The sequence below is a fragment of the Coregonus lavaretus genome (assembly GCF_964263955.1).
Source record: "Coregonus lavaretus genome assembly, chromosome: 28".
Classification (NCBI taxonomy): Eukaryota; Metazoa; Chordata; class Actinopteri; order Salmoniformes; family Salmonidae; genus Coregonus; species Coregonus lavaretus.
In genome coordinates, this window is record NC_140015.1 from 23815063 (window position 1) to 23875907 (window position 60845).

The following is a 60845-nucleotide window of genomic DNA, read 5'->3' on the forward strand; positions in this document are numbered from 1 at the left end:
GCTCACCCTCGCCGTCCAGGTTAATGTAAAAGCAGAGGTTGTGTCGGTCATGTTTTACTCTGAAGTCGGTGTTAGGACTCAATACACTGAAGGCAGACATATGAGTATTCAAAACCTTTACAGAATGAGGTGTGCTGTTCAATGCACAGACGCGAAAAATCAGTTTTCGTAAAGCCATATCGATATTCTTGTTCAAGAGTCAGTTCTCGCTCGTGGCCATGCGCTGTCTTTTCCAATGCAATTCCATTGATGCCCACTAGCCGGCGTAAATTGGTCACGTCATGACTATATGAGTTGAGATTGTAATTCAATTACCGTCCACCTCTGTCACAAAATACAATTATGAGTCTCCAATTCCATCTGTAGGCTACAAAGTGGTCTCTTTACCAATGTTATATATATTATGAAAAGTAAAGACAAGAAGACAGAGGTCCAAACAAGGTTTATTTCTAGGCTCAGTAGGCCTGATTCCAATTAACAAACAACAGTTTCCCTAATTTCTGCTATATGACAGTTCTACTGAAGCAAGTAGTGTCCCTTATGAGATACCCAAGTCATTTTAGTTTCCAAGTAAATTGTTTTCCGACATCTTTTTCAGACACCTGTGTCCATTCAGCATTGAAAACATTCTATCATTTCAATAATATTTTTGTAATCTTCTCTTTTCATTCCGGTCTCTGCTCCTCCATATTTGACAGTAATAAGTGCTGGTCCAACACATCATTTTATCCCCAGTTCTATGTGGTGTGTATCCAGAATCCAGAGTCAGTCCAATGCTATGTTGACTACAGTGCCTCTGAGTCTTCTAAAGCTGCAGCATTATTCACTCCTGCAGCCATCACAGCGAAAAATACATTAGGGAAAAGGGATCTGGCGTAGATGGCCATCTTGGGGAGGGAGTGAGCCATGACCACCTCTCTCTTCTTGCTGTTCAGAATCTTCAGGATCTCATTGGCAGCCTCTGCTGGTGTGATGCCCATAACCTTCTGTTTGGAGAAGACTGGGAGAGGGGTGGGGGGGGGGGTAAAGTTGGTTAGAGTGGTCAGACCAGCACAATACACAGTTAGGAACTTTAAGAGCATCAACTGAGACAGCAGCTTACTTGACCAGATGGACTTGTTGGTCTTTTCGGCAGGTGGAGGGGAGCTGATGAAGGTGTGGTTGACAGTGCTGATAGAGATGCCATACTCCTGGACCTCAGCCCTCAGACAGTCAAAGAAGGCTTGGACCGCATGCTTAGAGGCAGCATCTGAAACCCAGCAGAAGACAAATTCAGACCCTGATCTCCTGCTCATACAATTGTGTTTCATTATTGAGGGAATTCATACTGAACATCTGAATACCTGTTAATTCAAACTTTATCAAACTACATTCAGAAGTAGGCCTACTGTCGGTATGAAAATGACTGAACTCACAAGTGGCACGGAAAGGCATAGCCAGCTTGCCCTGGATGCTGTTGACCAGAACCACATGGCCAGTCCTCCTCGACATCATGGATGGCAGCAAACCTGCGGAAGGGACCAATATAACACAACTCTCAAACTCAAATTCATTTTAACTGAGTTCAATTATGCTCTGTTGTGATATAGTACCCTTAGCCACTGTGATAGGTCCAAAGTAGTTATTGTCCATGACTAGCTTGTCCATCTCCAGTGATGTGCTCTGTACTGGGGCCTTGACTTTCAGGCTGCTGTTGAGAATGAGCACATCCACACAGCCATAACACTCCAGCGTCTCTGCGATCACATCTGGCATGCTGTTCATGTCACCGAAATCCACTAGCACAAGTTTAGGAGGGAAGGTCTAGGAAAGGGAAAGAGGATTTCACAATGATGCAGGTGTCACGATTCTCTAAAGCAGAACCCAGAAGCAGACCAGGACAAGTTGAGTAGACAGAAGGGGAGTATTTATTTAACGACTCAAATGTGGAAGCAGGATAATTCAGGAGACGGAGCGGGCAGCGGAGGTGAGTTGGTGGAAGTGAATAGGCAGATCCAATGATGTTACAGAACCCACCGACGACCAGGCAAGGGTGGAGTGAATGTTCTGGGAGAATAACTGTAGACAGAGTAAACTGAGGTAAGTAAACGGCAAGCAAAAAGTACAAAACAACAAAACTAACTCTAGCAAACTTGAGGCTGATACGCTGACACAACATACTGTTCATGGCTAACGATCCGGCAGGGAATGGATGTCAGGTCAGAGCTTATGAAGTGGAGAGGCGATGATCAGGACCAGGTGTGCAGATAGCTGATGAGATGCAGCTGCGGGTAATAGAGAGATCTCCCGCCTAGCTTCGTCGCCCGGCAACCAGACAGGGTGCGTTCAGGAACCTCAGGAAACAGACTCCAGGACAGAAAACCGGAAACACAGGCAGAAACAGACTCAGGAAGCGGGATTCATGACAGTACCCCCCCCCCCCTCCGACGAACGCCACCGGGCGGACTACCCGGAGCGCCAGGATGGAGGCGGTATAAGTCACGAAGGAGGTCAGCATCAAGGATCTGACGCCGAGGAATCCAACTCCTCTCCTCAGGACCATACCCCTCCCAGTCCACGAGATACTGGAAACCCCGGCCCGCCGTCTGGAATCCATGATGCGGCGCAACGTGTAGACAGGACCACCTCCGATCATCCGAGGAGGAGGAGGAGGAGGAGGAGGGGGCAGCAGAGGACTGAGGATAACAGGCTTGAGGCAGGAGACATGAAAGGTGGGATGGACTCTGAGCGTTCTAGGCAATTTGAGTCGAACCGCAACAGGATTAATGACTCTCTCCACTACAAACCGACCAATGAACTTCGGTGACTGTTTCTTCGACTCAGTTCGCAGAGGAAGATCCCGTGTAGCCAACCAGACCTTATCTCCGACGGCATAAGCGGGACCTGGAATATGGCGACGATTCGCCTGGAGCTGATACCGGTCAGAAACTCTAAGGAGGGCCTTTCTGGCCCAATGCCAGGTCCAGTGGCAACGACGAATGTGGGCCTGGACAGAGGGAACCGAGAGATCCTTCTCCTGAGAAGGAAACAAGGGAGGTTGGTAGCCGTACAGGCACTGGAAGGGAGACATCCCAGTGGCAGATGTAGGGAGAGTATTGTGGGCATACTCGACCAATGGCAACTGAGAAACCCAAGAGGTGGGGTTGGAGGAGACAAGGCAGCGCAGCGTGGATTCCATCTTCTGGTTGGCTCTCTCCGCCTGACCATTAGATTGGGGGTGAAATCCAGATGTGAGACTGACTGTAGCTCCAATGGCCAAACAGAAGGATTTCCAGACAGCAGAGGTAAACTGAGGACCACGGTCGGAAACTATGTCACTGGGCAACCCGTGGACCCTGAAAACCTCCCTAACAAGGATCTCGGACGTCTCAGAGGCAGAGGGAAGCTTGGAGATGGGCACAAAGTGGGCGAACTTGCTGAATCTGTCCACTATAGTCAGAATGACCGTGTTCCCATCAGAAGAGGGCAACCCAGTGACAAAGTCCAGGGCCAGATGCGACCATGGTCGCCGGGGAATAGGTAGGGGGTGAAGAAGTCCAGAGCTGGGCCGATTAGTACTCTTATTCTGCACACAAACTGGACAGGCAGCAACAAACCTCCGGGTATCTTCTCCCATGGCAGGCCACCAAAATCGTCTGCGTAGTAACGCCATAGTCCAAGCCACGCCAGTGTGACAAGCCATCTTGCTGGCGTGGGACCATTGGAGGACAGCAGAACGGACAGACTCTGGCACAAACAACCGACCAGGTGGACCGTTACCGGGACCGGGCTGCGTCCGAAGGGCCGCCATAACCTCCTCCTCAATGTAACTGCTCCCACGACGAAGTTCTGGGGAAGAATCGTCTCAGTCTTGGCCCCACTCTCCTCCGTCTTGGAGAACATCCGGGACAAGGCGTCCGCCTTGCCATTCTTAGAACCAGGTCGGAACGTCAGGGAAAAATTCAAGCGTCTAAAAAACAAAGCCCACCTGGCCTGACGGGAGTTGAGACGTCTAGCCGATTGCACGTAAGCAAGATTCTTGTGGTCAGTCCAGATAAGAAAACGGTTGCTCCGCCCCCTCCAACCAGTGGTGCCACTCCTCCAAGGCAAGTTTCACCGCGAGAAGCTCCCGGTTCCCCACATCGTAGTTTCTCTCCGCAGGCGAAAGACGACGAGAGTAGAAGGCGCAGGGATGGAGTTTACCGTCAGTGGAGCTTTGCTGGGACAGGATGGCGCCAACCCCCACATCAGACGCGTCCACTTCTACGACAAACTGACGGGCAGTGTCAGGTTGAGAGAGAATCGGGGCGTTGGTGAATCGGCTCTTCCAGAAATGCTCGGTCTGCCTCAGGATTCCAACAGAAGGTTCTGGTGCTAGAAGTCAGGGCAGTTAATGGAGCGGCCACACGGCTGTAATCACGGATAAATCTACGATAGAAATTCGCAAACCCCAGAGACCTCTGGAGCTGCAATCTCGTACCGGGCTGGGCCCAATCAAGAACCGCCCTAACCTTCTCTTGGTCCATCTTAATCTCTCCCCTGGAGATGATGTACCCGAGGAAGGATGTAGTGTGGGCGTGAAAATCACACTTGTCTGCCTTCACAAACAGGCGTGTCTCCAACAATCGCTGCAGAACCTGCTTGACGTGGCTGGAAAGCTCCTTAGAGAAGATGAGAATGTCATCCAGGTACACGAACACAAAAAGACCGATCATATCTCTCAGAACGTCGTTCACCATACTCTGGAATACTACTGGAGCATTGGTCAGTCCAAACGGCATCACTTGGTACTCGAAGTGTCCCATAGGTGTATTGAACCCAGTCAACCACTCGTCCCCCTCTCTGATCCGGACCAGATGATACGCATTGCGTAAATCAAGCTTAGTGAACACAGTAGCACCCTGTAAGGAGTCGAAAGCAGAGCTCATCAAGGGCAGGGGATACTTGTTCTTGACAGTAATATCATTCAAACCCCGATAATCAATACAAGGTCGAAGAGAGCCATCCTTCTTACTCACGAAAAAGAATCCGGCTCCCAGGGGTGATGACGAGGGACGAATGAGACCAGCAGCTAGAGACTCCTTTATGTAGGTCTCCAAGGCTTCACGTTCAGGCCGAGAGATACTGTATAAACATCCCTTGGGATAGGCAGCTCCAGGGAACGGATTAATCGCACAATCATATGGTCGGTGGGGAGGAAGTGACAGAGCCTTCTGCTTACTGAACACCTCACCCAAATCGTGATATGTTTCAGGAACCAGGGACAAATCTGGGGGGGCAGAATCAATGACCTGACTGGGAACAGAATGGGAACAGGCAGTCTTAAGGCAGTAAGCATGACATTCAATGCTCCAAATAGTTACCTTGCCAGTCACCCAGTCAAACGTGGGATTGTGTTCTCTCACCCAGGGGTATCCAAGAACAAGGGGAACATGGGGAGAAGGCAGAATGAAGAAGGAGATAACCTCTGAATGATTCCCTGACAACAGCATCTTAACAGGTTCAGTCCTCATAGTGATACGTGCCAGAAGACTGCCGTTCAAAGTGGTAGCGTCAATGGCTTCCGGTAATTGCCCAGCTGTTCCACCAAGTCGGCATCCATAAAGCTGCCATCGGCACCTGAATCAATAAAAGCGTTAATCGCTAAACTCAGATTCTTGTTCATGAGGGTTGCAGGAAAACGGGGTCTGACAGGGCTATTGAGAGGTTGAAACTGGCTCGCTAAAAGTCCTCCCAAACTTAGCGAGCCGGGCAGTTTAACGGGCGCTGGGGACAAGCGGAGATGTAATGTCCCGGGTTACCACAGTAGAGGCAGCTGTTGGTCTCACGTCTATGTTGGCACTCCTCCTTGGTTAACCCGTGCCGCCCCACTTGCATGGTTTCAGGATCTGGAGGCAGGACCCCTCCCCTAAGCCCGTGTGGTGAACAATGATCGGCTCGTTCTGGTCCACTTCCTGACCCGAATGGTAACCGTGTAGCTGAGTGATTGGACGGCCCCCATTGCTTCTCCCTCCTTCTCTCTCGGACTCTGTTACCCACCCGAATAGATAATGCAACCAAACTGTCCAGGTCACTAGGCTCAGGATGAGAGATCAGCTCATCCTTGAGTTGCTCCGACAATCCCTGATAAAAATACGCTTGTAGTGACTCCTCATTCCACCCACTCTCCACAGCCAATGTCCTGAATTCGATAACAAAGTCTGCAACACTGCGAGCTCCTTGGCGAAGAGAGAACAAACGCTTAGCTGCGTCCTTACCTCGGACTGGATGGTCAAACAGCTTCCTCATCTCTGCCGTGAACTCCTGGTATGACGCCATGCAGGTGTCCTGTCGTTCCCATACGGCTGAAGCCCACTCCAGAGCTCTTCCACGCAGCAGTTCAATCACAAAAGCTATCCTGGCCTTGTCTGTGGTGTAAGAGTTGGGCTGCAGATCAAAAACGAATCCACACTGCATAAGAAATGAATGGCATCTTCCCAAATCCCCTTCGTACTTATCTGCCGTTGGAACCTTGGGCTCACGGAAGGGAACAGCTCCAGAAGCGGCAGGCGAGAGGGGTGAAACAGGTGGTGGATTCTCCGCCGGAAAACTGAGCTGAGCCTGGATACTCGTCAGACTGGCAGAAAAGTTCCGAACCGAAAACGCTATCTCCTGTAACGCCGTGCTGTGTTGTCCCAACATCTTCTCCTGATGGGTAATGGCATGGCGAACGGAGTCCAGGTCCGCTGGGTTCATTCTTGGCCGGATCGTTCTGTCACAATTCTCTAAAGCAGAACCCAGAAGCAGACCAGGACAAGGTGAGTAGACAGAAGGGGAGTATTTATTTAACGACTCAAATGTGGAAGCAGGATAATTCAGGAGACGGAGCGGGCAGCGGAGGTGAGTTGGTGGAAGTGAATAGGCAGATCCAATGATGTTACAGAACCCACCGACGACCAGGCAAGGGTGGAGTGAATGTTCTGGGAGAATAACTGTAGACAGAGTAAACTGAGGTAAGTACACGGCAAGCAAAAAGTACAAAACAACAAAACAAACTCTAGCAAACTTGAGGCTGATACGCTGACACAACATACTGTTCATGGCTAACAATCCGGCAGGGAATGGATGTCAGGTCAGAGCTTATGAAGTGGAGAGGTGATGATCAGGGCCAGGTGTGCAGATAGCTGATGAGATGCAGGTGCGGGTAATAGAGAGATCTCCCACCTAGCTTCGTCGCCCGGCAACCAGACAGGGTGCGTTCAGGAACTTCAGGAAACAGACTCCAGGACAGAAAACCGGCAACACAGGCAGAAACAGACTCAGGAAGCGGGATTCATGACAGCAGGACCAAATTATCGTAATATATTGTTATTAATCTTTAGGATATTCATGGTCACTATGCAATTTATACATATTCATATAGATGCCAATAAAACTAAACTTGTTATCAGGCCTATAAAGACCATATCATTGCTCTGTTGGGTTTAAGAGCTATGACATACTTACTAATTTAGGGTCTGCAGCGCTAGTCAGGTTATCAGCAAAACCTTCAAGTTTTTCCCAAGTTTTTCCGCAAAGGATGACTCTAGCTCCTCCCTCGTGAAACAACTTTGCACATTCTGCAAAGAAGGTTTGAATTAATAAATGTACAGACAGAATACTGTTTTAGTAACAATGTAATAACAGTTTTCTACTTGCATTTCATATCTGAGCTTTGTTTTTCAAAATCAAAACAAGGGATTTACCATTTCCCAGTCCTGTTAAGGCATCTGTTATCACGACCACCTTGTTGCGTACCGTTCCTGTGGACAAGAACTTGAGCACCAGACTGTGCAGGAAAATAACCACTGCTGTTACCACCACCACAACAGGCACCAGCAGAAAGGCAGCTGGGTCCATACTCTGGAAAAGACCAATGGGAATGTCATTTTCAGTAGCATATAGTGCCATGTTTTAGTGTTTAGTGAGAAAACTTGAAAGTATTGAATTGAAAATACAGGCAGTAAATGTATTCTTCAGAAGTATGCAGTGAATTCTTATAGAAATACACGTTGGTCTAAAGTCCATTATATGATATGATGAAAGCATGTTCAAGATGAATCAATAATCAATGGATTGACTAATGGATGAGCGGGGAGTGATTACATAGAATAAGAATTCAATTCCAATTCTATGGGTGATTATATAATCAAAGTGAGAATATTGAACGTTCTCAAAAATGTATTTCATACCAACAGATATTCCAGGTCCATGATTTTGGTATCCAAAAGACCCTGTTAAAGACAACCGTTAGAGGTCCAATGCAGACGTTTTGATCTCAATTTCAAATCATTTCTGGGCAACAATTACGTAAATTAAAATGGTCAAAAGGAAACCAAAATAGCTTTTTAGAAAAGAGCAATTTCTCAAGTAAGAAATTAGCTAAAACTGTCTGGGAGTGGTCGGAGTGGGAGGGTAAAACTGAAAACTAGCTGTTATTGGCTGAGAGGGTTGGAGCTGTCTTTCTTATTGGCCTATTAACTAATTTACCAACTGGTGGTGTCACCAGGCAGGCCACAACTCCATTCCACCAAAACAGGCTGATATTTCAGGTGGTCTTTTCAAACAGCTCTTACACTTAAAAGGCGTTATCATCATGTTCACAATTTCATAGTATTATTCAAACCTCATAGTGTGGAAATATATATAAAACACAGGAAAATCACGTTTTTGAATGCACTGGGCCTTTAAGTTAACTACTCTAATAACTCTGAAATGGAAACAGAAGAGACAGATATTGACCATGTACTGTAGTGACAGAGCAAGTTAGAAGATAGAACTTATGATCACTCTAGTAAATGCTGTCTGGTTGTTTCATCAGAAGGAGCTAAACATACTCCTTGATACATGACCTCAAATTATTACAAAGGGCAAAGTGAAACTCATCTTCATTTAAGACAGCGTCAATGTGAGGCATACCAAATATGCTGTCTGTCAGACAGTCAAGGTGACTCAACATTTCATAGTTCATTCATATAGTATAAGATACAGTAACTTTCTCTCCTCAGATTACTATCTTCTTGCAATCACCGCATTTTACAATCCCAGTTTGTCCCACTACATTTTAAGTGGGATTGGTCCACAGTTTTTGCTCTACTGGGTGTTGTAATAGCACTTAAGCCACAGTTTACCATGTACAGTGTGTGTCTGTCCGAAGGGAGGCTCTAAATATACCCTGACCTAAAAATACTATAGCAACATTATCTTCAAAAGCTCTACAGTAACATCAGCACAACTCCAAGATAAACTTAATAGATCCAAGAATAACATGAATGTAACAAATGCAACAAAGACACAATGTGAAAACAACTAAAGATGTTATCCTGCCATTCCTACACATCTACAATGAAATCAGAACATGGAACCATACAGTTACAGTAACAAGTTTCACTGTGTCTCAACACAAAACGTGCAAATACTGTCCTGGCTGGGTGCCTTTGGCTGGCTGTCTCCATTTCACACCTACAGTATGGTTTGATATCATTCACAACCTCCACTTACGGTTTGTGTTGGCTAGACCTCTGGTGGAAACATGTCTGCTAGTATTCCTGGTTAGGTCTTCTCATGTGGGGCAATGTTCCCAGCTCCAGCCCATTCAGAGTGTAGCTCTGACCAGCAGTCCCCCCCAGCAATACTTTGGGATTTGAGCTCTGTTAATAGCGCACAGCTGAGTCAGTCATTTTCCATGCATGTTGTATACATGTTATGTTTAGCATGGCAAGGCAGCTCACGCCTCCTGGAGGCAGAGGAGGTGGGGGAGATGGTGTCCCATTGCTAAGGCCCTGCTCTATTTAGCTCCGTTTTCATTTAGTGCACCACAAAGCAAGGATACGGCATAGAAACAGAACTGAATCACACACACTCACACAGACGTACCAGTGAGCATGCATAGCCTACACACACACACAGACAGACAGACAGACAGACAGACAGACAGACAGACAGACAGACAGACAGACAGACAGACAGACAGACAGACAGACAGACACAGACACACACACACACACACACACACAGGGCCGGCTTACCGAACAGGCACGTGCCCTGGAGCCCCTCGAGTTAATATTATTATTTTATTTTGGGCAGTTGAGAGCCGCCTGGAGGTCGCGGCCCACCTAGATAGCATATTATGAACATGTTGGTTGAGGGCCCCCCAGATAGCATATGAACATGTCATAAGCCATGGCAAAATATATAGAATAGTAAAAAAAAAAGTATCATGGCACATCTGGCCCCACACACATACATACACAGCTCAGCATGCACTGTTTTGTCAGCTTCCCAGGTTCTTTGACCTGTCTTATTCCATGCCAAATGTTGACCCAATGTCTCCATCGCCAACCTGTATCAAATAAACTTCATTATAAGCATTGTAGAGAAAACATGTGGCTATCCTCTCAGCTTTTTACTAATTAATCCACACCTGGTATTCAGTTTCTCAAACTGATTACAGTGTTGACTAAAACTCCACAACTCCCCACAATGTGATTGCTCTTGAACGCTCCCCATGCTCAGCGTTTCTATGACATTCCCTGATCTGCACCCTCGTGGAATGTTCGGCTACTCTCTCATCTGGGTTGCTACTGTGTAGCTATGTTCTATCACTCTGTGGAATGGATAGCGCGAGCGGTTTGCGTGGACGACTGGAAAAATCCATGAAGCCGTCTCCTACAATTATAGCTTGCTGGATTCTGGCGTCAAGGCAGTCAGCCAGATACAAGATATAATCGGTTTAAAATATTGCATTAATCATGGCTGATTTTGAGGAATTCGAAAAACAGCTGAGTGAAAACCGACAGGGTGAGTTCCCATTTTATTTCAGCCTACAATGTTGGATGAGTTGCAATGATTCTAGCTAACTAGAAGCTTTTAGGTCGCTAACTAACATTAGCTAGCTCAGTTAGTTAACTAGCATGCATTGCTGTGGTTATGTGGCCAGTTGTCAAGTTAGCTAGCTAGCTTTGCTAGCAGAGCTAGTCCTGCTGTATGCAGATGTAGCCTATTTGACTAGCTAGCTAACTTAACCATTAGCCACTTCATTTATTGATTAGCAAACATGGCATGGCTATAGTTCGAGTGAATTAGCTAGCTACCTAGATACATTGATAGTTAGTTAACTAGAGCTGCACCAGATATCTAGACGCACTCATTGACCTATTGCACTAGCCAGCTAGAGCTAGCTAGCTAGTTACCAAGATAATCAAGCTAACTATCCCAGACTGACTGATCAATTTCATTTGCCTAGTCAGCTTGCCGGTAACTATATATTGGTCCATAATAAGCATCCCACCAGAATTTTGAACTCCGTTTTGGTCAAATCTATTCACATCGCCGGAAGAAGCTTCTGTATATTTTACCCCGATCAAATGAAGTTTATGCAATTCTGTTCAAGAGATCATACACGTTTATTACAACCCCTCTCTGCATGTTAGATATGTCAGGTGTATGATCCGTTGGGCTTAATGATGCTGAAATATGATTGTATATAGCTACCAAAAGCTGGGCTTATGTTCCATAATTTCTCTTCCCACCTAACGTTACATAGAGAGAGAGAAGGAGAGACGCAAGAAGAGGAGTGGCAGTGGGTCTCAGAGCCGCAGTGAGAAACATCGCAGCTGGAGCAAAGACCGGGGCAACCGGAGCCGAGAGAAGCGAAGCCGCAGTCGAGACAGGAAGAGCCGGGAGCGGAGGAGCACCTCACGGGATCACAAGAAGCACAGGTGAGTCTTCAGCCCCTGGTACCTGGAGCCACTCACTGACAGAAAGCAGCATGTCAGGTATACTCAGGTATTGCCTTTTCAGTGTCACCTTTGCCAACAATGAGCCAACATGTATTCTGTTTACTCAGCTATTCTCCACGAAGAACAAGGAAGAAAAGGACCTGCAGATACTGGGATGTGCCCCCCCCTGGCTTTGAACACATCACACCATTGCAGTACAAAGCTATGCAAGGTATCTGTCAGCTTCTCTTTGCCTGTTAATGTCCCCCTGTGATGTTCCCCGGTTTCATTTAATTCCTGTCAAGTTCATACAAGTTCTTAAAACTGCATTGTTGGTTAAGGGCTTGTAAGTAAGCATTTCACGGTAAGATCTACACCTGTTGTATTCGGCACATGTGACAAATAAGATTAGATTTGATTTGAATTGAATTGTCAAGAACAGTGCCAGTTGCTAAGGTTGTGTGAAGTTTCTCTTACTCTCTACTTTTCCCTTCAGCGGCTGGGCAGATACCCACAATAGCCCTGCTGGCATCATCTGCCACGACTGGGTTGGCAGTAACACCCACCCAAGTGCCCATAGTTGGCAATCAGATGACTAGGCAGGCTCGACGTCTCTATGTTGGCAATATTCCCTTTGGTGTGACCGAGGTAAACTTCAGAGAGGACTTACATTGTCTTGCACATTGAAGTGACAACATCGTATTTCAAGGTATTTTTGTAGTTACTGTATGGGTTTCAGCTGTTATTTTTTCCTTTATTTATTTCTGTTTTTAGGAGTCTATGGCAGAGTTCTTCAATGCCCAAATGAGGCTTGCAGGCCTATCGCAAGCCGTTAGCATCCCTGTGCTTGCTGTGCAGATAAATCAGGATAAGAACTTTGCATTCCTAGAGGTAGGTTGCCTTATGTCCTCTCTCTTCTGTATATGTTGGTGTGTAACATTAGTTGCCTTGCATAACTTACTTAGAAAGTTTAACTCCCTGTTTGGCATCTTCCTCTCCAGTTCCGGTCTGTTGATGAGACCACACAGGCCATGGCTTTCGATGGAATAATTTTCCAAGGTCAGTCGTTGAAGATAAGACGACCACATGACTACCGGCCTCTACCTGGCATTTCAGAACAACCTGCTTTTCATGTCCCAGGTTTGTACAGTAGCAACATGCTTCCTTAGTTATGTAGTTGAAATTCATGGCACCAGTAGATATCAGCTACAGTACAAGTATATTGCAGTTGAACATGTTTATTGTCGTTTTTGTCTCTGTAGGTGTCGTGTCCACAGTGGTACCAGACTCCCCACATAAACTGTTTATTGGAGGCCTACCCAACTATCTCAATGATGATCAGGTACTTTACTCAAACAGTAATTTCACATTGACAACACAAGCATACCTTACCCTTCTCATTTGTATTACTTTCTTGAACTGGTCACTGAATTGACAGACTTACAGTATTCTGTGTTGGTTGGGTGGGGGAGAAGTGACCTTTGTCCTTCACACTTACAACCATGTTGAGATCACAGGAGGTTGGTGGCACCTTAATTGGGGAGAATGGGCTTGTGGTAATGACTGGAGCTGAATCAGTGGAATGGTATCAAATACATCAAACACATGGTTTCCAGGTGGTTGATGCCATTCCATTTGCGCCGTTCCAGACATTATTATGAGCCGTCCTCCACTGGTTGAGATACAGTCAGCTAAATAAAGCTTATAGGCACAAGTGAATAAAAAAATACTAGGGAGTAACAATGGGAATAACATTTGGCCTAAAGTAGACAGTATGAACTTAACTGTAGCTGACACTCTTTCCCTGGCCCTCAGGCCATGGCAGGCTTTAGTAGTGTAGAGATGCTTATAAGAACTAACACATTCAGCACTGACAGCATTTGCTTCAGTCACACCCTGCAGGTGTGTGAGTGCTTTTGTGCAAAGGACAATGTATTCCCTACCCAAAGGAAAAGTTTCTGTTTGAAAAACATTGAATAATTTACCTTCAATTGAATTACATATTCTTGCAGGTTCTGTTTTCATTGTGTCTACAATTTGGCCAGTGTTGTATCGAAATCAAAATATGAATGTAGTATTTATGTCTGATATTTGAGAAGATGCCAGTAACTCCTCATTTTATGCAGTTTGCTGTTACACTTCTGTTAGCAATCATGAGATTACATTTCATTAGCATTATTCATTAGCATTAGTTAATGTGAACACATTATTTTTCACTCATGAATCGCTGTAATGTGTTTGAATAAAAACTCAGCTAGGGATTTCATGACTGAACTAAATTGTGAATGAATATTTACACATATTATTTATGCATAATCATCAACCCAGTTTCAATCTCATTCACTTGATTTCAGAAATAACAATAGTGTCTCTATCAGTTAAGTAGTTTATAGTCACTAATGGTCCCATGAAAACATACTTTTGAATGGGATAAATGCTTGACCACCTGCTTGCAGGGGCTATAATTATATGAATGGGTGCATGAATAGGCTTGATTATCAGTACTCCAGTGAGTGATAAATCCTCTTTATAAAAGTGTAACTGTTCATCTGTATGCTAATTTATCATTGTAAGCATGCTTATTTGACAAAGGTAAGCAAAGTCCAGTTCATAAGATTCAGCGAGATAACATATCCTAGATTTTGGTTTACACACAATATGCGGCCTGAGTAAAATTCCTGGTTAAGTCTAATGGTTGCCAACAACCGTGTTCCATGATTCCTCACACCAAACATATATTAAGCCCTGACTGTGCTACATCTTCGCTCCAAGTTCCAGAGAGATTGGGAAATGGCATAGGTCTGCAATGTTGTTGTGCACTAAATGAATTGGATTCTAACTTTCCATTCCTCATGATTTCTTTCTAAACAGTACCCTGATTGTACCCTGGTGTTTATTTTCTTATTCTTTTTTACTCTTGCAGTCACTGCTACTGCTTTGATACTCACAGCTCTTTCATTTTTGTTCCCCCACTTTGTCCCCAGCTAGGGGCCTGTAAGATCGTTAAGTCTGCGCTCATAATTTGTTCAGTAGTACTGATCTACTGCTGCCATGCCAACATGTAACACAAGGCAAGTAAGACATTCCGTTCCTCCCACGGATACACTCCTAGCCAGCAGGTTCCCTTCCTGGCTACTCTTTCTCTCTCTCCCATCACTCTTTTGGAACGCGTTAAGGACCAAATTAGTTAGGGTTGGGATAAAATAATCAGATACCCGATATGTTAGGTTTTGGGGTGGTTCTCAGCCTTAAAAATTAAGTTAAGACTGTATTAAACAGGTGCATTTTGTGCTGTAGTGAGTTAGATGAAGTGATATCCAATCAGTTTACTTTGATGATGGGTTCATCATTTTGATGGATCGGTTGAAGTAGTAAGCAAATATAAGTATTCGATTTTATAGCCTGTGCACAATTTTCAGCACAACTCGTGTTATATTATTGTTAAGTAAACTGAATGTTCTGGTAAAATATGAATAAAATGCACTGAAATACATTACACAAAGTTTGTTAATCCAGTACTGTCTGTCTGTGCCTGTTAATGTTTTTGCCATGCAGCAAATCAGTCATTCAGGGCTCTTTCAAAAACCTTATATATAGTTTCCCTGGATTATTGTGGATTTAGTATTTGTCATAATTAAATAGTTACTCTGTAAAACATCAGCCATTGTATGCATATACAAATTAACAAATTATTAACAAACAATTGATTTGCTTCGCAATTAAGAAATCTTAATCTCATCACACTGAAACTGATTCACATTCTACACATTTTTTTATTTTTAAATACAGATATAAGAAACAAATATTTTGTTTTCTTTGACCATGTCATTTATTGCACTTCTCCAGGCCATTCACCTTGGTATGATTTCTCTCCTCATGACTATTAAATGGAGGCTTAGAATTCATTCAGTAGAATATGTGGTGGATTCATATTACCCTGCTTATGCCTCTGCTTGTCTTCATCTCTTGTGCAGGTGAAGGAGCTCTTGACATCATTCGGACCACTCAAAGCTTTCAACCTTGTCAAGGATAGTGCCACGTCACTGTCCAAAGGTTATGCCTTTTGTGAATATGTAGACGTCAGTGCGACTGATCAGGTACAGATGAGCAAATGCTTTCTCATGGTTATCGTTAACTTGTTTTTAAAGGTTCTATTCCATATTTGAGAAGTTTCTGTGTATGTTTGTCAGGCAGTGGCTGGGCTCAACGGCATGCAACTAGGTGACAAAAAGCTAATCGTTCAGAGAGCAAGTGTGGGGGCCAAAAACGCCAATCCGGTGAGTGCAGTTCCCTTGTGCATTTTGAATTGGAAGAAACGAATCTGAGTATCAGCAGTCTAAATATGCCATCTGTCTGGCCTGTTTTCCTTCCTCCCCCCTAGACTGCCATCATCGAGACCCCGGTGACGCTGCAGGTGCCTGGGCTGCAGAGACTTCAGAAGTCTGGGCTGCCCACGGAGGTGCTGTGCCTGCTCAACATGGTGATGCCTGAGGAGCTGGTGGACGACGAGGACTACGAGGAGATCCTGGAGGACATCAGAGAGGAGTGCTGCAAGTACGGCAGCGTGCGCGCCATCGAGATCCCCCGGCCCGTCGACGGAGTGGAGGTCCCTGGCTGTGGCAAGGTAAGAGTCTGACCTGAGGTTATTCAATACAGCATGAGACTCTGTTCTTCACTGTTGTTAAACATAAGTCATTGGTCTGAACTAAATAAAAAACTGTAATACACCACATGAAGTATGAATTGTTGTTAAAGTAACATACAGTGCATTCGGAAAGTATTTAGTCCCCTTGACTTTCCACATTTTCTACGTTACAGCCTTATTCTAAAATTGATTAAATAGTTTTTTTCCCCTCATCAATCTACACACAACACCCCATAATGACAAAGCAAAAACAGGTTTTTATAAATATTTGCAAATGTATTAAAAATAAAAAAAACTATTCCATTTACGTAAGTATTCAGACCGTTTACTCAGTACTTTATTTAAGTACCTTTGGTAGGGATTACAGCCTTGAGTCTTCTTGGGAATGACGCTACAAGCTTGGCACACCTGTATTTGGGGAGTTTCTCCCATTCTTCTCTGCAGATCCTCTCAAGCTCTGTCAGGTTGGATGGGGAGCGCCGCTGCACGGCTATTTTCAGGTCTCCAGAGATGTTTGATCGGGTTAAAGTCCGGGCTCTGGCTGTGCCACTCAAGGACATTCAGAGACTTGTCCCGAAGCCACTCCTGTGTTGTCTTGGCTGTGTGCTTAGGGTCGTTGTCCTGTTAGAAGGTGAACCTTCGCCCCAGTCTGAGGTCCTGAGCACTCTGGAGCAGGTTTTCATCAAGGATTTGCTCTGTTCATCTTTCCCTCGATCCTGACTAGTCTCCCAGTCCCTGCTGCTGAAAAATATCCCCACAGCATGATGCTGCCACCACCATGCTTCACCGTAGGGATGGTGCCAGGTTTCCTCCAGATGTGACGCTTGGAATTCAGGCCAAATAGTTCAATCTTGGTTTCATCAGACCAGAGAATCTTGTTTCTTGAGTCCTTTAGGTGCCTTTTGGCAAACTCCAAGCGAGCTGTCATGTGCCTTTTACTGAGGAGTGGCTTCCATCTGGCCACTCTTCCATAAAGGTCTGATTGGTGGAGTGCTGCAGAGATGGTTTTCCTTCTGGAACGTTCTCCCATCTCCACAGAGGAACTCTGGAGCTCTGTCAGAGTGACCATTGAGTTCTTGGTCACATCCCTGACCAAGGCCCTTCTCCCCCGATTGCTCAGTTTGGCCGGGCGGCCAGCTCTAGGAAGAGTCTTGGTGGTTCCAAACTTCTTCCATTTAAGAATGATGGAGGCCACTGTGTTCTTGGGGACCTTCAATGCTGCAGAAATGTTTTGGTACCTTTCCCCAGATCTGTGCCTCGACACAATTCTGTCTCGGAGCTCTACGGACAATTCCTTCTACCTCATGGCTTGGTTTTTGCTCTGACATGCACTGTCAACTGTGGGTCCTTATATAGACAGGTGTGTGCCTTTCCAAATCATGTCCAATCAATTTAATTTACGACAGGTGGACTCCAATCAAGTTGTAGAAACATCTCAAGGATGATCAATGGAAACAGGATGCACCTGAGCTCAATTTCGAGTCTCATAGCAAAGGGTCTGAATACTTATGTAAATAAGGTATTTCTGTTGTCTGTAAATTCACACATTTCTAAAACCTGTCTTTGCTTTGTCATTATGGGGTATTGTGTGTAGATTGATTAGTATTTTATCAATTTTAGAATAAGGCTGTAAGGTAACAAAATGTGGAAAAAGGGAAGGGGTCTGAATACTTTCCGAATGCACTGTATGTACATTTGCTATTTGGATCCTGTTGAGGTTGATGGTTCTTTTTGTTTCAGATCTTTGTGGAGTACGTTTCTGCTGCAGACTGTCAGAAAGCCATGCAGGCCCTCACTGGCCGCAAGTTTGCCAACAGAGTGGTGGTCACCAAGTACTATGATCCAGACATGTATCACAGACAGGAGTTCTTAGGGTAGAGGGGAAACAGGAGGTAATACCTGGAATTAGCTGGGACCTCCCCTTTCCTACTTTCTCAAACCTGGTTTCAGCTCTTCAGTGATGGCAAGTATCGTGTGTTCTCTCCAGTATTCACAGCTAGTACGTTGTAACCCTATCCTCATTTACTACAGTAGTACAGATTTTGGGGGGAAAATACTAGATTTTTACATGTGTCTTTTAGATACTCTAACTGATATATTACACCAACAAAAAGTATCTGTGTGCAGTGAATGAATCTTGTCTGAAATGTAAAAAATGAGGTACACTCATGCTGTTTGTGTAGGATTCCCTTTGCAGAAGTAGTATGAATGTCATGTGTACTTAGATCTAAAACCAAACTAATATAACATAGCCAGTGTTGCTGTCTTTCTTAACTCTAGAGTCAATGAGATGATACAAAAGTACAATTCTATTCTGAGCACAAGATGTTTTCTTATTTTGTCTTTTAAATTCAAGAATTGTTAACTCGAGATGTAGCTATATTTGATAACTATCATACCCCCCCCCTTTAAAGGGATACTTCTGGATTTTGGCAATGAAACCCTTTATATACTTCGCCAGGTTCAGATGAACTCACAGATACCATTTTTATGTCTCTGCATCCAGTATGAAGGAAGTTAGAGGTAGTTAGCAATTGTGCTAACACTAGTTAGCAACTTCCTTCAAACTGCACGTAGAGACATACAAATTGTATCCACAGGTTCATCTGACTCTGGACTCTGTAGATAAAGAGTAGATAAAGGGCTTCATTGCCAAAATCCAGAAGTAGCCCTTTAAAACTCAAACACCTAAAACTTGTGTTAGAAAAACACTCTCAACACTAATAATTACAAACAGTGAACAAAACAATTAATTCTACAAAGTAATGATTTGGGCATTTTCACAGCGGTTTAAACCCATAACCTTGAAATGTGCAGATTGTTTTGTGTTGGTGCTCTGGATTAAGAATTTGTGTTAGATTGTAGGAGAAAATTACAAGGTCACAAAAATACCATACCGGCAATAGAAATGGACATTATGCATAGTTTTTGGAATAAGAAATATTTGGTCATCCTACAGGAAAGGACGAGGAGATTTTAGAAAATGTGCTTTTAATTTATGTAAATAATGTATGTAGCTACTGTATATTCTATGTTTTTGTTATCTGATGCTTTTGCATTTGTATGGAAGAAAATTGGTTAATTTATTATTACCCAAAGGGTTTTTAAGCTTCATGAAAATTGCAGACTTGAGTTGATTCAACATTGTTGTTGTATGACAGTACATTAATTGTGATAAAAGTCAGAGTACCTTTGAATTTTTTTAGAATGTACTGTATATCCCATACGATTACAACAAAAACACTATGCTTCATTATGGGTAAATTAGAAATCAGCTTTCAACTAAATAAATGCAGTGCATTGATTAAAATGAATTATAAATACTGTTTTTGTAAATGTAGTTTTGAATGTGCTAAAACTGAAATCATTTTTATGTACAAACCTAACCTGCCTTGAATAAATGCCTGCATCCTCTGTCAGTCTATAATATCATTATTGTCGCTGTGATGTAGGGCTGATGTCCATTTCTGGACAGGGGCATCTTGTGAGATCAGATCAGGTGAGGAAATGTGAATATACTGTGAATTTACACCAGACTGATTATCAGTTCAGCTTTTGGTCAGTAGAAGGCAGCAAAGTTGAGCTTTGTCAGACTGTTCTCATAGACTAGACATAACATAGTAAACGAAAATCCGGGACACTCAAATTAGTATAATATGTTAAGTTTGGTATGGTTACATAAGACTAAAGGTTACTTAAGGCAGAAAGGAAAGGAGGGTATATATATAACACAAACGTGTAGCAACCTCAACGGTTGCGTGTTTGAATCTCATCACGGACAACTTCAGCATTTTAGCTTATTAGCAACTTTGCAACTACTTACTACTTTTTAGCTACTTTGCAAGTTCTTAGCATGTTAGCTAACCCTTTCCCTAACCCTTTAACCTAACTCTTAACCCTAATCTTAACCAGAGATGGGCAAAATGTACAAAATACAATTACAAAATATAATTACACAAAATACCATAAAGATCAATATATCCTATTAAACTACACAATACTTGTATTTTGAAATGTATTTAATTGAGATATATTTATGTATTTTAAAATACAAAATACAGAAATATATTTGCAAGTAGCCGGCACCGAACAGCAACAACACTCTCAGTAACGGTTAAAGAAACTTCTTACGTGCTATAACTGTAATATGTTGTTGTTTATCTACCTTAGTTGAATGCAATGACTGTAAGTCACTGGATAAGAGTGTGTGATAAATGACCAAAATGTATATGTGAAAATGAACATACCAAAATGAACTACAAAGCACACTGGGTATTATTACCTTGTAATAATAAGGTACCTTGTACCTTGTTTTGGGTTGGAGCTCATTTCAATAATACTTAGCATGCTTTACAATTGTCCATTTTTTCATATACATTTATACTTAGTTCATTTAGCAGACTCTCTTATCACACCATAGTGCCATCAGACTTCTGATACTAATGCAGAGTTAAAGGGGGCCACAAAATTGTGAACCACTATAAAAATGCTATAGAAACGTATTTTGTATTTTGAAAATACAAATTACAGCTCTCGAAAGTATCTTGTTACAAAATACATTGGAGTGTAGTTCAGCCCAGTGTTATACAAAATACTCAGAAGTAATTCAAATAGACTACCGTTCAAAAGTTTGGGGTCACTTAGAAATGTCCTTGTTTTCGAAATATATATATATTTTTTGGCCATTAAAATAACATCAAATTGATCACTGTAGACATTGTTAATGTTGTAAATGGCTATTGTAGCTGGAAACGGCTGATTATTAATTATCTACATTAATAAGAAAAAGCCATATCTCAGACTGGCCAATCAAAATAAAAGATTAAGATGGTCAGTCTGAGATATGGCTTTTTCTTTGCAACTCTGCCTAGAAGGTCAGCATCCCGGCGTCGCCTCTTCACTGTTGACGTTGAGACTGGTGTTTTGCGGGTACTATTTAATGAAGCTGCCAGTTGAGGACCTGTGAGGCACTTGTTTCTCAAACTAGACACTAATGTATTTGTTCTCTTGCTCAGTTGTGCACCGGGGCCTCCCACTCCTCTTTCTATTCTGGTTAGAGACAGATTGCGCTGTTCTGTGAAGGGAGTTGTACACAGTGTTGTACGAGATCTTCAGTTTCTTGGCAATTTCTCGCATGGAATAGCCTTCATTTCTCAGAACAAGAATAGACTGACGAGTTTCAGAAGAAAGTTATTTGTTTCTGGCCATTTTGAGCCTGTAAACGAACCCATAATTGCTGATGCTCCAGATACTCAACTAGTCTCAAGAAGCCCAGTTTTATTGCCTCTTTAATCAGCACAACAGTTTTCAGCTGTGCTAACATAATTGCAAAAGGGTTTTCTAATGATCAATTAGCCTTTTAAAATGATCAACTTGGATTAGCAAACACAACGTGCCATTGGACACAGGACTGATGGTTGCTGATAATTGGCCTCTGTACGCCTATGTAGATATTCCATTAAATATCAGCCGTTTCCAGCTACAATAGCCATTTACAACATTAACAATGTCTACACTGTATTTCTGATCAATTTAATGTTATTTTAATGGACAAAAAAATTGCATTTCTTTTGAAAACAAGGACATTTCTAAGTGACCCCAAACTTTTGAACGGTAGTGTACATATTTCAAATACATGTAACAGAGCTAATGCCCATCTCTGACCTTAACCCTAACCTTAACCATAACCTCTAACACTAACCCCTAGCCTAGCTAACATTAGCCACCTAGCTAACGTTAGCATTAGCCACCTAGCTAACGTTAGCCACAACAAATTGGAATTCGTAACATATTGTACGAATTGCAAATCGTAAGATATCATACGAATTGTAACAGATCATACAAATTGTAATTCATAACATATCATGCTAAATGGATGATGAACATCCATAAATGAATACTTACAATACCAAATGTAACATATCATACTAATATGCATTTCACATATTTTCGTTTGCTATATTACGTCTACCCCTGAGTCCAGGTTGGATTTATATAGCCAACTCCTCAGCTGCCTGGATTTCCCAGATTTCGACCGGTCGGGAAGAGCTCAAAGCGCATAGGATTTGACAGATGTTCGAAACGGATAAACTGCCCCGCAAAGAAGAGAGTATTGGCGAGCATTTCGGATTTACATAGTAGTAGCCTATATACGACAAAATGTCTGGACAAAATAGTGCGAATCCGTGTAATAAATTCCAAGCCAACATTTTTTATAAAAGTAAATGTCAGAACTGCTTCAAGTCTCAGGAGCTGCATCTTCCGACTGATCATTGTAAGGACCAGGTAAGTGAACAAACACATTTTATGTTTTTATAGTTTTAATACTTTGGCTATTAGTCTTCTGAATGTTGATGACAGATAGGCATGCACTCAATGTTATATCAGACAGAGACATTCCTTCATATTGTGTCAGGTATCACGTTCATTAGTGAAATTGAATGAACAGACACAATATCTTACATGTTGTAGAAAATGAACCAATTTGACTGAATGGCCCCAATGCATGAGTCAAATATTTGTCACCACATGCCTCACACACTTTTGTAAAGAGACCTCAACTGTCAGCACTCAGCATGCCATATGTTACAACAGGTTATTATTCTTTCAGAAAACATATACACCATTGCTATCTGGTCCTTTTGTGCTCATCTCTGTGTGCCTTGTACATTTAGAGCCATTGTTCAATGGGCCTCAGCTAAGTAAGCTCCTGTTTTAAAGCATCTGATTCAGGTGTGAAGGTTAAGTATAAAGTATTCAAGTCTGTTGGAATTTGTTTTTGAGGAAAGAATTGTCTCATGTTGAGAAGCTATCTCATGTTGAGAAGCACTCATAACACAAGGAACAACACTCTCTGACTAAGAGTTGAGTAAGTTGAGTAACTGGCAGAGAGTCAGAACATTCCAGTCTTTGGGGACATCTCAAATAGAGCAGTTTATCTTCTCTTTTCCATGTCAACAAGATTACCCCTGCCTCTTATTTCTGACCTATTGCATGGACATACTTAATATGTTGACACATTTTGTAAATGCAGCATAGCACTATAAGAACACTGAAGCACGAACTGGCACTGGCTAAACCAACATGAACATTCCCTAAAAATATAGGATTGTTATTCCTTTGTCATTCAAAACGTGAATGAAAGAGTATTGATGCTCCCTGCCAGAAAAAGCCAAGCTCCATAGGATGGCATAGAAAAACTATTTCATGGGATAGAACCTTCACAGGTTAAGATCAAGTAGGCTTATTTGAGATCAGATCCTGAGCATTTTGCATCTCTGAGGACCCAACTCATTTCTCCTTGTGTTCCCATTCTTGACAGGCCAAACCCATCTATGGAGGCTGGCTCTGCTTGGCTCCTGAGGGGACAGACTTTGACAATCCAATTCAGAGGTCAAGGGTAAGAGAATGAAAATAACTTTCTATTCTTGGACTATGTTGTACACAAACATATCAATCGCACTAGACTATATTCTGATAAACCTACAAGTTATTCAATATTTTAACATTATCCATAACAACTCTATCTCTAAATGGCAGAAATGGCAGCGTCGATTCTTCATCCTGTATGAACATGGCAGCTTGAGCTTTGCACTGGACAAGTTGGTAAGATATTCTGTATTTGAACACACCAAAAAGCTAAGCAAACTAGACCAGCCAACATAAATAGAGGTGAACTACAGTAAATTGTCCTGATGTATGTTTTAATGTTTTATGAGTGGATTCAATGCATCTTTTGGCCAGATGTTGTGTGTAGCACCAGAGCAGATGACTTGGGCTTAATCTCTCCTCTAATGCCACATCCCCCTCTCCCACTGATCTTCTGAAACCTCCTCCTCTGCTCTCTTTCATGTCACTCTATATAGCCTATATTAAAACTCAGTTGTAACGGGTAACGTCTTGTTCATGATGACCTTTAACCCTCCAAATGATAATTATATATTTTTTGTTATATTTAAAGATGGTGTACTAAAGATACCATGATTAGCATCATAATCTGTGCCAGAATTTCCAGTCAGACAAAATGATTGACATTGTGTATCATTCCTTTAGACAAGCACTCTGCCACAAGGCACAGTGAACATGAATCTGTGTACAGAGGTGATTGACGCAGAGCCTAAGACAGGCCAGAAGAACGCTTTGTGCGTCATCACACCTGAACAGGAGTTGTTTATCCGGGGGGAGAACAAGGAGATCATCAATGGGTCAGTAATACTTATTTGATATTACAGTGTGATATGATATCACTCCTGACTTAACTTCTCTGATATTACAGTATGATACGGTATCACTCCTGACTTAACTTCTCTGATATTACAGTGTGATACGGTATCACTCCTGACTTAACTTCTCTGATATTACAGTGTGATACGGTATCACTCCTGACTTAACTTCTCTGATATTACAGTGTGATACGGTATCACTCCTGACTTAAGTTCTCTGATATTACAGTGTGATACGGTATCACTCCTGACTTAACTTCTCTGATATTACAGTGTGATACGGTATCACTCCTGACTTAACTTCTCTGATATTACGGTGTGATACGGTATCACTCCTGACTTAACTTCTCTGATATTACAGTGTGATACGGTATCACTCCTGACTTAACTTCTCTGTAAATTCTAGTATTTGATGGACAATACTTTGAATCCCTGTCCTGTCCGTGTTGTTTTGCTTTTACCAGCTGGAGTGAACAACTAGTTGTTTACCCACGGACCTATAAGCAGAATCAGAAGAAGAAACGTAAAGTAGAACCCACTACTTCCCAGGTGACAACTTCTTCTTTTCATAACATTGTGACCAAGATACCTGGTCACCGGTGGCCTAAATACATGTTTGAAAATACTGCAGAAAAATATGTCAACTATATGTCAACGATGTGTTATGCCTTTACACATTATGATAATGAGGATGTTATTGTGTTCCATCAGGAGCCCAGCCCAGCAAAGATGGCTGCCACTGAGCCCAGTTTCTCAGTCATGGAAAGTGGTGACCCTCGCTCCAGCCTGTGGCAGGGAGAGCGGCCTGGTGGGGGTCCGGATGCGGCCCCTGTCTGGACTGTGACAGATACTGATCCCCCGGGCCTGGACGAGACCCCTGCAGGTGTGGAGGAAAGACACCAGCCAACACACATACACACACACACTCAGACAGGCTTTCATGTCTGTCAGACATTCACAGCCATTTCCTGCCCTCTAACACTTTCTTAACTTACTGCAGGTGGTCATGCATACAGGATGAGAATGTTGGCCTTTATTAGTGGACAGATTAATTATCAGTGTAGTAGTTATTTAAAGACTAGAAAAGGATACAAGGCTCATGGTAAACAATATTCTCTAAAATATTTCACAGACACAACTAAGATGAATTATGCGAGCAGAGCAGACATTTCTCTTAATAGCGGTCATGTGATGAACGGTAAGTGCACACTAACTATGTGGAGGCAGACTTATTGGTGTGTCTGGACCTAGGTTATAACAGAGAGCAGGACCAACTCCTGTAGTGTAGACTGCCTGTAGGGGACTTCATTAGGCTGATGTAGGTTACAGATATTAGAGCTGCTTTTCCATGGCTTGGGAGCAGATGAAACGGAAAACAAACTATAGGCATCTCTTTAATGAGCTGTGGTCCGCTAGGTGCAACTTTAGAGTGACACTATGTAGTGGTGTCCCTCAAATGTCTACTATGGTCAAAGGTGACACTTCCTTAGATGGGAGACATTATATTGACTATCTGACCAGATTCCTCATATAACAAGTCTTAAAAGTTAGATTTTTCAGAACAGGATTCTCATAAAAATCTTGCCACTGTCCTGCTATTTGTGTTTCGGTCCACAAGCAATGACCTGCAGTATCACGCAAAACATAGACCTAACCTGTGCAGTCACTGAGAAAAGTGTCTGAAAACAACCCTCTTTATTTAATAACTCTCCTCAGGTCATGATTCCCTCTACCTCCCTTCAGCCTCCAGTGACTCCCTGACCTTTGACAGTAGTCTGCGACTCTCCAACGGCTCCTGTATCAGTAGCTCTGTGAGTTCCCTGGACTCTGTGGCTAGCGAGGGGACTGACACCAGCAGCGACAGCCAGCCCACAGAGCCTACGCCATACAGAGGCCTCCCACCTGCCAACAAGAACAACAGGGCAGAGAGAAGGTGAGAATCATGGAGCAGAAATTTAATCAGTTGTGTCTGATATTGGGAGATCTATAATGAACGCAACGTTCTTGGACATTAGTTAAAATGTTATTTATTTGGTTTTGTATTTGTTGTGTGTCGTCATGCGAATGCTAACAGGCATAAAACTGGTTTGGCAGGGGCTAGGACCAAATGTGCTAGCAATTAGCACTAAAGGACAGCAGATGCCTCACTGTTTCTCGCTGTATAAAATGGTACACACATTACACACAGCCCAACAGCACATCAAAGACCCATATCCTTCCATTAGGGAGGTAACGCTTTTTAAATATAGCTTATAGAAGCACTCCCAGTTTGTGCCCTAACTAACAGCATATATAGTATTTGGGCTATGTGACGGGAATACCTCCTTGGTCTGTGTGTTTCATTCATTGCCTTCTAGGGACAGACAGAATCCTTGCCCCGAATAAGGCCTTGAAATTCTTAAAGGATTGTGTAATTAGATATTTTTCAGGAATTCTATTTCTGAGTTCCTCACAAACTGCCAGTCAACAGAAAGTAGGAGAAATGTCAAAGCAAGACATTATACTGACTGAGGGCACAGTATTATGTTTGTGCCAACTCATACAGATACACACATGCCTCAACAGGAATTTACCATCCCTGTTATAACAGGAGAGATGCTACACCCTCAGTTTATTAAAGATTCGCTTTTGTGGTTATATATACAAACTTTCAATATCAGATTCCTTCTAGGGAATTCCATCTATGTAGTATCTGCTCTCTTTCTAAACAAAACATGACACTGGAGGTGAAGTGCACACTTCCGACTCAACAATAGCACTAGATGGATGTAGGTGACATGGATGTCGTCAGGCTAGGCCCAGTTTGGGAGTACAGAGCAAGCGGTGGTGACATAATTCAGCTGTCATCCTGACATTGTTCCTGCTGGAAGTGATGTCACAGCCCACCTGTGATGGGCCATGGAGGATGCCATGGCTGTTTGGTGAATGACAGACCTGATTTTCCTGCTTTTCAGCTGTTACAATGAGCCAGGGAAGGCTGGGAAGAGTGCTGTGGGAGAGGACCTGGGTCAGGCTGGATCCAGGAAGGGCAGGAGTGAAGCTCGCAGCAACCAGAGAGAGGTATTAGTCACACCATCCCAGTCTTTTTACACTGCAATCCGTCCTCCCAGTCACTCCCTGTAAGGCTTGTCACATTCCTCCACTATAACACCATCACTCAAACCACACCTCATAATCCAAAGAGTAACCATAGCATTAAAAAGAACAACACCTGTTACCCACCAGGAGGGCCCAAGGCAAGCATTGCCCTTTTGGCAGACCCCTTTAGGACAGTGTCCAATGAATACAGATATAGATTACACATCATTGATGGAGTCCATCATTGTTAAGGTAACGTACACATGTACACCGCACATCTGGTCCCGCTAGTTCTCCATTGGGCTTGTTTGGACATGACTCATAAGACCAGGTGTTGGAGAGGCAAAGACGTCACCTCACACGTTTCGGCCCTGGCCTGATTGCATAGTGTGTAAGGCTCATGGACAGGGATGAAGCGGTACTCTTACATTCCACACTGTCAGGTGTGTGTGTGTGCCACGTGTGTCAATGTATGTGTGTTTAGTTCCGTACCGAAATGCAGGTGATGAGAGTGGCATGACTAAGTCAGTCCTCCCATCAGCCGTGTTGAGGCATGTGTGCGTGTGAGTAAGACAGAGAGAAGAAGGTGAATAATTCACTACTGTGTTTTGTTCTCTAACTAAACTGGTTTTAATGCTCTGACGGGGCTCCATATGCACTTCATGTTGTGTGTTGTAATCTCAGAATGGCATTCCTCTTAGACACATTTTCCATTTACCCTAAACATGGATACTATGTAATTAGGGATCTGCCTGTGAGACCCAGACAAACCTCTGCTAACTCATAACAGTTATGGTATCTTACAGTACAATGTCCCAGACAAACCTCTGCTAACTCATAACAGTTATGGTATCTTACAGTACAATGTCCCAGACAAACCTCTGCTAACTCATAACAGTTATGGTATCTTACAGTACAATGCCACCCAAGGCTTTCATATCCTATCTATATACTGCTGCTTTAATTGACATCAGAATCAAAGGAAGGCAAAGGACAGATATTTTAACTGTGAGTTGTTGTATCTGTAGGGAGCTGTTGTATCTGTAGGGAGCTGTTGTATCTGTAGGGAGCTGTTGTATCTGTAGGGAGCTGTTGTATCTGTAGAGAGCTGCTGTTGTATCTGTAGGGAGCTGCTGTTGTATCTGTAGGGAGCTGCTGTTGTATCTGTAGGGAGCTGTTGTATCTGTAGGGACCTGTTGTATCTGTAGGGAGCTGTTGTATCTGTAGGGACCTGTTGTATCTGTAGGGAGCTGCTGTTGTATCTGTAGGGAGCTGTTGTATCTGTAGGGAGCTGTTGTATCTGTAGGGAGCTGTTGTATCTTTAGGGAGCTGCTGTTGTATCTGTAGGGAGCTGTTGTATCTGTAGGGAGCTGCTATATCTGTAGGGAGCTGCTGTATCTGTAGGGAGCTGCTGTTGTATCTGTAGGGATCTGTTGTATCTGTAGGGAGCTGTTGTATCTGTAGGGAGCTGCTGTATCTGTAGGGAGCTGCTGTATCTGTAGGGAGCTGCTGTTGTATCTGTAGGGAGCTGTTGTATCTGTAGGGAGCTGTTGTATCTGTAGGGAGCTGTTGTATCTGTAGGGATCTGCTGTTGTATCTGTAGGGAGCTGTTGTATCTGTAGGGAGCTGTTGTATCTGTAGGGAGCTGTTGTATCTGTAGGGAGCTGTTGTATCTGTAGGGAGCTGCTGTTGTATCTGTAGGGAGCTGTTGTATCTGTAGGGAGCTGTTGTATCTGTAGGGAGCTGCTGTATCTGTAGGGAGCTGCTGTATCTGTAGGGAGCTGCTGTTGTATCTGTAGGGAGCTGTTGTATCTGTAGGGAGCTGTTGTATCTGTAGGGAGCTGTTGTATCTGTAGGGAGCTGTTGTATCTGTAGGGAGCTGTTGTATCTGTAGGGAGCTGTTGTATCTGTAGGGAGCTGTTGTATCTGTAGGGAGTTGTTGTATCTGTAGAGAGCTGTTGTATCTGTAGAGAGCTGTTGTATCTGTAGGGAGCTGTTGTAGCTGTAGGGAGCTGTTGTATCTGTAGGGAGCTGCTGTTGTATCTGTAGGGAGCTGTTGTATCTGTAGGGAGCTGCTATATCTGTAGGGAGCTGCTGTATCTGTAGGGAGCTGCTGTTGTATCTGTAGGGATCTGTTGTATCTGTAGGGAGCTGTTGTATCTGTAGGGAGCTGCTGTATCTGTAGGGAGCTGCTGTATCTGTAGGGAGCTGCTGTATCTGTAGGGAGCTGCTGTTGTATCTGTAGGGAGCTGTTGTATCTGTAGGGAGCTGTTGTATCTGTAGGGAGCTGCTGTTGTATCTGTAGGGAGCTGTTGTATCTGTAGGGAGCTGTTGTATCTGTAGGGAGCTGTTGTATCTGTAGGGAGCTGCTGTTGTATCTGTAGGGAGCTGTTGTATCTGTAGGGAGCTGTTGTATCTGTAGGGAGCTGCTGTTGTATCTGTAGGGAGCTGCTGTATCTGTAGGGAGCTGCTGTATCTGTAGGGAGCTGCTGTTGTATCTGTAGGGAGCTGTTGTATCTGTAGGGAGCTGTTGTATCTGTAGGGAGCTGTTGTATCTGTAGGGAGCTGTTGTATCTGTAGGGAGCTGTTGTATCTGTAGGGAGCTGCTGTTGGTCATGTGTTTGAAGCTGGGCACTACCACTGTACAGTATCTCCTGAGCCAAGTGCACATCTGTTTGTGAAATGACAGTCACCATGTTCTCAGACTGGCTCCTGGTGATTAAGGTGGTGACCAAAGCATAAGTACCAGTCTGTCTACTCCTGACAACAACAAATACATGACCAGCATTTAGGATTAACAGTACAGTATAGAACACATGTACAGTCCATACTGGTACACAGTATGCACGTTGTACTAGATGTAGAAAACATACTGTTGATGTCACAGGAGGCTGCTGAGGGGAGGACGGCTCATAATAATGTCTGGAATGGAGTAAATGGAATGGTATCGAACACGTGTTTGATACCATTCCATTAATTCCGTTCCAGCCATTACTATGAGCCTGTCCTCTCCAATTAAGGTGCAACCGGCCGCTTGTAGTTGATGTTTCACAGACTACTGCTGGTGTACTGTATATCTTTCTGTTTATATTATGAGATACTGTATGAACTGTTGAACCCAGTAATATGATTTAGTTAGACACACCATACACAGCATGGCCATCCCATGGGGTCAAAGGTTGAATGTTTAATCTCTGATTAAATATACAGTCTCCCTCTGTAGGATTTTCCTCTTAAATTCCTGCCCGGCGGAACATCTTATCCCATGTGATAATTTATGTTCCTTCAGTTCCAGTGTTTTTTTGGGGGGTATTGGAATTAGAGGTCAAATGCCTGTTCAGAGTTCACTCTGTCCCCCAGGCTCAGATTCCCCAGATAGTCCTACTTCCCTTTTCCCATCCTATCCTAGGGAAAAGGGACTTCATCGGAAGACAGCAACAGTCCAGAATGGTCAGTGTTTGTCGCCAGGAGGCTAGTTCACACTGCTGCAGGGAGCAGAGTTCTCTCCCTGATGTTACTGTTATGTGTCCTTGGATAGTTTTCTATGAAAATAGCTGGGCACAGACAAAGAATGTTCTGTATTTACTGAAGTCATTTTTTATTTATTACGTAAGAGTGAAAAGAATGAGGCTTTTGAAGGCTCAAGTAAATGAGAAGAAAATCTTGTTTCATATGGTGCCGCTGACTCTAGTTTCATTTAGCGGTGGCTAATCTAGACTTAAAAGGGACTCTCTGATGTGTTGTTAGAGCTATTTAGTTAGCCAGGATGAAACCCAATATGAGGTAGCTTTGGTAGGTAACAGACAGGGATGTGGGAATCTTGTCAAGACAGATTTGGGACTTTTAACATCCCTGGGCTTGTGAGACTGGATGCCAGGGGCCATCAGGGATAATACAGCCTCCAAAGTATTTTCATACACTCCCCAGCCAAGCCCAGTCACCAGAGTGGAACTCATTCTTAATGTGAGTAAGGTTTAATAGCCCCTGTATAAAGAGCAGTTCCTCTCTCCTGCTGTGACACAGCCTTACATCTCACAACACTGCCTGCCAGAGACCTGCCATGACTCGTAGGTTCTCTGCTTGATACAATGCACACGTCCAAGCTGTCTCAGTCATGATAGAGTAAAGGGGAAAAAAAAGAATCTCATTTTTTATTTGCAGCAAGCTTACAGTAATACAGGATATGATCACATTTGCTAACCCATTTTACACCTTCTACATTGTTACTTCAGTAATTGATAGTGTCCTGTTGTTACACCCAGAAACTGCAGTCGTGTGGAGATCTAAGCCCAGGTCAACTCACCATCCCTCCTCCTCAGAGAAGAGCTAAGTCACTGGACCGCAGGACCTCGGAGTCTGTCATGACTGTGAGTGGTTGTTACTTTTGGAATTCCTGTGCACTGAAGGCATGGGGTCAAGTTGTAAAACATGTCAGAAAACTGTCACAGTTCAAACAAGGATGCTCTCATAATTCAAACAAGTATAAATGAAAGCCCCAAGTGGATTGACAGCAGTTTACTTTTATGTTGAAGTGTCTGAAAACAACTGTATGACCGTGCCTCATTGGCCTCCTGACTAACTTACTATCTTATCTTCCTTACAGCCTGATTTGCTGAACTTCAAGAAAGGGTGGATGGTGAAACTGGATAAAGGGGATCAGGTATAGGAATGGACAGATCAAGAATGTGTTTTACTTCACTGAACACCTTCCCACATTTCTACCCCAAAGGCACATGGATGCTGAATGTGTGCATGTACATTTAGTGATTTTGAAGGTGCTGTGGGTCCTTGCTATGAAGGTGAAGCCTGACTGTTCAAATGTATTATGTAGGTTTCTGTATCTACTATCCCTTATAATGTATTTCTGCTCCCCTCTAGTGGAGGAAATACTGGTTTGTGCTGTCAGCTGACAGTCTGAGGTACTACAAGGATTCCCTTGCAGAGGAGGCAAGTTCATGTTCATTTTCATTTTTACTCAATGCAGTGCACACAGAGATGTGATTTTGTGATGACAGAGAAACATGTTGTTGGTATTTTCTCATCCCAAGTCTTGAATTGATGTTTGTCATCTTCTCTTGTTAGAACTCAGATCTGGACGGGGAGATTGACTTGACCAAGTGTCATAATGTCTCAGAGTACCAGGTCCAGAGGAACTACGGCTTTCAGATCCATGTAAGACTAAATCTATATCTACAAAAATCTTAATCAACAGATGAATGTTGATCCATTCTATACATAAGTATCCTATACTCAATCAAAGTAATATTCATAATGTCTTCCCTCAGACCCAGAAGTGTGTCTTTACTCTGTCAGCCATGACTGCAGGGATACGGAGAAACTGGATCCAGGCCCTCATGAAGAATGTCCATCCATCTAACGCTCCTGATGTAGCCAGGTAAATGCCATCTGTCATACCACCCTCACTACTACATAGTAATACATTAGTAGCCTACCACCATTCTATAGTAGTGATGGGATGGTCTGTACCTTTGTTTAGGCAGAATGCCTCGTTTCCTCGGTCAGTAAGTATTTGTATTATTCTGTTGTGATTGTAAAGCAGCTTGCCAGTCCATAGTATCCCCTGCAGCCCATCAGAGTCCCTGGCCCTCCCTAAGCCAGACGTGACCCAGGACTCCTCCCCCTCCTCTGAGGTCCCTACAGAGAGAGTCCAGGGGCCCAAACAGAGCCGCATCCGTGAGAGGAGACGCGAAGGGCGCTCCAAGACCTTTGACTGGGCTGAGTTCAGGCCTATGGTCCTGCTAGCCTCTGAGCAGGAGGTGCAGCAGGAGGAGACAAAGGAGCCTCTTCAGATGGAGGTAGGGGACCTGGAGAGGAAGAGGAGGCGAGAGGAGAGGAGGAGGAGGTATGACAGCATGCTAGGCTTCCCTATGAGAGACATCAGTCCCAGGTCACCCAAGACTCACCAGAGGGTGCAGAGGGAGATTGAACAATGCTGGCAGCAGGTGGAGAGGACTGCCTATAGACAGGAGAAGACTGTTCCATTGTACACTGAGTCCAAGGGCAAGGATAAAGAGGATATGGGGATTCTACTGGAGACCTACAACAGGAGGGTGAGTCTGTGTATCTCAACATTATTCCTAACAGGAACAATGTTAAAGTTATGAGATGCTTTCTCTGCTGCTGGTTGGCTTAACGGTGGACGTACTGTATCTCTGTGTCTTGTGATTAAAGGTTGAGGAGTTGAAGGGCCAGTTGGCAGAGTCGGACCATTGCAGGCTTGAGCTGGAGGCTCATTTGAGCACTGCATTAGGACGTCAGCATCATGCCTCCCTGCCGGTAAGGCAAAATATATATTAGCCTATACACTGAGGGAAAAAAGTATTTGATCCCCTGCTGATTTTGTACGTTTGCCCACTGACAAAGACATGATCAGTCTATAATTTTAATGGTAGGTTTATTTGAACAGTGAGAGACAGAATAACAACAAAAAAATCCAGAAAAACGCATGTCAAAAATGTTATAAATTGATTTGCATTTTAATGAGGGAAATAAGTATTTGACCCCTCTGCAAAACATGACTTAGTACTTGGTGGCAAAACCCTTTTTGGCAATCACAGAGGTCAGACGTTTCTTGTAGTTGGCCACCAGGTTTGCACACATCTCAGAAGGGATTTTGTCCCACTCCTCTTTGCAGATCTTCTCCAAGTCATTAAGGTTTTGAGGCTGACGTTTGGCAACTCGAACCTTCAGCTCCCTCCACAGATTTTCTATGGGATTAAGGTCTGAAGACTGGCTAGGCCACTCCAGGACCTTAATGTGCTTCTTCTTGAGCCACTCCTTTGTTGCCTTGGCCGTATGTTTTGGGTCATTGTCATGCTGGAATACCCATCCACGACCCATTTTCAATGCCCTGGCTGAGGGAAGGAGGTTCTCACCCAAGATTTGACGGTACATGGCCCCGTCCATCGTCCCTTTGATGCGGTGAAGTTGTCCTGTCCCCTTAGCAGAAAAACACCCCCAAAGCATAACGTTTCCACCTCCATGTTTGACGGTGGGGATGGTGTTCTTGGGGTCATAAGCAGCATTCCTCCTCCTCCAAACACGGCGTGTTGAGTTGATGCCAAAGAGCTCAATTTTGGTCTCATCTGACCACAACACTTTTACCCAGTTCCCCTCTGAATCATTCAGATGTTCATTGGCAAACTTCAGATGGGCCTGTATATGTGCTTTCTTGAGCAGGGGGACCTTGAGGGCGCTGCAGGATTTCAGTCCTTCACGGCGTAGTGTGTTACCAATTGTTTTCTTGGTGACTATGGTCCCAGCTGCCTTGAGATCATTGACAAGATCCTCCCGTGTAGTTCTGGGCTGATTCCTCACCATTCTCATGATCATTGCAACTCCACGAGGTGAGATCTTGCATGGAGCCCCAAGCCGAGGGAGATTGACAGTTCTTTTGTATTTCTTCCATTTGCGAATAATCGCACCAACTGTTGTCACCTTCTCACCAAGCTGCTTGGCGATTGTCTTGTAGCCCATTCCAGCCTTGTGTAGGTCTACAATCTTGTCCCTGACATCCTTGGAGAGCTCTTTGGTCTTGGCCATGGTGGAGAGTTTGGAATCTGATTGATTGATTGCTTCTGTGGACAGGTGTCTTTTATACAGGTAACAAACTGAGATTAAGAGCACTCCCTTTAAGAGTGTGCTCCTAATCTCAGCTCGTTACCTGTATAAAAGACACCTGGGAGCCAGAAATCTTTCTGATTGAGAGGGGGTCAAATACTTATTTCCCTCATTAAAATGCAAATCAATTTATAACATTTTTGACATGCGTTTTTCTGGATTCTTTTGTTGTTATTCTGTCTCTCACTGTTCAAATAAACCTACCATTAAAATTATAGACTGATCATTTCTTTGTCAGTGGGCAAACGTACAAAATCAGCAGGGGATCAAATACTTTTTTCCCTCACTGTACATAGTATAGATATGCTCTATATTTCCATCTAAAATACTTCCACTTTTCAACAATGATAACTACCTAATTATACATTATTGTCTTGTCTCTTCCTGTAAGCTTGAGGCCCTGTTGTGCCCAGAAGCTGATCTTCCCTCTTTGAAAAGCCTGACTGACATGTACAGGGAGACCAGAGAGCTCCTCCAGCAACAGGAGCTGAAGAGACAGAACATACAGGAGCAGCTTGGCCTGTCCCTGTCATCAGGCCCTCTGGAGAAACACAGCTCCCCTGGAACTCACCCATCACCACCACCCAGCATCTGGCTGCATGGTACCGAGGGATACCTCCAGGAGCTGGAGAATCTGTTCCCTGACTGCTCTATATCAGTAAACACACCTGTCATGTCACCAACCTCAGACACAGAACTCTCATCTGACTCTGTGCCTCAGAATGGAAGTGAGAACAGAGAGCCTAACTCGGGCAGTGAAACCAGCTCTCAGAGACAGTTTGAAAACGGAAGCCATCAACAGACATCGATTCCAGAATCGCACACAAAGAGTTGTGCATGGAGCCCAGATTCACTGAGCATGGAGGAAACTCAGGAAAGCCTCAACAGCATGACAATAGACAACCTGCTATGCTCTGAGACACCCAGGCCCACGGAGGAGTACGTAGACCCAGACCAGGCCATCGTGATGAGGAGACTATCCCAGGAGGTAGAGCTGCTCAGCAGCCAGAACGAGGCCCTCAACCAGCGCAACCAGGAGATGCTCAACCAGCTGACAGAGGCAGACAGAGAGATAGAGAGACTGAAAGCAGAGCTTATCACTCAGTACAGTGGGCCCCAGTTCCTCCCTAGGGCGGAGCAGCACAGCCAGGCCAAAGTGGAGGGCCTGGAAAAGGAGCTGCGCAGGAGAGATCAGCAGCTCCAGGAGGCCCAGTCCCTACTAGCATCAATGGACCAGCATCTGAAGGAGACAGAGGTACAGCTGCAGCTCAGGAAGGTCACTTTCAAAGGCCTGGGCTTCCCAGCAAAAGAGGAGGAGGAAGAGGAGGATGAAGAGGAGGAAGCTGGGGAGGAGAATATCAACACACACCACCTTGGAGAGAAGGAGCGGGAACACCTTCAACAGTGTCTGCAGGCCATGGAGGCCAAGCAATTAGAGCTAGAGAGACAGCTCCAGCACACAGAACAGACCTGCAGGGAGCTGCAGACCCACAACACTGAACTCAGAGAGGCTGAGAGGTTGTACACCCAGAGAGCCATGGAGGCAGAGGCTGACACCGTAAGGTTTAATGAGGAAGTAGAGAAGGTAAGGACGGTGGAGAAAGAAAGTGGATTGAGGTGTAGCAGTGAAGGCAAATGGCAGGAGGAGGTAATATTGGTTTCAGGTGAAGAAAGGGTTCAGCAAGTGGTGGAAGGGATAATGTTGATGTCCAGAACCTTAGGGAGAGTAGCGCAGGTGATTGACAGGTCAGATATGAATGTGGTAAAGGTGCCATTAGATAGAAAGTGTGTGGAGGTGAACCAGACAGTAGTCAGGCAGTTTCACTTAGAGGAGGAGTTTTGGGGAAGGCTGTTGAACAGTTTGAAGGTCAACCCATCTCAGTCCAATGAGGATAAACTCACAGATATGATTCTAAGTCAGATTTTAGAACAGATGGTAGTGGAAAAGCAAATGCTCCTCCTAGCTCATAGTCTTTTCTCTCATAATAAGAAAGATTTAAACACAGACACTGGAGGCCTGGACAGGATGAATATATGCAGGTCTTTGAGAGACCTGGACATAATTGGAAACATAGCAGGTGAAACAGGTTCAGAAATGAAAGAGGATGATGAGAGGATATCGAATGTGTACAACCAGCATAATGACACTGATGACTTCATAAGCCGACATTTCACAGAGATCACACAGGAGAGAATTTTCCTGCTCAACCAAATCGCCTCCTCAGTCGGAGCCTCAGCCAATGATGAGCTCCAGTCCCTGGCACAAAGACTTTGTCATTTCCACAATGTAAATGAGCCCCGGTTAGCTTCCATACACTGCACCGCCATGGAAGCCTTCTCATCCTATCGTCTCAGTAGGCTTAACACTCTACACAAGAGCCAACTTCAAGAGACTCAACAGGGACTGCTCATTGCTTCTCCTTTGATGTGCAGCAGATGTGCTGGGCTGCTGAGTGAAAACCAGCAGCTTGGGGCCAGACAGTCAGACCTGGAGAGACAGTGGAGTTCCTCAGTGGGATTAGGGATGACCACCCTGAGGCAGGGAGAACACATAGACTCACAGCAAACAGACACAAAGCTACTAGACACTGCAAGTGAGCAGAAGACAGAGACGCCTGCAATAAATGCTGCAGGTAAAATGGAGGTGGAAAGCCCAAACCAGGGAGTGACTGCAGTAGAGGAAGTGTGCAGGGTTAGAAGGTGTGCGGAAGTGGTGGAGGGTGACTACCTGACTAACAGCATGGAGAGTCCAATGATAAAGGTGGAGAGTAAGCTAGATGAGGTAGAGAAAGGAATCCAGGAAGTTGATACTGATAAGGATGTAGAGGAGAGGAGCACTGCTGAACCCCATGAAGAAGCAAACACTCTGGGGGAAGAGGAGCTGGAGATTGTGTTATCATCACTGAGAGGTCGTGTGAAGGATCTGGAGGAGCAGCTGTCTGTCATGGCCGACATTAAAGCAGAGCATGATGGGAGAATGGCATCTCTCCAGCTGAAACATAAGGAGGACATAGAAAAGCTAAAGGTAGGACAACGCCCATAATAACAATTGTCAATAATCATCAATGGGATTTTTGGTAGTTCCTGAATTCACTAGAATTAAGATGTAATGAACCAACCCCAGGGAGTAGAGTGACCATTATGACAATGGATCTGTGGATGAATCACATAACAGTCCACTGCGTCTGTGTTTGTCCCTCCAGGCCACATATGAGCATGGCTTTGTCACCATGGAGGAGTCCCAGCAGAGGATCCTGGGGGAGCTGCAACACAGACACCAGCAGGACCTGCAGCGCCTGCAGATAGACACAGACAGACTGCTGGAGGAGGAGACGGCTGCCACTATCACAGGTGAGGGGGGCAGTGTGTGTGTGTGTGTGTTGTGTGTTTAAAGGTTAAACGTTTTTAGGTTATTTACAGTATGTGTTAAGGCAGAGTTTCTCAGAATATTGATAAGCTCACATTCCCATGCCACACTAATGGACTGAACATATCCCCTTTTATTGTGGCATTAGCAATTGAAGCAATGAAGAACGCTCACCGTGCCGAACTCAAGAGAGAATTACAGAGGGCATGCCATGAAAACAACAATGCAGGAGACGTGAATCTTGGAGAAATATGCAGGCAACACAGGTAAATGTACTACCTGTTGAGCTATGTGGTTGCAAATCATCAAGGAAAGCACATGGCCAGATAGTACACTGGATTGGCTGATAAACACTGAGTTTTGGACTGATAATCTTATGGCTGCTGGGCAGTGTGGCACATGCATACTACATGTCCTTGGCTCTGTATCTGTCTGTCTGTATCTGAACACACAGTGCACCTTGTGTCTAGTCTTGGCCGTGGTTTTCAGTTCACAGAATCGTGTTTTTTTGTGTGTGCACCTGTGTGTGTGTAGTGAGGAGCTGGCCTCCTGTCACAGGGAGCTGGATGTGTTGTCCCAGCAGTACTCTCTAAAGTGTCTGGAGAGCTCCCATTTAGGTCAGGCCCTGGAGGCAGAGAGACAGGCTCTGTGTCAGTGTCAGCAGGAGAACCAGGACCTCAGGACTCGCAACCAGGTCAGTCACATTGTGACCATGTACCCATCACAACTGTTTCTGCTCCAAGCCAACTAAATCGGCTGCCGGGTCCTCTGTCTTAACACACATACTGGAATGCATAACGCATACTGTTATAAACTTCATATCAGTCTGTTACAATACTCTGCAACAAAACCTTGAGGGTCCAATTTTGTCTTTGTCATCAAATACAAAGTAGCAGTGTTAGTCATGATGACTGTGGTTGTCTTTCTAGGAGCTGAGTGTCCATCTAGCTGCAGAGATCACCAGACTGTGCTCTCTGGCTAAGCAGGACGCCTTCCCTCTTAGTCAGGAGAGAGATGTGTATGAGCTGGAGGTAAGTCTTCAATAGTACTACACTGTACAATACCTATTTCTGATGTTGCTTAAGTATAAAAAAAATTGTTGGCTATAATCTTTATCTAGTCCAGTCAAGTAAAGTTTGATGTAAATTGTATGTACCGTTGACTGGTAACGCCACTAGATGTCACCCTTAGCAACATGACCAACTTACAACCTCTAAAGCATATGACATACTCATGTGCTGTACATTCTGTGCTGATCTATGGCACCTTGGTCCTCTGGTATTGTACCTGTGTCTGGGGCATCAACTGTGATTCTGTGACTGTTAGATCACCCTGCGTGTGAAGGAGTCAGAGGTGCAGTGCCTCAAGCAGAAGATCACCTCGCTCAAGGACGAACTCCAGACAGCCCACAGGGTGAGAGCACAACACAATACACACTGACAGAATAACAATAGCCTCTGTCTGTATAAATGTATGAAGAGTAGACATAAGATGGACAACATACTATTGTCATGCTATTACCATGTATTACTGTACATTTATTAGCATGGGTCATACTCTATTTACCCTGGTAATAGTGCCTGGTTATAACCTAATCCCTGTTCCCCGCAGGATAAGAGGTATGCGACAGAGACGTACAAGGACATCTACACAGAGCTGAGCATCATGAGGGCCAAGGCAGAGAGAGACCTGGGACAGCTCAGGGAGAACCTGAGGCTGGCCCACAAAGCACTGGGAGAGCTCTCACCTGCAGTGTACACAGATAATAATGGTATACATGACATTATACTGGTGGCCCGGCCTTCAGGGATTCAGAGATGAACCTCTGATGTGAAAATGACAAGGTGTTGAGTGCTGCCACTCTGAGGCCAATACCTGCATGACAGTCAAGTCTTGCTGGAAGTTTCCCCACCCACCTCTGGTTTTGGCAGCATCACCAGTCTGTATTGTATAGATGTTATTCATTGCGTAATACTGACAATTTGTGATGAACCTCATTCTGTTATGTATCTTAATAATATTGGATGTATCTGAATTCTCTGACTGTCATCTGTGCGGTTTGCTGTAGCATGTCAGTTAGTCCTTTAGATTTGTAATAACCCTTGACATTCTGTCGATTTCTTACATAAGTTAAAGAAAGAGGCTCTTATTAGAAGTCATCTTGTACAGTGGTGCAGCATAACCCTATAGAGATCTCCTTTGGGAAAAAATGTATAAGAAATATCTGAAACATCTGTTTTGCCCTTTCATGGGCTTTTACAGTGTCTCTTAGTGGTGTTGTTGTCAGTTATTCTTCCTCATACATGCGGTTTGACCTCTCAATACTAACTAGTTGGTTTTAATCCTTATACTGGAGGCAACTAATGGTTTCCATCCTTCTTTCATCCATCATATACTCCCTAGTTCTGTTAGACTGAAAAATAGAATGGACTGTCCTGGTAATGTAGCCAACATTATAGGCATGGCTGCACCTTGTGAATAATCTTCTGTATTTTTGAATGATAGAATTATGCAAGTTCAGTGAATAGTGTAATTTTCTTATATTTTCTGCATGTTTGCTAAATGTAGGAATGTCAGCGAACAAAATACTATGCCATGCCAGTATGTTAGAAAAGCTGTTGGTGATTCTTTATGTGGCCTGACAGTAATCACTTTTGAAACACAAAGCTTTACCATTATGACTTAATAGTAATGATTTCTGATATCTGTTTCTTTCTCTGTAGAGTATCAAGGAAGGTAACTGGTGCTGAACAAAGAAGAGACACAACGCACAACATGGATTGTTCATCAGTCTATCCATGTTTACACCATTTAGCACTTAGAGATCCAAAGTTATATTGTCAAACATTTTATGTCCTATCTACCGTTTCTATACTACAGAATTTTTAAAGCGAATTATTTGAGGATTCTGTATTTTTACATCATTGTATCTAAACGCACTCTACTATTTAGCCTGTCTACGTTTGTAATGCCGATTAACATTTATTTCATGACGTTTGTAAAATGTATAGAATTATTACACTGCTATGTCCAATCCAGTTACTGAATGAGGATATTTCTAAAGACAACTCAGATTAAGTTTGCCTTTCTTCCCTGTGAAATACAAGAACAATTATTTATGTACTGTCTGAGTCTATAATGTAAAAGTATTATTTGTTTGTGTATGGGTGGTTTTCTTTGGGGCGTTTATCTTGGTCCTGCTAGTACCCATTTTGCTGTTCTTTATTCCATGTCAAGTGATCTAATTATACATTAAATGTATTTATTTTTAATAAATGTGTGACCTTTTATCAGTCTGCTACTGAATAATCATCACATAATCAAATCATCACAGGACGGGGAAATATACAAAATATTCTATGAATGTATAATATTTTATTTTGAAGAAAAAAAACAAAAAAAACATCGTTATCATGAATGAAAATGGATACATTTATCAATATTTATCAAATATTTGTTAAATTCCACATCAAATGAAACTGACACAACTCTCATCTCCCATAATGCATTGCTCGTTTACCACCAGCTGCCAGCTGAGTTCTTCACCAATGCAAGTAAACTACGAGATGCCCTTTTTGGAAAGGGAGCACCCCTTCAGCTTACTTTATTAATTTCAATAAGGTAGGTAAAATAGTTAGTTGATTTACAACTATTTCCCAATATAAGGGGTCCTCGGCAACATGTTTGTTATAACGCATGTTATTATGGATGAATAGCGAGCTAACTCCAGCTAGCTAGCTAAAGTCGGGTTGTCAACACAGTCGCTGGCTAACGTTAGCTGTGGTTAAATTGCGGCTTTGTTTACACACTGTTTACAAAGGCCTGGATGCAAGTAGCTAGCTAGCCACTAGCCAGCTAGTGCTACCATCATCAGTGTACTCACCTGCAGCAAGGAACGACGAAGGGTAGGTACGGGTACTACGTTGAACGGGCAGCTCCCATTTCTAGTAACGACGTTAGACAGAGATATAATAAATTTCGGAATTATTATCTCGAAATGTTATCACGCAATGCGACCTTACATTTTGTAGACTGAATTTGCTGTCACGAGTTGCAAATTAAAAATCATCAATAATAATATTAATGCTTGGTTTAACGATACATTGTTGTTATAGTGATGCAGTAATACTACAGATGTAGGATCTTAATTTGATCACTATTTTGTAGCTGAGAATTTTGCTGCACAGCAGGAAATACAAACATAATAGTGTATTCGAGGTTTAAATAGGCTTCTAAAGTTTGTAATTTAGCTTTAAAATGTCAGACAGGATTTGCCCAAACGAAAAATGTATCACTCCCTACAAAACATGTCCATTAATTATAATCCACATAGCTAATAATTCACATTTCCTGTTGCTTCACAATTATGTTTCTTCTGTAGCAAACTGCCTCAAATTAAAATCCTACATCTGTTGCTATTATGTAGAAAAGCTGCTTTTGAAATTCTGCCCTATGTGGCTTGTGAAAGTATTCACCCCCTTGGCATTTTTCCTATTTTGTTGCCTTACAACCTGGAATTAAAATCGATTTTGGGGGGGTTTGTATCATTTGATTTACACAACATGCCTACCACTTTGAAGATGCAAAATAAAAGAAATTGTGAAACAAAGAAGAAATAAGACAAAACAAACAGAAAACTTGAGCGTGCATAACTATTCACCCCTCCAAAGTCAATACTTTGTAGAGCCCCCTTTTGCAGTTATTACAGCTGCAAGTCTCTTGGGGTATGTCTCTATAAGCTTGGCACATCTAGCCACTGGCATTTTTGCCCATTATTCAAGGCAAAACTGCACCAGCTCCTTCAAGTTGGATGGGTTCCGCTGGTGTACAGCAATCTTTAATCATACCACATATTCTCAATTTGATTGAGGTCTGGGCTTTGACTAGGCCATTCCAAGACATGTAAATGTTTCCCCTTAAACCACTCAAGTGTTGCTTTAGCAGTATGCTTAGGGTCATTGTCCTGCTGGAAGGTGAACCTCCGTCCCAGTCTCAAATCTCTGGAAGACTGAAACAGGTTTCCCTCAAGAATTTCCCTGTATTTAGCGCCATCCATCATTCCTTAAATTCTGACCAGTTTCCCAGTCCCTGCTGATGAAAAACATCCCCACAGCATGATGCTGCCACCACCATGCTTCACTGTGGGGATGGTGTTCTCGGGTGATGAGAGGTGTTGGGTTTGCGCCAGACATAGCGTTTTCCTTGATGGCCAAAAAGCTCAATGTTAGTCTCATCTGACCAGAGTACCTTCTTCCATATGTTTGGGGAGTCTCCCACATGCCTTTTGGCGAACACCAAACGTGTTCGCTTATTTTTTTCTCTAAGCAATGGCATTTTTCTCTTCCGTAAAGCCCAGCTCTGTGGAGTGTACAGCTTAAAGTAGTCCTATGGACAGATACTCCAATCTCCGCTGTGGAGCTTTGCAGCTCCTTCAGGGTTATCTTTGGTCTCTTTGTTGCCTCTCTGATTAATGTCCTCCTTGCCTGGTCCATGAGTTTGGGTGGGCGGCCCTCTCTTGGCAGGTTTGTTGTGGTGCCATATTCTTTCCATTTTTAAATAATGGATTTAATGGTGCTCCGTGGGATGTTAAAAGTTTCTGATATTTTTTTATAACCCAACCCTGATCTGTACTTCTCCACAACTTTGTCCCTGACCTGTTTGGAGAGCTCCTTGGTCTTCATGGTGCCGCTTACTTGGTGGTGCCCCTTGCTTAGTGGTGTTGCAGACTCTGGGGCCTTTCAGAACAGGTGTATATATACTGAGATCATGTGACAGATAATGTGACACTTATTTAACTAATTATGTGACTTCTGAAGGTAATTGGTTGCACCAGATCTTATTTAGGGGCTTCATAGCAAAGGGGGTGAATACATATTTACGCACCACTTTTCTGTTATTTATTTTATAGCATTTTTTGAAACAAGTAATTTTTTTCATTTCACTTCACCAATTTGGACTATTTTGTGTATGTCCATTACATGAAATCCAAATAAAAATCAATTTAAATTACAGGTTGTAATGCAACAAAATAGGAAAAACGCCAGTAGGCTTGAAGTTTGCCTACTGAATAACCTCAGAGTATGGGCTTACCCGTCTTTATGACTGTATTTGTCTTACAGTTATGGAGCTGTCATCTCAAGACCCTCTTCCTATGGCTTTGGATCTCTCAAAGAGATGTGGGAAGAGTCATCTGAATCCCAGGACCACAGAGGTTCTGGACCTGATGAAGAAGCCCAGATGGCACAGCATCACTGACGACCATGTGTCCATGCCCTGCATGCAGCTCCTCTCTGAGAAAACACTAACAGACACAGGTGTCAGACTCTCCTACGGGACTAGGACTTGTGTTCGCTCCCCCCTTTTACATAATGGTATGGACAGAAGCTTACGGGACTCAGGGTTGTACGAGCCACACCCTACAGAGAGCCTAAATGCAGAGAGCCCCATTTCTGAAAGTATTGAGGGAGAAGAGAGTCAGAGTGACTCTGATGTCATTTTGCTTGTTTCCAGTTCTAAGGAAGCACCCTCACCTCAGGACTATTTAGACAGGGGATCTGTTAGTCCCTTAGTGGATTCTCCGTCCCCTGGCGCTGTCTCTTTGGGTGAAGCTAAAGGTTGTTTTCTACTGCCCCAGACACTGAGTTCACCCAGTCCTGACAATACATACTCAGAGGATTCATCTGAAAGCACAGAGGAGATGTCGGTGAACGCAAAACCTGTTCTTAACTTGTCGGAATTAGCTGCTTTGTATGGGAAATCTGTCAGTTCTCCTGTGGATATCTCAAGTGATGATAGTGATGTCATTGAAGTTCCCATCACCAATGAAAAGAAAAAGATTCCCAGTTTACCTGTTGATGTTCAGAATGAGAAAAGGCTGACAGGTGAAGCTAGTAATGTTGTAAAAAAAAGCCTTTCTCCACATTCTAGAACAATACAGCCTGGGGTCAGCTCTCAGAAACCCACCAACAATGTCACTCGCCATCATTCAAAAATCCATACCAAAAACTTGAGTAGAATATTATCCAAGGAACATTCTGTCGACACAATGGACTCAAAGGAGAAGTCATCTAGTTCAGAGGATGAGTCTTGGTTACAGCCAACTGTCTACCTGTACAGGTGTGTAGTAGATTCTGATGACTCTGATGTGGACCGTCGGACAGTTCGACAGGACCCCTCTGAGAGCCTACGTTCCTCTAGAAGGCCACAGAGAGGATCATCACCTGCTACAGAGTCAAGGCCCAAGGCCATACATGTGGAAGACATCCAACAGGAGTGGACAAAGCCCTCTTCACCCAGGAGCAAAAGGTCAGGAACCAAGCAGAAAACCCACCAGAGAAGCCCAGCAAAGCAGGCCTCAAGTAGTAGAAAATCAGCAGCAAGTAAAACAAAACGAAGGAGGGAGAAACACAAACAAGCTGGCTCATCCTCCATGTTCTCCCATGAAGAGGCAGAAATCAAGCTGAAATATGCAAACTACAAGCAGGACAAAAGGGCCAATAAATCAGAGAACTTTTGCCCTTTTGTCCACATGGAGCAGAGAGAGTACTCTGCTTGTACAGTGATCAACGATCAGCAGGAGGAAAAGGATGTGAGGCAGAACAAAGGACAGCAACAACAACCAACTGGGTCTGGGTCTTTGTCTGGTGTTGTTCCTAAGACGTCTTGTTATCGTCTGGGTCGCCTCAGCTCAAAGAGTAAGTGTCAGCCCCTAATGGTGTGCTGCCTGTGTGGTGGGTCTGCTAATGCTGTGGGCCTAGGGGACCTTCACGGGCCTTACTATCCAACTGGACCTGCTTTGGAGGAACAAGGCAAACAGCAGGCCCAAAAGGAAGAACACAAGGACAGTGAACTGTCTGTAGATTGTAAGATAGGCCTATGTGGTCAGGTAGAGAAGAATGGGTTACATGAACTGAGCAATGTGCCTAGAATAGACGCTGTAGATGACTGCTGCATCATTGTCAGTGATTGTGAAAGCTCCACATTGTCTTCAGCCAAAAAGCTCAGAACAAACGGCTGCGTGGTGGACGGCCACAGTCCGCCAGTGGTGCCCCACAACACCAATGAATGCTGGATCCACGAGGACTGTGGCATATGGTCCACAGGTGTTTTCTTAGTTAAAGGAAAGCTCTACGGCTTGGAGGAGGCTGTTAGGTTCGCCCAAGAAACAGTGAGTCAAATTCAACGCTACGTCTTTGTTCGAGATAATGTGCATTTGTGCTTGCGTATTTCGAGTGCAACATAGAGAAGAACATAACAGAAAATATGATCATGTTACTGTGTCTGCTAAATCAAAATGCATTGGTGTCTTCTGACATTCCTGAAATGCATATGTAGCTTCAGTCTGCCTCACTTTATCAAAATATGTAAACAAGGTCAAACTGAAGTAGCTCACATAGACAGAGGACCATTATGCTTGTGAATAGGTAACACACAATGCCTTACTCCTTCACTGTGTCCTTGGCCTCTCAAATTACAGTTTGTTTCTTCTCCAGGTGTGTTCCACATGCCACGCAGCAGGTGCAACCATGGGCTGCTTCCAGAAAGGGTGCCCCAATAAGTACCACTACAGCTGTGCAGCTCAGTCAGGTCGGAAGCTGTCCTGCTCTGCCTATGTACAATTATGTCAATGAAGAATCATTGTGTTGACTAAGTGCTTTATTTTCAATCTATCTTTGCAGGCTGTGTGCTTAATGAAGAAAACTTCTCCATGAGATGTCCAAAGCACAAGGTAGCTGTAACAATTGTCCTTCCAGCAGTACCTGGTAAAATAATAAGTGCAAGATGTTTAAGGAAATATAAATACATTTGTGAATAGCTATCTTACTAACTCCTCAGTAAAAGGCACATGACAGTAATGATTAATAAATGGTGAGCAAACGGTTTGTAAATGCCTTATAAATGGTTTATTATGGATCCTTAAAATAAAGTGTTGCCTAAAGATCATTACTTTTGATCTGAGATCTAGGCTATTAGCGCAGTGTTTCTAAAATATTGCACTTTTTTACTTTCCAGAATAAATCATTCAGAGGTGTGAACATGCCAGACAACAGATGACAGGAGAGAAGGAATTGGCCACCATGGAAGGTATGTGGTTTTCTATGCCCTTGACATGTTACATTCATCATTTGAGACCAGACGGTTTCAAATGTACTAACTTTAAATGTGTGTCCTTTGGAAGGACTCTGGGGTTATTTGTAAATAGAATGGTATTTAGTCATTGATGCTCATCAGTCAGACTGTGAGAGATCTGTGGTAGTGCATTGTGTTAGAGCTTGTTTTAGCGTTTGGAACAAATAACTTCCCTAATAGTGTGTTGATTTGATTGTTTTCTCCTCTCTTGTTAAATACACTAATTAAGTTGAGCATCTTTACCCACAGTATGTTAAAAACAGGACTTAGGGTAAGATTTCACTATTGTTCAAAGTGACATCAAACTCAAGCAAGTTCGTGTCAATGATCCTCTAGAGCAGTAGTTCCCAAACTGGGTCGGGACCCACTTGTGGGTTGCGGCAGGGGTCCAGGTGGGTCGTGGGATGACATTTTTAATCCTTTGCATTTATTTGTTATTTGTTTGGGATAGAAAAATGCTTTGTGTACATTTAAATGACTAAAACCAAATAGAAAATATGTAGAAAATATAATGGACATATATATTTTTAAATAATAGCCTATAATCTTTGAGCTAGACAATCAGGCCCCCATTGATTTTGTTATAATGTTTGAGCATAGGAATACAGCACGAATCTGTTAAAATGTGTAGAATTGCAGGAAATGTGCTTAAAATCTGCAACATTTTCTCTCAGCTCCATTACAACATGTATACAATTGCAGAATAAATGTTGCTTTAAAAAGCAACATTTTATTTAAGCTCCATGGCAAAATGTGTAGAATTACAGGAAATTAGCTTTAAAACTTAAACATTTTCCCTCCGCTGCCAAGATTATATTTTTTAACTTATTATTTTATACTATGTTTTTTACTTGTGTATGTTTTTCAAAGGATTCCAAATGAAAGTTGGATTATTAGTTGATTAAAGAACACACACACACAATCGACAGTGTCAGTTTGACATGGAATGTGAACAGAAATGGCAGAAAAGCCATGATGATTACATTGAAGTTTGAAGAGGTTTGAATTCAATTTAAGAATCGTAACAGGAAGGTTTAGAGGTACAGACAGTCGCTCTGCTGTTGATGAGTGTGAAATTCAGCTGATATCTTGGCACTCATAGGTAGACCTTCTCTTCTCCCTCAGTGAGATGAGCTGTGTGGAACATGATAACCTACCTAGTGATTGGGACGCTTGGCAGAACAAGGTGTGAAAAAGCAATGAGACTGCTTTGCCCACTGTGCTAAAAGAATATCCTCAATATGCTACAAGGGCCTCTGGGTTAACATTCATAACCTACCATGTTGAAACTGATTTGATCGGCTCTGCAGTTGTAACATTTTTATTTATTTATTTCAGGCTTCACAAGAGATAAATGAGTGAATATGGTGCAGAAAATATGTACTTTCACACCCATGTCTTTTTCAGGGAGTTGTAAGAGTTTCACCTCAATGTGTGACCCTAGCTTCTATGTAAGCTGTACTTTAAACTTGAGTAATTGATACTTTTTACCCCAATTCTATAACAGTGTGTCACTGTCCCTTGTGTCTCCCTGACAGCTAAACCACATTGGCAGCAGCCATCGGATAGATACTCTCCTTCACCCCAGAGCAGAGGCTGTGGAAGAACTGCAACATTCTATTCATGTTTTCTTTTATCTCTTGAATGTTTACATTGATTCCATGTTACTTTAGTATGAATAATCATTCTGATTTGATTGTACCAATGAAGCCAAATGCTCTTATTGTGTGTCTGCCTCCAGATGGTCGTAGTCTTTTTGGCCTGTCTCCACTGTAGAAGCTTGACAGTTGCGTCGCCAGGTTTGTTGTGCTGTTTTGCTTTGTTGAAAGACCAAATGTATCACTGTTGGTCCTCTGTTTTATATCTATGTTTGGTCTTTTTACCTTTTAATACTGAAATGATGATTGACATGTTTTTGTTGTTATGTTCACCATGTGTGACAGACTTGCTATTGTTTCCTTATTTGATAGGAACCTTTATTTGATAGGAACCTTGAGAGGACAATATTTGAGTTCAGTATTCATCCTAATTAACAGTGATTGAAAGGCCAACCAGTCACACCCCTGATAATATGACTTGTTTTGCAAGATTGCTACTTTGAAATTCAGATTTCTGTATGTTACTATATGGATTCACATTTCTGTATGTTACTATATGTATTTTTGCATCTCAGATTATCCTGGTGGTATGCTTTGGTAATCATTCGTAACTAAATGGCAACAGAGGAAGTGATGGATCTACAGAACGGCTTCTATGGCTGCGTTTACACAGGCAACCCAATTTTGATATGTTTTCCACTAATTGGTCTTTTGACCAATCACATCAGATCTTTTCACATCATATCTTTTTCAGATCTGATTGGTCCAAATACCATTTAGTGAAAAAAATATCAGAATCAGGCTGCCTATCTAAATGCAATCATAAAGACATATTTATTTTCTATTTATGATTTAATCATGTTGTGCATATTTATTTAGTAATGTTCAACTGACATGGTGGTAGTGCTGCTCAATGAGGAAAAGGTACTATGTCTGTTTTGCACAAAGTTTGCAAAGGTTGGTACATTCAACCCACTGGGCACACACTGGTTGAATCAACATTGTTTACACGTCGTTTCAATGAAATTATGTGGAACCACGAACCAACGTGGAATAGATGTTGAATTGACGTCTGTGCCCAGTGGGAAGTGATTTTGAATTTGACTTGATATCATTGGCTCCAGAGATTTATGATTTTATACTGGGTTCTGTTAATGCAGTCCATTAAGGAAATGTATGGGTGTTCCAGTCTTACATATGTGTGAGGAAGAGATGTCTAACACATGGAATTAATTGTCTGTAACAGCTTGCACCTGTTGCCTTTTTGTCACATGTTTGAATAAAAGCTGACATTCCTGTGTACGTCACCTGTTTTAGCATGTGATCACTTTTATCATAATTAATCTCTCTTATTAGATGTGGCTGTGATTCAGTGGGACAGGTTAGGTAAAGATATTCTATATAAAAATGCTCAAACATATGTTGAATTTGAGTAGCATACAACAAAGGGAAGTCGATGTATCCGTGATGTTTATGTTCTCTTCATGTAAGTACAGTACTTGTAGATAACTGCCCTATTCTAGACTGCTACGGTCAGGTTGAACCATTCATCCTCTCCTTGTATGAATAATACTTCTGCAAACTGTTCAGACTCCTGTGAACTATTCTTCTATTCCTCTACCTCTATTATCAGGAAGAATCTGCTCTCAGCATTTTACTGCACGTGTCTGCCTCGCTTTTAACTGGGTGTCATCCTGACCTGGTGGGTGCTGCTCACAGAGCATTTCTCACCTTGTATCTCACCTTGTTGAACTCAGAATAGAACAGTGTTCCCACCTGCTAAAATAGACTGGCATCCCATTCCTGTGTGAGAGAGAGAGAGCTGTGGCTTTGTCTCCATGCAGAAGGTTTAACTGAGCAAATCTCTGTATTTTAAGCAGCCAATTTCACAGAGAATATTCAAACAGCTGTTGTGTTTGCTCCCCATTGAAGATGAGACTATATTTAGCTGTCTTTTATTACAAGGGTTAACACATGGATAAACATTTGGAATGGCAGCTCCATATGCTAACAGTTCGACCCCTTAGCATACAGATGTAGGATCTTAATTTTTGCACTTTTGTTGCTGAGAATGCTCCTGCACCGCAGGAAGTGCCGATGAACTTTGTGATTTACATAAATTCACTGAAAACCCACACTAACACTCTGTTATATATTAACAGTTGCACTTTTCATGTAGCCTACTTTTGGCCAGCTAATAGCCTAACCATCGATCAAGCAACATTAAAACATTAAAATCCAGTTGCTGCAGGATTATTTTGCTGTGACAATATAGATCAAATTAAGATCCTACACTTGTAGGCCTCTGATGATGCTGGATGCCTGTCTGAAGATGACAGATGCTGAAGAGTTTGGTGGAAAATACCAAACTTGTATTATGCCTCATTGGACACTTATGAAACACTTTCATCATCCAACATACTGTGGGCTTTATTTCAGCCATTATGACAGTGGAAATATTGCTTCTTGCATAATTACCATGACATTTCAAATTTTTCCTACTGTAAGTATTTCCCCAACCCCTGCCCTCTGTCACCAATGTGTGGAACCCAACAAGTTGACACATCAGATGATGCTGTGACCGGGTATAAGAGATATTCATATAACGTAGGCGTAAGTTGTAAACACAGCAAAACACATCAAATAATGCTGTAACTAGGGCAGTTCCATGATTAAAGCCTTGTCAAATGTTGACTGGGTATAAGAAAAATGCATATGTCGTAGGTGTACGTTTTAAACACAGCAAAATGCCAGCCTCATAATCGCTAACCTTGTTAGACTTTGGGCCATTGCAGTGAATGGAGTGACCTATGAGAGCTCTCATTTTAACTCTGTATCAAGTGTTTTGTTAGGACAGGCGTTTTAGCTGTATCTAAGATGAATAATCGCTCTTGTTTATTTTAGAGATTAAGTTAATAGAGACAGGGAGAGCGCTGTCACGCTAGGTTGTCCCATTATAGTGTTTATGCCTAAGGCCCACACTTCTCTCACTCTTTCTCTCTCTTTCTCCATCTCTTGCCCTCTCTTTCTCTCTCCTCTCTCTCTCTCCTGCTCCCTCCCTCCATCTCATTCTCACTCTCCCTCTCTCTCTCCCTCTCTCTCTCGCTCTCTCTCTCTCGCTCTCTCTTTGCATGCAGCATCCTTAGCTCTGGGCGCTGTGTTATCTCAGCTCCCAGGACTCTGACAGGCTCATTCGATTTAAATCCCTCCCACTATCTCTGCAGCACAGCAGCACAATACCTTTGCAGGTCACTCAGAATCTCCTCATCCAGGATCACAAAATAAAGGATGCACAACAGGGTCATGTACAGACCACTTGGGGTCTGTACATGACCCTGTTGTCATGTACCACTTGGGGTGCCCTCACAAATACTCTGTTACATAATCAGATGTCGCACATCTGAGGCACACATGCACCGCCAAACAGGCAGCATCAATCCAGGCAGTATAGATCAAACACCATCGTTGCAAATCATGTAAGTGCGCCCACAGTATATCACAGTGACATAGGTTACAGCTCTGTACTGTGTCAGCGGCGCGAGTCATTTTGGCAGCACGCAATCGAGAATCAATATTTCACCACACTATTACAGATTGGCTTGTGTTGTTGAAGCCCAAAAATAACCTGGAGAATTACAGAGTGCATCAGGTTGACAGTGTTGGACACAGATTGATAAATGTTGTAACATGAGGGATGGCTTCTTCTCTCCCCTGGGTTCAATGACCTTGTACTGTATGTCCTTGAAGATGTAATGTAATAGAAACATGCATGCTTATTGCTGCCATATTGTTGAGTATTTCAGTATTTGGCTCAGTAGTTTCCTCAGTTAGAGAGGTTGTGGAATCTCCTTCACATTAATATTTTATTGTCTTGTAACCAATCTACTCTTTGAAATATAGTTATTCATGTTGTAATGGAGATTATCTTTTATAATTTGAGTCAGATTATCTTTTATAATTTGAGTCAGATTATCTTTTATAATTTGAGTCAGATTATCTTTTATAATTTGAGTCAGATTATCGTTTATAATCTGAGTCAGATTATTTTTTATAATTTGAGTCCATTTCACACCAGTTATCTGTTTTTTCCAAAACATATTTTTCTGTGTGAGACATTGCTGTTCTGATATTGCTGTTCTGATATGTCTTAATTTCTTGTTCTCCCTCTTTTTTGTATTTTTGTAAACTTTTGGATTATGTGTGTATTGTTTTTGTATTGCTAGATATTACTGCGCTGCTGGAGAGCTAGAAGGATAAGTATTTCGCTGCATCTGCAATAACATCTGCATTTGTGATTTGATTTGAGATTTGATTTGAGATGTCTATTTGTGGAGGACTTGCTCCCACCAATATGCTCTTGTGGATGTGAAAAGCCTCCTGCATGTTTACCCCTCAAGGTTTTCCAACCTCCAGGACTTGAAATGTACAGTTCCTCTAGACCTGTAAGCCATTCCGCTCTCTACTTGGCAACGAGTTCACACGCTCTTACACACTTGCTCAAGGCTCTTATAAAGGCTCTTCCACACAGGCTAAACAGGCACACTCACACTCCCAACTCTCAGCCTGCTAATTAGACATGCCTAAGGGCTAAATCCTGGGATGATCCCACTGTGGCCAGTTTAATATCCATCAGAGTTGGATACAGTATCACACTTTTTATTCACACATAATCCTGCAGCAACAGGAAATTTGAATTATTATGTGTATTATAACTAACGGACATTTTTGTCGTGGTTGATACATTTTTCGAAAAGGGAAAATGGAAATTACAAACTTCAGAAGCCTTTTTAAACCTTGAATACACTACAAATTCTCCTGCAGCAGGGTGATCGAATTAAGGTCCTACGTCTGTACAGCTCATCCCTGTGGTCTTAAACTCTGTGTGCATGATTAGCTAAGGAGATGGAACATAATTATTATTTTTTTCATTAGAAGTAACATTCAGATAGTATTTGAGGATGTATCAAACCGTTATCCTCCCAGCCACTCTCCCCCCTGCTAGCCACGGCTAGAGACAGTAAACATGACAGTGGAGTGGAGAGGCAGTGAGGTGTGCAGTGCAGTGCTCTACAGTAATTGCTATGCTGAACATGCAGTCCTGATGATTTCCACTCCAGCAGCAGCAGCACTGCCTTGGCCAGGGTGAGCTGTTGGTTTCCCTGCTGTGCTGTATCCAAGCAAATCCACAGGCCTGCCATGGTACTGGTTGTCTCAAGCACTGATGCTCACCCTATTCACTCACCCCTTCTCATTATCTCTACACGCGTCAGTGCTATGATACACAGTGTAGTCCCCAGAGAGAATAGAAAATATTTTTCAAATGAGCTAGCTACATTTTGTGGCCAATAGTCTCCGAATTACACTGTACATTATTAGACTACATAATACTTTTGCTAGTAGTTATTGGTTAGTAGTGAGGGTTTAACGTGGTTTAACTAGAAATCCTGGGTCACATTTGCCAAAAACCTATCTGGAATGCTCAATCCATTGTATAATACAGACCAGCCCTGTTTTGGATAGAATCCCTTTACTGTTCATTACAACTGAGCAGAAAGAATGCATCAGTGGTTACAGAATTTAGTGGGGCATCATCGAGTGGGCTCTCTAAAATACCCTTTAAATAAACACGAGAACCATGATTCATCCAGACTAAATATAATTTCAACAAAATACAGAGTGGTAATTTCCACCGGGATCTAGTCTAGTAGCACATCTCCTTCCTGTTGCCACCAGCCAGCCATGCTGCAACCTCTCAGGCACCGCACACTTCAAACCCACACAACAGATTCAAGTTTCATTTCAGATTGCTTTATTTCATTTTGAATGAAAGGAGAGGAAAGTTTAGGGAAGACAGCGTTCTGTTGGATGGACTGAATAAGAGATGAGTTCTAGCAGTGCATGTTCTACAGACTAAAACTACACAACACTGCAGGGTGGTAAAATTACACGCCACAGAAAGACAAGGAAATCTCATTACTAATAACAAAACAGATCAATTACAGATTTATGAAATCTCTACTGGACTGCTGCTTTCAAAATGCATTGAGGTCAATTTGAAGACAAAAAAGTGCAGTATTCCTTTTTCTCCTGATCAGTCTAGTGTGTTTCTACTGAGGTGGTGGGCGGGGGTGGGGGGGGGGGGGGGGGGTTGGGCCTAATGTGTTTGCCTCTGTTCAAATCCAATAATTATTTTCTCTAGTGGCAGAAAAATAAATACTGCAACTTTTCACTCTAGAGATGTATTTCAACAGCGTTCCTCCAGAGCAATATTGATTCATGCAAACATTTCTGAAAAACACAACACACAGAGAGAGTCTATTCCAAAATGAACTGTTTCTTCCAAATGCCTCATGTATTTCAAATTGTCCATGGTGGACATTATATCCAGTATTCCATCCTGTTTTCCAGCTTTTTAAATGTTTCCCATTTTAAGGTAAGTCACACAAACTAAAAAATACAAATCATTCAAGTCACATCCCTAACGCACTTGAGGACATGTAGGTAGTATCCCCATAGTCCCACTACATCGTCTGTGATCTTGTGATGGAAGCTTATACAAATATAGCACGTCAAATACAAAGGAACAATTATGTTATGCTATTTCAGCCCTAAATTATGTTTTGAGAACAATTATGCAAATTTGTGCTACAGCAAAATTTCACTATACAACAATTTTTTGGCACATATTTTTCACTGGCACAATTACTGTAGGAGCTGATTTCACAAATGTTTTCTTTATTAACCATGCAATTTAAAAAATGCTCATCCATTCATCCTTTGATGCTTTCATCTGACATCTAAATGTACAAATTTGCCAAACTAATGTATAAAATCAAAGACCAGTCAAGGAAATTAAACTTTAGGATTCTGCCCTTTTGCCTACAGTTAAACAAAGCTAAAATATAACAAATGTGTTATACCATAGATCAGGGATCTATGGTATAACATGCCCACAGAACATGTAGGTTCAGTAGCTGGAGGTTTTAAATGATCCCCATAGGAGGATGTATATGGTGTGTATTGGCCATATACTATCATAGTCTTATAACAGGTGTATTACCCATATGGTATAATATGTGAACAACACAATGAGACATTATAAATGGTATACCTGAGAAAACAAAATTAAACTACTCTCTGCTTTACATGAAACATGGACATTTCCTCCTCATGTCACCATGACACAACAGTCAATAAACTAAAGTAAAACCATAGTAGCATTAAGCTACTAATGGTTGTGTATACTGCAGTCTATCATGTAAAGTCAGCCTTGGTGTTCTCATCAATTACTGTACTACTGTCATGGTGTGCCAGGCCTAGCAAGTGTAGCATGCAGACAAGAGGAGGTGAACTAAACTCTCTGACTGACATACTAATGCACTATAGCTACTGCTAAAGCGGTAATGGCCAACATCAACATAACCCATTCACATGAGATGAAAAGCAGTTCCATGGGATTATATGACATTGCTATGGGGAAGGTCAAATGCAGTTTCCCTTTTCAAAATGGCTGCTTAAATTGCACTAGCAGTAAAACATTGGCAAGTATCAAAAAAGTCAGATCTCTGATGCTACTTTATAAAATAAATAGCAAAAATATATGTTCAGAAATCAAGGACTCAAATAAATAATATTAACAAAAACTACATTACATAAAGCTCTTATACCCACAGAACATAAGGTTATACAATGCAAACACACCATAGTACCATTGGTTCACATTACACTATGGTAAAAGTCACAATGATAGCAAGTTTTTACACTCTCCAATTGTCTTTTACTGATGCAATTACAGCAGATTCAAAATTGTTTAATTTCTTCCATTATTCAATGAGCCATTTATCAGAGAAGCCATTTTTGCAGAGAAATTGCTTGAACATATTGCTTTACGACAGGGTCTGGTCAACTCCAATTCAACTTACTAGTACATTATGTTGCTTTTCTGTAAAAGCTTGTTTTGTCCTTCACTTGTTTGTTGTCTCTGTCCGATCTTGTTGTACATTTTAGTCTGAATATAGCTACAGTACAATACATCAATAAATGCCTGCAGAAGTCCACACATCTGTTCAGTAATCAGTACTGGTTGTGATTGTCTCTTGTCATTCCCTCAGAGTGAGTCGTCAATAGGAATGTTTGTCAGAATCTATAGTGAAACAACCACCTCCTTTAAACCTCTGAGGGTGTCTCAGGACACCAAGCACCAACCATCATTTTTCCTCATCTTCCTTTCTCCCCAACCTGGTCTCAGAGCATTTCGTATTATTCTGTACATAAATCCGAGAAACTCCATTTAGTATGATATGCCACTTTTCGTATGGTATGTATAATTTGTGGATGTCCATCACCCAATTTTGTATGATATGTTACGAATTACAATTCGTATTATACATTATTAATTTTGAAAATGTACAATATGTTACAAATTTGCTAAACTTACTATATGTTACGAATTCTGTCTAGGTGACTAGGAGGCTAGTCGCTCTGGATAAGAGCATCTGCTAAATGACTAAAATGTAAATGTAAAATGTAACGTTAGCGAGCTGGCTAACGTTAGCTAGGCTGGGGGTTAAGGTTAGGGGAAGGGTTTGCTAAAAGGGTTAGGGTTAGGGGAAGGGTTCGCTAAAAGGGTTAAGGTTAGGGTTAGGGGAAGGTAAGTAGCTACAAAGTATTAAGCAGTTGAAAAGTTGCTAATTAGCAAAAATGTTAAAGTTGTCCAAGTTGAGATTCAAACTCGCAACCTTTGGGTTGCTAGAGATTTGCGTTATACGCCCGAACAACTACCCTAATTTCATTTTTGATTTAAATAACCATCTGTCTTCTGTTACCATACCAAACGTAACATATCATACTAATTTCAGTGTCGAGGATTTACATTTACTATGTTATGTCTAGTCTATGAGACCAGGCTGTTCTCCCACCTCTTCCTTTAACCAGGAAGATCGTTCTCTGTTATTTGACCTTCTAATGTAAGTGTTTATACAGTGTGTATATGTGTGTGCACATAGCCTGGAAGGTAACGACCAATCTCTACACACATATTTCAATGGGCGTGGCCACCAGGATGCGTCCGCCCCCTCCGTTGTCACGGGAGACACGTTCGTAGCTGCTGGTGGAGGAAGGGGAGCTGGTGGAGGAGTAGTGTCCGCCTATGGGCTCCATCAGGCTCTGCTGCTTCAGCCTGTCCACCAGCACGTCCTCTTCAGATGACGACGAGCTGAGCTCCACCTGGGGCCCGCTGCCCCCCAACCCTCCTCCCGCAGCGTTACTCCCACCCGGCTCATTGTCCAGCATCCAGTGGTGGTTGAAGTAGCTGAAAACCTCCTTGACGGAGCAGCGGCGCTCCTGCTCGATGGACAGGAGCCTGCGGAACATGCGCAGCCCCTCGTCTGTGAAGCGCCGCCACTGAGAGGGCACCGTTCCCGTCCGGCGCCGCTGCCAGCGCACAAACTCCTGGTAGAAGGCGTCCGACGGCAGGGCCTTCTCCCAGGGGAAGTTGCCGGTGAGCATGCAGAAGAGGAGGACACCAAAGGCCCACACGTCCGTGCTGTAGTCCACGCAGAAGCCCTCGTGCTGCGAGGCGTCACACAGCTCCGGTGCCGTGTACGGGATGGTACCGCTGACACGCTTCACTGGGGAGCCGGCGCGCCGCGTCATGCCGAAGTCTGACAGCTTGACTTTACGGCACTCTTTGTCAAAGATGAGGATGTTCTCAGGCTTGATGTCCCGGTGGACTAGCTTCTTACAGTGCAGGTAGTCCAGGGCGATGGCCACCTGGTGGACACAACGCTTAGCCACCGTCTCTGGAAGACCCACCTAAACAGAGAAGATTACACACTGAGGTCAAACAATCCACCAGCAAGTAAAACATTTAAACCATCCATTAGAATGTGTGTTCAGCTATAAGCCAAGGATTTAATGTAACTCTCCACTGTACATGTTGACTGCATTTAATCCTGTGGGATATCAGGTATTACATTAGTTATAGAAAATAACTTTCTAAAAATAGTCTTCAATGGATGACGGGTGGTTAGATAATGACTTGGATTATGTTGCTATCAGAGCTATTTCTAAACATAGATACACAACACCTAGATCTCACATTCACCTTACACATTAACATTTATCATGTCAAATCTGTATATTATCCTTCAGCTGGAAATAAAATAACTTTTACAGTTATTCATATTCCAGACATTATGTTGAGAGCCTTCTTTTGTAAGAGCGGATGAATACATCTCTGTTTCTCTTCATCTCACCTGAGGGGGAATGATGTCGAAGAGGTCTCCTGCCAGGGCATACTCCTGAGCGAAGATGTAGTAGTCGTCTGTCTCGAAGGCAATGCCGAACATGTTGATGATAAAGGGGCAGGGAGACAGGTAGAGAGAGATGCTGTACTCCCTTACGAAGCTCTTCAGTTTGGTTGTTTTCTTCCTCAAGAACTTCAGAGCCATTTTAGTGCCTAGAACAGAACGTACAGTACTGGATGAGAGATGTTCCACCATCGATTTTCTCCTAGTAGAGTCCTATGAGACTGTTAGCTGCACCAAATTTAGGCTTGTAAATAAATTATACTGATATTAATTCAAAAACCTGTCTCGGATTAATCCAATTTAGTGAGGTTACAGTATTTCATCCCAGACTACATATTTCGCTGAGGGGGATTTATAAATATTCCAAAGCCTCTGTCAGAATAGTCTAGTCACAACACTACCTACAGAGAGGTGGGACGGCACTGCATGGGCAGTTCAGCTTCGATGCAGGGGATTTGGCAGTAAATTGAAAGTGACTACCTGTACATATACAAGGGTAGCAGTAAACACATACTGAAATAGAGCCAGTGAGTGCAACACTAATAAAATTAGAGCCAATGATTAGGGGGGGAAGCTGCTTTTCCTTTGCCTGTCTGTAAATCCTTGGACTTCATATACACTCAGTATACAAAACATTAAGAACACCTGCTCTTTCCATGACATAGACTGACCCGGTAAATCCAGGTGAAAGCTATGATCCCTTATGGATGTCACTTGTTAAATCCACTTCAATCAGTGTTGATGAAGGGGAGGAGACAGGTTAAAGAAGGATTTTTAAGTGTTGAGACAATTGAAGACATGGATTGTGTATGTGTGCCATTCAGAGGGTGAATGGGCAAGACAAAATATTTAAGTGCCTTTGAATGGGGTATGGTATTAGGTGCCAGGTGCACCGGTTTGAACTGCCAAGAACTGCAACGCTGCTGTTCTTTTTACCCCCAACAGTTTCCCGTGTATCAAGAATGGTCCACCACCCAAAGGACATCCATCCAACTTGACACAACTGTGGGAAGCATTGGAGTCAACATGGACCAGCATCCCTGTAGAACGCTTTCGACACCTTGTGGAGTCCATGCCCCGACGAATTGAGGCTGTTCTGAGGGCTGGGGTTAGGGGGGAGGGGGTGCAACTCAATATT

The 60845-nt window shown here is 42.9% G+C and overlaps 4 protein-coding genes and 1 pseudogene across 6 annotated transcripts; 3 read left to right on the forward strand and 2 right to left on the reverse strand.

The window, feature by feature from the left end:
* Positions 1-785: 785 nt before the first annotated feature.
* LOC311103189 (dehydrogenase/reductase SDR family member 7C-B-like) lies at positions 786-7908 on the reverse strand (the record flags this gene model as incomplete). The annotated part of the gene is made up of 6 exons (XM_084144739.1): positions 786-1000; positions 1103-1249; positions 1416-1508; positions 1593-1803; positions 7465-7577; positions 7704-7908. The coding sequence occupies 6 exons, from the start codon at positions 7906-7908 to the stop codon at positions 786-788; spliced, it is 984 nt and encodes a 327-aa protein (XP_084000865.1).
* A 2794-nt stretch (positions 7909-10702) lies between these two features.
* On the forward strand, positions 10703-19776 carry LOC311103801 (splicing factor U2AF 65 kDa subunit-like; annotated as a pseudogene). Its single transcript, XR_014615807.1, has 12 exons — positions 10703-10797; positions 11543-11717; positions 11846-11949; positions 12214-12365; positions 12492-12608; positions 12719-12857; positions 12980-13059; positions 14702-14792; positions 15692-15814; positions 15908-15994; positions 16099-16341; positions 18103-19776. The product of XR_014615807.1 is annotated as a splicing factor U2AF 65 kDa subunit-like (transcript).
* A 2611-nt stretch (positions 19777-22387) lies between these two features.
* LOC311103191 (uncharacterized protein) lies at positions 22388-41958 on the forward strand. The gene is made up of 23 exons (XM_084144741.1): positions 22388-22647; positions 23684-23761; positions 23902-23967; positions 24415-24566; positions 25049-25133; positions 25296-25467; positions 26301-26517; positions 27539-27644; positions 31925-32029; positions 32266-32322; positions 32541-32609; positions 32745-32834; positions 32948-33057; positions 33220-33733; positions 33855-33959; positions 35695-38328; positions 38507-38654; positions 38819-38936; positions 39205-39364; positions 39600-39701; positions 39997-40083; positions 40282-40441; positions 41394-41958. The coding sequence occupies exons 1-23, from the start codon at positions 22522-22524 to the stop codon at positions 41408-41410; spliced, it is 5478 nt and encodes a 1825-aa protein (XP_084000867.1). The 5' UTR covers positions 22388-22521; the 3' UTR covers positions 41411-41958.
* Positions 41959-42201: 243 nt separating this feature from the next.
* LOC311104375 (uncharacterized protein) lies at positions 42202-50704 on the forward strand. 2 transcript variants are annotated; one of them, XM_084146191.1, is made up of 6 exons: positions 42202-42291; positions 44790-46837; positions 47163-47256; positions 47349-47398; positions 47683-47754; positions 49338-50704. In XM_084146191.1, exons 2-5 carry the CDS (start codon positions 44792-44794, stop codon positions 47722-47724), a joined length of 2232 nt encoding a protein of 743 aa, XP_084002317.1. In that variant the 5' UTR covers positions 42202-42291; positions 44790-44791; the 3' UTR covers positions 47725-47754; positions 49338-50704. The 2 variants fall into 2 exon arrangements, with proteins under 2 accessions (XP_084002317.1, XP_084002318.1); XM_084146192.1 differs by lacking the exon at positions 42202-42291 and adding an exon at positions 42305-42575.
* Positions 50705-55736: 5032 nt separating this feature from the next.
* Positions 55737-59914, reverse strand: LOC311104389 (serine/threonine-protein kinase SBK1-like). Its single transcript, XM_084146207.1, has 2 exons — positions 59654-59914; positions 55737-59210 (listed from the first exon to the last, which is right to left on the reverse strand). The coding sequence occupies exons 1-2, from the start codon at positions 59897-59899 to the stop codon at positions 58425-58427; spliced, it is 1032 nt and encodes a 343-aa protein (XP_084002333.1). The 5' UTR covers positions 59900-59914; the 3' UTR covers positions 55737-58424.
* Positions 59915-60845: the final 931 nt, after the last annotated feature.

Excerpts from the sequence above, each read along its gene's own strand:
- LOC311103191 (XM_084144741.1), top strand. The coding sequence starts at position 22,522 with ATGTCTGGACAAAATAGTGCGAATCCGTGTAATAAATTCCAAGCCAAC. Across the intron at positions 22,648-23,683 it reads CTGATCATTGTAAGGACCAG|GCCAAACCCATCTATGGAGG; the intron begins GTAAGTGAACAA and ends CATTCTTGACAG. Across the intron at positions 40,084-40,281 it reads AACTCCAGACAGCCCACAGG|GATAAGAGGTATGCGACAGA; the intron begins GTGAGAGCACAA and ends TGTTCCCCGCAG.
- LOC311104375 (XM_084146191.1), top strand. The coding sequence starts at position 44,792 with ATGGAGCTGTCATCTCAAGACCCTCTTCCTATGGCTTTGGATCTCTCA. Across the intron at positions 47,257-47,348 it reads CAGCTGTGCAGCTCAGTCAG|GCTGTGTGCTTAATGAAGAA; the intron begins GTCGGAAGCTGT and ends CTATCTTTGCAG. Across the intron at positions 47,399-47,682 it reads TGAGATGTCCAAAGCACAAG|AATAAATCATTCAGAGGTGT; the intron begins GTAGCTGTAACA and ends TTTACTTTCCAG.
- LOC311104389 (XM_084146207.1), bottom strand. The coding sequence starts at position 59,899 with ATGGTGGAACATCTCTCATCCAGTACTGTACGTTCTGTTCTAGGCACT. Across the intron at positions 59,211-59,653 it reads TCGACATCATTCCCCCTCAG|GTGGGTCTTCCAGAGACGGT; the intron begins GTGAGATGAAGA and ends TTCTCTGTTTAG.